This window comes from Physella acuta, unplaced genomic scaffold, assembly GCF_028476545.2.
Source record: "Physella acuta isolate Inbredline_101_S28 unplaced genomic scaffold, ASM2847654v3 ptg001108l, whole genome shotgun sequence".
Taxonomy (NCBI): domain Eukaryota; kingdom Metazoa; phylum Mollusca; class Gastropoda; family Physidae; genus Physella; species Physella acuta.
The window spans coordinates 20,815-92,903 of NW_026732625.1; the positions used below are offsets into that span (position 1 = coordinate 20,815).

A 72,089-nucleotide genomic window follows, 5' to 3' on the forward strand; every position below is an offset into this window, starting at 1 on the left:
TGATGTATTTAAGTCTTTGAACTTTGTCTTGTTGCAATTGTGAATGTCCTTTAATTTACATACATGGAAGTAATTAAAATAAGGATCTGTGTAATTGAATGTCCAGACTGGTAGAGTATGTTGTAAATGTGTAATTTGTATTCAGGTAGTAAAAGTGTTATACCCTTTGATATCTGTGCTTATCAGTTACTTGAACATTTTTTTTTAGCAACAAGCTAGTTTTTTTTTAAAAGAATGTTTAAAGAACCACACATGTAGATTAATTGACATTTAAAAATATACATAGATATGAATAAAAGCTATGAAATCATGCATACAAAAAGAATTTCAAAAAGCAATTATTTATTTTGTGAAAGCCCTTAAAATTTGTATAATTTCTTTAGTTAGCAAATATAAACAATAGAAATATAACCAGTATAAACCATACAAAAACTCATGTCTAACTAAACATGTCATTTGGATGACATTACCTTTTGGAATAGAATGATAAACATGTCTGTGCATGTCTTCACCTTGGTACAGAGATAAATCCACCCCTCTGTCCAAAAAGTAAACTTTACAGATATCTTAAACATGAACAGAAGGTGACTGGACCTAAGTTTAGTTCAATAAATAATGTTTCAGATGTAGTAATAATTTAGATAAACATTCAGATAACTTCATATGCCTATGCAGATAGCTGAACCATATGTACATGAGTTGTCTAGACTCATGTCAAGGCTAGCAACTTCCATCACAACAAAACCTGATTTACATAGATAAAAATCTCTTACAAAACATTTTCAGCTATTAAAGGGGAGAAATGAGATTTTATACATCACAAAGACAATCAAACCAGCACCAAAATCATGTAACAATAATACTGTTAGTATTTTGTCAGGTACATCCAAAGTTTTAAGTTAAACAATAAATGGGGCACATATAACAATTAAATTATATCATTTTCTCAAAATATGTAAGGAAACATTTTCACAGATAGTTATTTCTATTTTCTATGCAGAGATACTTTAAACATTGTTTTATTATGCTTAAAATAGAACAACAAAAAAATAATGTTATCTCAAGTGTTTAAAATATTTGTTTTTCTAGATAATATTTTTATGATAACTTAGTGCAAAGTGAACTGAAGGTCACATAATTGAAATAACTAAAAAATATTCAAAATTGGGGTGGGGTTGTTAGCTTTTAGCCAGTTATTTTTAATTTAAAAAGACAAATCATAAAATTCATAAAAAATAAAAACAAAGCCAAACTAGTTGATTTGTTTAGCAAAATTAACTTTTTAAACACTTATTATACGGCACTAGAATGGAATGTACACAACAAAAGTCTGATTACTAAAACAATAAATAAAAAGTTTGAATTAAGTGGATCTAATTATAAACTCTTAGTATAAAGTACTTAAGAAGTGATAATTACTATACAGATTTGCATTCACTAATCAATGTCAAAAGCACATGAACAAAAATTAAAATATACTTGAAGCTGTTACATCATTCAGCATTCTTGTAAAATGATCTCAGTATAATTACATTAAATTACATATAAGTAGCCTACTTTACAAGTATAGCTTGGAATCTGTTAAGTTGTTGAAAAAGTAAAGGTAGTATGGTATACTCTCAGAAGCCCTAGAGGCCCATATTACAAAGTAGAGTTTTTAGTGCTGTATAAGAATTTTATTGGCAACCCAGTTGTTTTTATTGCTCCAAGTAAGACTAGGATTTAATTTGGATAGTGGATTGAACATTATTTATTTTTGCACACACTAGTTTTATAACCCCATCCCATGATGATTTTATAATAGTTCTGATTACACTTTTCAGTTATAATTTTGTATAATTATAATCTTTATACATAAATTGAGGAACAATTATCCTCTATATGACCAGGCAGGCAATGAAATGGAAGCTTCAAGGTAAATGGAAAATAGTCCCAAAGACACCTGGCAGTCAGGTACCATCAGGATGGATCACCTGTGGAGCCAGCTGTGGAGAGCTCTGTAGAGCTGTAGGTGGCAGCTCTCACCCCAGCATGAGAAATGGGAGACAATGATTGACTTGAAGTCATTTTTCACAATAACAACTCATTTATAAAATCTCTCCACCGACAATTCATCTCTATTATTTTACTGACTATCATGTATTGATTTTTAGAAAGAAAAAAGGATTACACTTCTTTAACTTCAGGTAAAACTTTGTATGGATTCATGATACCTTTGGGATCAATGGCTTTTTTTATAGTGGCCATTAACCCCACGGCTGACCTGGTCTTGCTGTGGTAGATAAAGTTACGCTTCTTGAACCCTAGGCCATGTTCAGCACTGACACTACCGCGGTGCTTTGCTACCCAGTCATAGACAAATGGCTCTATAAGGTTCATGGTTGTTTTGTTGTACTCTTTTGTTGTAATGTTGAGGTGAAGATTGCCTGGAAATTAGTTTGATGACATTTGTTATTTTAGAATATATTTATATATAAATATTTTAATGTCATGAATGAATCCAAAAATGGAGTAAATTATAAGGTACAAAATATATCAATTAAAAATTAACCATTAACAATCGATTAGGAATACAAGCTATTAAGACGGTATTAAAGTTAAAAATTTTGATGATATATATAAAATGGGAAGAGGTTGCACTTCAGTTCTATTTGTAGAGATTTTCATTTGGTAATGTGTTTGCAGCACTTAATTATGGTTAGAGTTATAGTCAAAGTATACAACTCAAACATTCACATATGCTAAAAGAATCTCCATACTAAATGACAGTTAATTTTTTTAAAGTGAAAAGATTTCTATCTGTTTGACTGAGAACATTACTTTTATTAGTATTAAACATTACTTTATTGATATAAACCAATGTTTAGATTCTAAAAAAATGACAATGAAATTAAAACAAACAACTAACCATCCCCAACATGGCCGTAAGCCACCACACGTATGGCATGTTCTCCCAGTCTGTCCCTCATATCTTCAACCAGTTGGTAAAACTGCAGCAGTGGAAGTGAAACGTCATACTTGTAGCAATAGCCATCCACCATTAAAGCTTCAGCGCATCTTTCTCTAAGTCCCCAAATATTCTGAAAATAATCAACGTTTATGATATATAAGTGAAACGTCCCGAGTCCACCCAGCTCTGATGGGTACCTAACACTTTAGGGAAACAAAGGAAGCTGGGCATAGTGCTGACAACTCTATCCCTTCATATGCCGAGATCTCTGTAGCAGAAGAACTCTACTTCATCTGCCCCATATGTCTTGGGCAGTTAGCTTAATAGTTCAATTTTCAGTAGCGGACTTCTTGCTAGTAAGCTTACAGACTTTAGCTTTGCTTTGTCTGTTGTTTTAACAGAGTAAAATCTTGACCCTTCAATTATTAAGCGTAAGGACTTATAGAAGATCTTTCAGTTTTGTATTAGTAAGAGTTGGTAGTATAAATAACAATTGCTTTGATTATACAAAGTCCTTTTTAGAAAAATAAAAAAAACAGTTATATTTTAATTCCATTCAAATAAAAAATGTAAAGCTAAAAGATGCATCTAAGAAAGTAAAGCCATTCAAATAATACAAACTGCTTCCCAGATTAGATTAAACTATACAAGTTAAAATATGAGCCTCAGTAATTTAAACTGTGTGGTCAGATGGTAGGACCTACGACTGCTAAAACAAAAGGCTCAAGTCTGTAGGATGTCTCGGAGTTCATTCACCTCTGATAGTTACCTGGCATATGTTAGGGAAACAGGCAGCGGGGGACAGTGCTGACCACACAATCCCTCATATCCCGATGTAAGTAAAACAGATGAACCCTACTTCATCTACCCCATATGTCTTGGGCACAAACAGGAAAAGATGATGAAATAAAAATATAAGGTATATCCTATATAAAATTGATATCCAACACAACCTACCCGAATTTTGCCTAAGTCTGTAGCCACACATCCATCGAGTGCTTCGCCTTTCTCCAGTACTGAGTTCAACAAACTCATCAACTTCTCCTCATCATGTTTTCCATTGGACCCACTACACTCCACCAGTACATAGTGAGGATAATCTGCTAGTGGGCTGCTCAGTTTTAGGTTTTCTTTCACAAGGGTCATTGACTGAGAGTCCATGAACTCAAAGGCTGAGAGAATTTCCCCCAAATGGAGTTTACAAGATTTAAAGATCTCCAAAACATTTGAAAACTTTTCACAGCCTGAAAAATAGGGATATATTTCCATATTAATGTTTTATAAACTGATAAGACATCAAGCAAAATGTTATATTACATAAAAAATCAGTGAAAAAATATTTTAAAGAACATATTTTATGCATTAATTTTAGATTCTCCAGTTACGTTTATAGAAGTCTTTAATATCCTCATAATGTTCATTTTTCCACTAAAAAAATCAATTTATGTTTTTAATAATGTATTGTGTATCTACTATGATCATCATCATTCCTTTGTGGCCCCTGGGGAGCAAAGGGCTGCAACCACACATCTCGATCGGACTCGGTTTTGGGCTGCCCCCTTTATCTGTGCCCATGTGTGCCCATGATGCTTTAATCCAATCAATGCCAGCCAGGCAGGTTTTTTTAAATAAACCAACACATTAATTTTGGTTCAGAACCTATTCACCAAATATTATTCTACTAAAACCAATTCATTTTCTCAGCACACACAAACAATTAGTCTTTAAGGGGTCATCCATTTATGACGTCCAGATTTTTTTTTGGATTTTGGACCCCCCGTCCACAAAAATCCACTTTTTTTCGTTATAAAAGTCCATATGCGTCCACAATAGTCACTTATTTTCTGACTCCCCCCCCCCCCCCCCCCCCGCGTGTGGACGTCATAAAAAGTTAAAATTGTAATGTTCTAAAAAGAAATTTAGTCTATAAAAAGTATAAATTATATTGTTAAATATCTAAAAAGAAATTAAGTTTTTTAATTACCCAGTAAAGCAACAGTGATGGCTTTAGGTTTTTGAGGGCAGATAATTGAGACTCCAGTTATGATCCCTAATGTTCCCTCTGATCCAATAAACAGCTGTTTGAGGTCATAGCCAGTGTTGTCCTTCCTAAGGGTGGTCAGGCAGTCCACAATCTCTCCATTGGGCAGAACCTGCAGCAGATCACATCAGTATACACAGGATTCTGAATGGCTCTTCTGCTATTATTGAAATCTTATTTCATATAGTAATTACAAATGTAACTGGTAATGCAATTATAAATTACAAATTTAATTGGCAATGTAATTACAAATTTAACTGGCATTGTATTTACAACTTTAATGGTGTGTTAAAAACAATTCTTTTTCTTCTTCTTCTGCGTTCTTAATTTATTTTATGGTGGAGGATTTAAACAACAAGTCCAACAATTAATAAAATTAATAAAAACAATTAATAACAAGTACCAACTACTACTGCTATTTCTTCACAATAAACATTAAAAGAATTACACCTTACAAATATTAATAAAATAGTTAAACACAACATTTTCTTAACTTTCTAATAACTAATTAGTTACTGTAAACAGTTAACTTGCTTACAACTTCCAGCCCAAGAACTGATCCATGTAGAGAGCCGTATCTTAGCAGACGGATTCCCCCAGCATTGGTGGCGACATTGCCCCCAATATGGCAGCTGCCTTTTGCTCCAAGATCTAATGGCATGGTAAAGTCGTATTCTTGCAAGTACTGATCCAGGGTTTCAAGGACACATCCAGCCTGGCAAACCAAGATTCCTGTGGAAAAAGTTTAATCTACATTTTTAACTGCAAGAACAGGCTACTCCTTCTATAACTGGTTAATGTGTAAATATTATGTGTGATTATAAAACAGGCTTGAGTAGGAATCTCTTACTCTTTTGATTTTTAATGAACTCCAATAAAATAAAATAATAAGTTAATTCACAGTCCAAGCTTCAATAAAGAGTATGATGTGATATATAAAATTACAGGTATTCATTACACCTTGAAGCTAACACTTGGTCAACTGCAAATTTTTAACTCCAAATTTGTGAGACTATTGTAGAATTTACCAAAGTGGAGCTAGAAAATAAAACTTCAAGCTAAGTGTACATTAAAAAGTAATCACTACACATTTTATCATTTTATGTCAGATATTTCATATTTATTAAATTGAAATAAATTGTATTTCTTTTCATATCTTCATGTGTGATTCTTTTAAATTTCTATTATTTTTAAAATCTGTTTTGTTTATATTTAATTAATTTTCCCTTTTACTATTCTACTATAATTCTAACAGCCTGTGTGAAACAAAAGAGATCACAGTACATAATGTTTGTTATATTTTAGTAAAATAAAAATATATTATGTTTCCTAGTCACCAAAAGCAGAGTTCACTCAATACAAGTTGATTAGCACTGAACAAAAGTTTATTCCAGTGTTTATCTAATATTTTTCTAACTAGCCATTGATAAAGTAGACTAACAATAAACTGGAAGCATTATATTATAACTAGCTCTCAATAGATATTATTGTCTTAAGGGGATATGCTCAGCAAAAAAAAAACATGTTCCTGATTTTTCATTATAATGGGTTTGCACTTTTGAATACGCTGTCCATTTTTGTATTTAAATTTAAGAAAATAATAACAAACTGAGCAAATCCACTTCATGCCTTAATACAAATAAAAAATAATTCCTTACCAGAAACTTTGTCTAAGCTGATGATCTGGTTCATCAACTGTGTTGAAATGATGACTTCATCAAACACAGGGACACTCCCCCCTACCATACCGGTGTTGCCCCCCTGTGGGTTGATGGCCAGGTTATGTTCGTGACAGTACTTCACAAGGGCTGCCACTTCTTCCGTTGTTTTTGGTCTCAATACAACCTTGCTTGAACCTGGTCATTCAAATGTCTAGATTAATTACATACTCAATGCACAATACAACCTTTCTTGACCCATCACATGCTCAATACAACCTTGCTTGAACCTGGTCATTCGAATTACATAAAAAATTTGTGGGGATGGCCTGGCCTAGCGCTAGACTGCTAACCTGAAAGTCTTGAGTTGGGTTCAAGTCAGTAGAACGTCCCTGAGTCCTCCCAACTCTGATGGGTACCCAACTTACTAACATTAGGCAGCTGACCACACTATCCCTTCAAATGACGAGATCACAGAAACAAGTGAACTCTAATTCATTTGCCCAATGGAGCGTCAGGTTAAAAAAGAGAACTTCACTACATACAGAAATTCAGCTTAAAGAAAAAAAAAAGTTTATAAATAAACAGTTTTGTTGAATAAAGATATTTTATACAAAAAAAGATTGTGTGAATCAGTACCTGTTAGAAATGAGGTTTTAAAAATAATTCATGCTGTGTTACAAATACAAGAATTGATTTCATAATCTGTACATTGGAAAAAACATTTTCTACTGCTTTTACAAAAAAACAAGTAAAAATCCTATCAGACCCTGATCCACTGAGCTGATTTATGATTATGTAGAGTTTCTATAACCTTGATATATGAAGGGATATTGTAGTAAGTATTATGCCCAGCTGTAATTAGGCTTACTCTCCCAAACTTGAGTCATAGCTAGGTCTGACTCTAAGGTCCCAATAATGTCCCACTGGTTAAATCCAGAGCTAAAGAACTTTGGGGTGTGATTACATACTCTACCTTTGCTAACACTGGCAAGACAAGATAATTCTGTGGGGCTATTGTTCAATATTGCCATTGATTTATAAAAACCACAAACATGAATATGACAATATTTGTACTTAATATTTACCTAAAATACAAACAGAATGACATACCTCTAACAGTTTTCAGCCAATCAGTGTTGTAACCCAACAGCTCATCACTGTCAGTAATCACACGACCTGGAATCATCTCCTCAAAACTGGCAATATCTTTATCAGTAAGTGCAGAAAAAGGTCCTCGCTTCAGGCCTGGGTACCGCTCACTTGTCAGCGTGACAGAAGACACATGTCTTATATTGTTTCTATTTAAACATATTCCTGATGCATTACTGTCCAGTAAAACTTTATTCCCTCCATGTAAACTATATAGAAAATTGCTAGGGCAATTTGTTTTTAAACTTCTCTCTCCTTGTGTTGTGGATAATAACCATCCTGTGGAGAGTTTGCGAGAAAGCAGTTCCGTCTTTTTAAACAAGCTCATAGAGTCATTTAATGTTTGACGACATATACTGAGTGCTTGCATGTTTACTGTTTCAAGCTTCTGTTTACAGTCTGAGAGAAGAATTTTTTAAATAATTAATTAATAGATTTTACATACAAACATGTGTAAATACAGGCCTATATTTATATATGTATGACCCAAGTTGAATTGGCGATGTAGTGGGCTAGAGGAGGCAGAAAGGATTGGAAGAAATTGGGAACAGCTGGAAAGAGTGACAAGAGATAACGGAGTGAAAAGCTTTGATATAAACCTTATGAATGTTCCATAAGGAATGAAAAGGAACAATGATGATGATGTAGGCACCAACAAAAAAGTATATACAGCAAAAAAAGTAAAGACAATTTAATCCAATTATTAACTAGGACTAATAGTAATACACAAAATTACTTTAAGGTTAATCTGATTCAGGTATAAATTGCCCCTAATGCAACAATTAACACTCTAAATTCATAAGGCAGTAATTATCATTAATCCATTACTGTTGTGTTTTAGACATACTATAAAAGAAAGATAACGGCTAAATGCAAACAAAGAAAAACATTTAAGAAATACAAAAAAATAGTATAGCTGCTATATTGAAATTGCAGATAGAACACAAAAGGAAGAAGCACATCATAATAAATGTGAACCTTGTAGGAAACTTCACTCAAACTTACACTTGGTGTTCAAGCTTAAGTGCATGACTCATGGATATTTACTAAAAGATAAGTACATAGATACTACAGAGTCTAATATTTGCTTAGGACCATGTAATGAGGGGAAGTTATCTTCACATTTTATCTCTCTGTGTTTAGACTTAATGTTCCTGTCTGACCCTCTAACTGCTGTGGATTTATGTTAGGTAGTTTATCATAAGCTTAAGGTTTATAGAATAGAGTAGGCCAACCAGTTGGCCTTAATTAATATGCAACTAAAACTTTAAGATAAAAGCTTAGTAATCATGGTTAAGAATTGTTTAGGGAAAAATATATTTGCTGATGGACACAAGGCATGAGATTTTACCCATTGACCAATGGGAGGGGGCCCGCCCCACCCCTCCAATGAAATAAACTAATTATTAAATAAATGTATATATATAGCATTTATTTTAAACACCCTCTCCCCATGAAAGAAACCCTGCTAATAAGAATAATTTAACTGAGAAGTTTTACTAGAAAATTTTCTTTAATAGACTAGATTGACTAGATATAATAATCTAGTATTCTAGGGCAATGCATTTTTTTTTAAAAGGAAAGCATTGGAAAATTAGAAGTATTTCTTTTACTTTTAGTTTTGCATTTTAGTTTAGTCTCCTCATAACAACTCATTGTATTTTCTGCTTTTGGATTACAAGGAAAGAGCCAGTTGAATTCTGAATTAAATTTAGGCTGATTCTAGCTGGAAAAAGATACACAAACGCAATGGAGAGAAACTACCACCTTCATTCGCGGCAATGTTTTCGATGCTACTGCGCATGCGTGTGTTTACAAACAAAATGCAGAACCCTAACCCTATCCTAATCCCTAAACCCTAACTCTAACCAGAAGCGTACGAGGGCAGGGCGGGGAGTGCGGAGCACACCGGGTGACACGATTTGGGGGTGACAACAAGGCAAAAAAAAGGCAAAAATGTACAGAAGAAAAATGCTTTTTTGCCAGTTCCATTAATGATTAATTAAATTTAAATTGTCTTTTAAGTACAAATCGACAATTAAAAGGGGGTTGGGGTGACACCGTGACGTAAACACTCTAACTATAGAGAAAACAATGCTACATACAACTGTATTACTAACAGACTACATATACACACCATTACTATTAAGTCTGCAGTTATTTAAAGCTTATACTCATACCTGTACGTGGCCCATATTTAAATTATAAGACTATGTAGGCTGATACACACAAAAATTCATATAGATCTATAGGCCTATATAATATATATATATATATATATAGGCCTATATATTATATATATATAAAATTAATTATATATATAGGCCTATATATTATATATATAATTATAATTATATATATATATATATATATATATATATATATATATATATATATATATATATATATATATATATATATATATATATATATATATATATATATATGATATACTATTATACTTTGTTTCTTGGAGAAGGGGGTGGGTGACACCATGAAGTGTCGCACCGGGTGACACCCAAACTAGCAACGCCACTGACTCTAACTCAAACCTAGCGCAGCGATTACGTTCACTTAGTCTTTAGTGATTAGTGACCTTCTACTGGCTTCTCACAGAACTATTGGGTAAAACACCATTTTAGCGTATTTTATTCCCCGCTTGACGTTCACCTCCAGTTGAGCGTAATTTATTGTAAACACAACCAAAACATACAAAAACGTTAGGAAAACACAGACTACTTATATTTTTTTATGAATGCGATTTTTTATTAGAAAAGGTAAAAAAACATGAAAATGCATTAGAACTGTTCCAATTAAATATCGTGTGTTCGTCGGCGGGAGAAAAATCTTTACACGGTCGCGAGTTCACCGTGAGTTCACATTGACTTTAATTATCAGCATGTGCAGCATTAGTCATAGCTCGGGCAATAGCTGTTTGAAATTGTATTGGCCTCAGTTTTGGGGTCATTGTAAGTTCATAAAAGTTTATTTATAGTATCATGCCTGGGAGATACTTGTAACAATACAAACTTAACCGCCTTTGCAATTGTGAGTTACGTTTACCCGTATTTCACCCATCGCCATGAAAATTCTGACACACGAACATTGCACATTCAATATATATTCTAAATTTGGATTTTTCTCAACTTTTAACAAAAGTAAATTATCAAAATCTTAAACAAAGTCAGTCTCTTTCATTTGTTTTTTTTTTCATTTGTTAAAACAAAAATACAATACATATTAAATTATACATGAATACAAATAATAAATCGGAATAGTAGTGCTGTGCAGTAGACTACTCCTGGCAGAGACGGTAGAGATGTGCAGTGTAGTCAGTGTGTAGCCACAGAGATCTAGATTAGATCTAGATTCTAGAAGTAGTTATTTTAGGTCTAGAATCTAGATGTAGTAGATCTAGATCTAGTAATTACTAATTAATTTGTAAACAAATATTACAAACTTTTGTCAACACTCGGCAACTTTTCACTGTAGTGTGATTTTCTACTGCTAACGTTTACTCTAGATCTAATAATAAAAGTCCAAAATCCAGATCTATTAACCTAGTCCTAGCTCATTAGTAGGCCTAAGTAGGCTTATTAGATCTAGATACACCTTGCGAACATGAAAGCCTATCTTTTTAAGTTGAAAGTGTTACGTAATTTTTAATATTCGTTGCCAATCCGAATAACTGATGAATTTCTGCGTTAAGCTTATCTATCAACAATTTCAAAGAAAACGTAATCGTAATTGCATGGGAACACATCCATTAGGAGAGCACTAAAATTTAAGAGTAAATCACCTCCCCTTAAAAGTGTTGACAAACTTACTTTAATCTATGTGTTCCTTTGTTTTGTAGCTTTATGCGTACTTATTTTTATCGGAACGATTTCTGTTGCACCTAAGTCTCGAGTTCGATCCCGGGTTCAAGTAAGTAGAAGAATGGCGGCTGGGCACAGTATCCCTTCATAAGTTCACATGCCGAGGTCACAGAAAATAGTAAACTCTACTTCACTTGCCTCGTAGACCGTCAGATTTGAACGGGAACTTTACTAAATCTAAAATTTTCTCACTAGGTTGTAAGGGTATATAACCAGGGATACACTATTTTCAAGAAATAATTACATGAGTTGTTTCTCTTTGCATGACAAAAATCATCGAAACAGTTAATTTAGAATAGCAGTCAGTAAGTCAGTGTTTCTTCCAGATTTTTTTCTCCGGGGGACATTTTATATTGGGGAAGGGGGAGGGGGCCGACTAAAATATCAGGGCGGTGGACACTGCTAAAAAAAATCAATTTTCTATATAAATTCTATTTTGTTCGGGGGAGGGGGGTGGGGCGGTAGACGTTATTTTTCGTCTACCCACACCCCGAACAGCTGCATTGACGATACTGTAATAGCAGTAAACATCGCTTGTTACTCCAAATATTAATTTCAAATCCTGGTCAGGTTCAGGAATAGAATAGATTAAATGATCAATGTTCAATTATATGTATGTATATATGTATATAAATGGCAAACCTGTAACATTTAACATTGCCGAAATACAACTGAACCAACAACTTGCAATCTTTGATTGATACTTTGGTTAGAACACATTTTACACTATTAAGATAAAAAAAACCACTGTTAAAACATCCTATTTTATTACATCAAGTTTACCCGTAAACATAGAACAATCAATAACTATAACAGTAATTCATCAGAATTACGTCTCTACACACTGCATACTGGAAGTGAAGTATGTCTTTATGTTTTAAAACAAGCAACAAACAACCTAACAATAACAAGACAGAATCGTAATGTGAAACAGAGGCGTAGCGACCCTTCCCGGCGCCCGGGGACAAACTTTCGATTAGCACCCCCACCCCCTCCTCAAGCTTTCGATTTGCACCCCCCTCAAACTTTCGATTTGCACCCCCTTCAAGCTTTCGATTTATTTCTCCAACCCATTTTGGCGCCCCCTAAGGTCCCTCCCCCCCTTCTCCCCCCATCGCTACGCCTCTGATGTGAAAGCATTAGTAAAATACATTTAAAATACTTTTAAAAGTCAAAACAATTCATGCCTTCAAAAAGCCGCTGTTAATGTAAATTTCTTTTCTCTTTCTTTTTATTTGCTTTCTCATTTTACTTTGCCTTTTGCTTTCTTTAACCACCAACGTCGTCACAATAATGAGCAAAAGCACACACACCGAAATTATCACAGCCCCCTCTACGATGTAGTCGGGCATTTGGTAGTGGATCGCAAAGGCGTCCACGGTAAATTCCCCGTATGTGCACGTATAGGTTCCCGCGTCCGTTTCAGTAAAATTTGTTATTGTCAATGTCCAGTTATCCACGGTAAATTTTTCATCCGTGGTTAGGATTACGGTTAAGTTATTGTTGGTTTGGTTAATACTGCTCCATTGGACAACAAACTCGTCAGTTTCGTTGAGCGCGTCTTCGCTTACAGCGCAAAGAAACTCCACCGTGTCCCCAGATTGTGCGGCGACTTCATAGGGTGTGATGGTTAGCAGTTCGTCAGTGAGTATAGCAACACAGGGTATTGCCAGGATGGCTATCACAGTGGGAACAAGAAGAGCGCTGAAGACATACATGATTGATGCTTTGGCGAGAAGGTTAGGGTACTTGTTCTAGCGCTAGATGAACTATGAGTATGTCAACTCATGTCATGACATAGGTAGGACGAAACATTTTGACTTGACCTGAAAATAATAACGTTATTGACCAAAATGTTATACTTAAGCGTAAAAGTAATTAAGAAGCTTCAAAATTCAAAAGTGCGCTCTTTTGACACACAAAAAACAACCATTCAAACCATCAAATTCTCAACAAAGATATTTCTGTTCTTTTAAGGTGGTTGGTAACTCAGTACGTATTGAATGTATCTAAATCCAGGTGTGTTTTTTAATGGGTTGGGATAAAAATATAATTCATCATTATGTTTTTCCTTTCGTGCCCAATACACAATTTATACACATGGGACATATAAATTAGTTTGTTTCAATGCACTCGGCATACAAGGGGATAGTGTGGTCGGCACCATACCCAGCCGCCTTTGTTTCCCTAACGTGAGTCAGGTACCCTTCAGAGCTGGGTGGACTCAGGGACGACATAAAAAGTCTCCTCAAAACGAGATAAGATACCGATACAAAATAAAGCTACCCTTTTGGATCTGACGGCTGACAGAGCAGAAGAAGTAGAGTTCAACTGTTTCTGTGAACACTGCAAAAGGAATTGCGTGGCCAGTACTGTGGCTCAGCAACCATCATTTTCTCAACCGGAGTCAGGGTTTACCCAGGGGCTTCCTACGGACTCCAAAGAAGCGAATCAGAAATCATGTGCTCTACATCTTTGACACAGCGCCCCGTTAATCAGCTATATTTACAAACAAAAAGCTTCAAGATATCTTGCCGTGTAGCTGATAGTTTAAAATAGATTGATGTTGAAGGTTGCGGTTTGTGTGGATGTATAGATAACGGTACTGTCAACCGTAGGTTTGACGTATCATTCATGCGATATCACTCGATGATGTGTGATAATCAAGGGTACACTGTCTGTGTACAACAAACACGAGAATTTTTAAAAGGACCCCCAATTTCAAATTGAAATTTTTATTCTGCATTTTTCACAATCAGAGCCTGAATTTTACGTCTTGGTATAAAGAAATGGTAAAACTGAGTGTTTTTAATAATCAAAAACTCTAAAATGAATATTACAGCACCTTTCCTGGGGGCCCACCGAGAATTTTTGCAAGGGGCCAGTCTTTTCTACAGTCCGCCCCTGGTGAAATGTGGAGCGACCTACATGTTCAAGCTTTTATTTGATTTGACGTTCTTTGAATTATAATCTTGCAAGGGATATTCTCCAACACAAACGCCTATATGGCGCATAACATATTGACGCGCAATACTTAATTGTGTTGGAGCAAATGCCTTCCAACTTTACAATTACGGATGGAAGAGAAACAGAGCTGCTGGGATTTATCGCGAGACACCCCCTTTAGGGTGTTCTAACACCCCCCCCCTCCCCTAACACACCACTGTGAATACACTAGAGGGCATAGGTCAGCTTCAAGTACAGAACTATTCTATTTATACAATACATTTCCAAACGTATCATTTTTATAACACACACCACAACAATAACATTGCTATCGCAATATTCACCAAAAGTTACTTACCTAAACTGTAGTTGTACTAGCGTCTTATTATAGTCATCACATTCTAATGATAGGACGCCCTATCTTTATCACACGAGGTGGCAAACATATAATTGATAACTCAGTGGTTCTAAATCCTTTAAACTTGTTCCACTTTAGATGTGTATCTTTTCATCATTATCTTGCCCAAGCCACACGGGCAGATGAAGTAGAGTTCATCTGTTTCTATGACCTTGGTTAATGAAGGGATAGCGTAGTTAACACTATGTCCAACCGCATTTGTTTCCATTTACTGTGAGTCAGGTACCCATCAGAACTGGGTGTATTCAGGGATGTTCTAAAGACTCGGGCCCGGGATCCAAACTGTTAATGCATAAAACAATTAGGTAGGCGAATCCATTACCGACGACAGACCTATGCCAATACAGTCGAATAGCAATGCTTTTTTTGTTAGAGACGCGTTTATGGACATGATTAGGCTCAAGTATGTGTTGATAAATTTGAAAAAAAAATGTTTATTAATACCCACTTATATATATTAAATCTAAAACAGGGTAACAAGTGTCGACACAAGGTTGGGGTGTCACCCAGTGCGGGGCCTCATGGTGTGTCCCCCACCCTTGTCTGGATAATCAATTTGCAATTAAAAACCTATTTAACTTTAATTACTCATTGAACTGGACACAAATTGTATATTTAGCAATTTTTTGCCTTGGTGTGACACCCCCCTCCCCGACAATGGTGTCACCCGGTGATGTTCGCACCCCCCTTGACGCCTATTTATTAATCACTCAAATCTCAAAAGCAGCCTATTTTTTGTCTGTGGTCTATTAACAAAAACGAGAATCGTAGCGATGCACACACACATTCATTATGTCGACTTGCTTGATGAAAGGTTTTCAATTAATTAGCATGTGAATGAATCTGTTAATAGTTATTTCAAGAAACGCATAGGCTTGTAAAAGACGAAAACGCAAACAATGGCGGCTTCGCTATAAGCTTTTGTATTTCGAAAAAAAAAATATATGTATATATGGCCTATATATACATATGTATTTCGAAATTAATGGGGGGCAAGTTGGCCCCTAAACATCCCTTAGATTCGCCCCTGCCTATATAATTTTACCTTTTGGACTTGTGTTCGTAGACCAATTAAACTATTATTATAGGCAACAAAAGCTTGCTTTATATTATAACCCCTGATACACTCCGTATCATCCCAACTCCCGCCAAACTATCTCGCAACAAGCAGGTATGTAACAACCATCAGGATTTATCTAATCTAACAAGTCCTTGATTTGACACCTTGAAATATCGCCAGCGTTTTAACAAGCCAACTCGTTGCCCTGGCCAACATAGTAGCCTACAAAGTTATTTGTCTACGATTTCGATGTAGGCCCATTTAAGCTCGTACCGCCTAAATTAAAAAAAAAAAAAAACCAGTGTTATGATTTTTACTTTCTCGTATACAGAGTATAGAGGAAGTATTGTAATCGTGCACAAAAATCACATGAAATGTTGACAGTTTTCATCGTTTTACACCTCTGTACTTCATCATATAGGCCTACGGAGTATAGGGGCTTATTTTAATCTGGCAAAAATAATACATGCAGATTTATAAAAATTTCGGCGTTTTACGCGTAATCGAGTCGGAAAAACTGTACTTCTGTCCGTATATCTGTGTGTGTGTGTCTGTGAACACGATAACTTGAGTACCGTTACAGCTAGGTTGTTGAAGTTTCATATAAAAGTTATATCAAATTTGTAGTTCTATATCAACGTTTCAGCGATTTCCGGTAACCGGAAAAGGAACTTATTCTTTTTTTGGTTATTCAAAAGCATATAACTTGATTACTATTTCAGATAGATAAACGAAATTTCACATATAAGTAAAAGATCAAATTCTCTAACATCTGTCAAATTTTGAGTAATTTCCGTTGATCGGAAGTAGTATTTCTGATTTCTAAAAAAAAAAAACACATGTGAATAGTACTAATAACATTCCGCACTATTATACACATTGTTTGGCGTTCACTTGGTGCGCAATTATTTTTTTTTCTACGAGATCCTATTCTACTTTACAAAGTTAAAGTATTTAAACATGTATTAAAAATATTGTCTATATCCCGAGTTGCCATCCCCCGTTGTGTAATGTGTTATATCAGAATATTCGAGAAAATTTAGGGGAGATCACTCTCGGTTTATTACTTTCTCGTATACAGAGTATAGAGGAAGTATTGTAATCGTGTACAAAAAACATTTTAAAGGATTTGATATTTATTTTTCAATTATAAGTTGATCATCCTACACTATTTTAAAGATATTTTTTTAAATACATTTTTTTAATTTCTAAAGAAAAGTTACTCGGAAATCTTTTCATTTTTTGTTCAGATTTGACTTTTAATTAGGAATATTAAAAGTAAGTGTAAAAACATTATGCGTTACAAAAGAAAATGTGTTTATTTATTGAATTATAAAAAATAGTAAATTTAGCTATCGTAGTCCTATTTTAGGATAAGATGTAAAAAAAAAAAACAACAAACAAACAAAAAAAAAAACAACCAAACCGTTTCGAGGTGAAATAATAATATGGTGGCCCTGAAAAGGACCTGGAGAAATTCCTTTTTTTTTTAAATTGAAAGGGACTAATTTTCTTCAGATGTAAACACGACTTTCCATCAAAATGTGAGAATTCGATTACCAAGCCTACACGCCACAGTAAAATGTTCCGAGCTCTCGGAAAACTTCCCACAAGCTGAACAGGGAAGTTTCCGACGCACCAGGGGAGACCAACACAGTAAATATACTAGTCAACACTGGGTAAGCTAAAATAGGTACGGATATACACATACCCTAAAGCAATGTACAACCCAAACTAATCGAGCTCTTAGAAAAACAAAGTTCCAATTTCCATAGAGAGAAAAGTATCAAGTCCTTAGTGGAAGATAACATTTCACTAGATTCTCAATACAAATCGCCAAGAAAATTGAAATAATTTGTCTAGCTAAGCCACGGGTCGCCTGCCAGAGGACTCAGAGCTTCTCATAAAAACATTTCTACAGAGCGAAATGTCTGTAAGTAACCCTGAAAGGCACAGGTCATACGCCAGCGTCTAAGTACAAAGTACCACGTAGTTCCCAGGCCGGGCAATCTACAAGGTGTGTGGTTTAGTAGACGCGTGCCCCGCAAGAAAAAGTCATGAAAATGACAAGCGTGATTTACAACAGGGCAAAGCGGCAACAAATCGTTGCCGAACAGCTGATGCATGTAGATTAGATCTAAGATTTATTCATATATAAAGTGCGGACGGAATAGAAAACTCGTAAAAATGTTTACCCACTCCTAGTTCCTATGGATACAGCAGTTAATTTAAATTCAAATAATCTGCTAGAACATACGAGAATAATTATTAAAAACTGATCTATCCGTAAAATATGATTGAAAAAAAAAAAAAACAGCAACAAAACAAGAGCTCCATTAGGTTTGAAATTTACAATCAACGCGTTCATTAGAAGTGCGATTAAGTTTAGATCTACATCTAGCTAGTAGGCCTATACTGGTTTTTACTTTCTCGTATACAAAGTATAGAGGAAGTATTGTAATCGTGCACAAAAATCACATGAAATAACAGTTTTCACCGTAGTGTCAGCTCCAAGTCACAATTCCTTTCATGCCCGGTCAGTTTTGGGGTAAACCATTAAATCAAACAGTGGGAGTGTCGCCTACCCATCTGATCGTTACCCGCCCCGCTCAGGTAAGGGTGAAGTTATAATAACTAGACCTGTGGTATGACCAGTGGCGTAGGCAGGGGGGGGGGGTCATACCCCCCCCCCATTTTTATATATATAAAAAGTATGAGATGGGGGGTGGGGGTGCAAATCAAAAGTTTGAGGGAGGGGGGGTGCAAATCGAAAGTTTGTCCCCGGGTAAAAATTGGAACCTCCCCTTGAGACGATCCTGGCTACGCCACTGGGTATGACAACAGAGGTCACAAACTTTAAGTATCAGCTTGAGCGAGGCCGGTCAATGTCGATACCCGTGGATTCTGTTTATTCACAGGCACTAAAAAATGTCACTTTATTCAAGCCACTGGCCACATTTTTTGTGTGAATTAGGCTCGCTCAAGGTATTGATAATCTTTGCGCGGGATCAGAAAGTGACCGCTCGGCATATTTTTAAGTACTGCGCGGCCGCGATTAGTTAGAGGGAACACTGACCAGCACTCTAGCAGTAACAAACAGATCACTGTAGTCTGTTAGCTGACCGTGCAACCGCCAGTATTTAATCTCGTTATCTCCCCTTGTGGGTCGGAGTGGTCTAGCGGTAGAGAGCTGGACTGCTAACCTGTAAGTCTCGAGCTCGAATCCGGGTTCAAGTCAGTAGACCGTACCTGAGTCCATCTAACTCTGATGGGTACCTAACTCACGTTAGGGAAAGTAAAGGCGACTGGGCATAGTGCTGGCCACACTATCCCTTCATATGCCGAGGTCACAGAAACAGGTGAACTCTACTTCACTTGCCCTATAGACCAGTTTGAAAGGAAACTTTACTTACTTTACTATCTCCCCTTGTATTATGGGATACAGTCTTTTTTAAAATTAATTTTTTAATGATTGTCCTAATTTCTAATGAGATTAATGTTAAATGTATCTGAAAAATTGTGTGATTGAAATTGTTGCATTAGAAGAGGCCCAGATTTAAGTTACAAGATTTGCTTCATCCCACGAAGAAAAAACAAACAACAAAAAGAAATGTTGTGAACTTAATAAAAGCTTGTAAAAGAAGAAAGGAACAAAAGAGTTGTGATTTGATTTCATTTATAAGTGAAGAGTAAAAAACAATGTGATGGGATGTTAGTATAAATTAAGCATGAAATGATACTAGTGTAGGCTGTTAGTAACAAAGAGGTAAACATGCTGAAATTTAAATTACACTACACCTACAGTTACATTTCAATAAAATTTAGTAATAGTAATAGACATAATATAATCATAATATAATCACAAAAGAAAGGACTATAGATATTAGATAACAATCAATTTAATACTATTTGTAATTGTAATATCAAACATGACATAATTTAATAATGAGTGCAAAAAACACTGCAATAGATGCAAAAATAAAAAAATAAAAAATTAACACAGATTATTGCTCATACAAAGTATTATAATGCTGTTGTTGTCAACACAACATTGTCTAGATCACTAGAATATTGTGACAATACTTAATTTTATTCAGTTAATACAACAATTATTGCACACTAAGTAGGTCAAATACAACTGTAAGATTACAAACAGTGTATGGTCAGTTTTTTAAAATTTTTAAGGCATTACTAAATTGACAAAATTCCTAAATCACATAGGTATTACTAAAAATGACAAATTCCTTAAGTATCACAAAAATAGCAAGATTCCTAATATCACTTAGTGTTCACTAAAATGACAATATTCCACCATTATCACTTAAACATCACTAAAATGACAAGATACCTACATCATTTGAATAACCTTCTTGGATTTTTTCTTCAAGAATTTTTTCTGAATTAGAAACAGCCTTAAAAATTCTCCGGAAGCTCTCATAGCCAATTTTATGGCTGGCATGTTTGGCTTTATAATCATCAAACAAATCCTTCATTGTCAGCCCATATGGTACAGAGGTGTTGCCAGCACTTCTTTTATTACGGCTGTGCTTGGGGCTTTTGAGATTGTCTAACTTATCTTTTTCAAAGCTGGAATCTGCGGATGTCTCCTGCACATACCCACTTTTAAGCTGAGCTGTTTGCTGCATTGATTTAATGTACTGAACAACGGAACACAAAACTTCATTCGATAACTTGTGAGAAGGAGTCTTTTTCCCTCTCATGTCAGGCTGCGTGCTTTTATCCCCTTTGGGTGTTGTTTTTCTGATCGTATCAATGACACTGTCCCATTTGTAGCCGAGGGTTCGGAGAAAAAAATCTTTACACACTTCCAAAAGATTTCCGTCATCGTCAGGGAAATAGTACCATCGAGATTCAGATTTTCTTGTGGATTCTGGCTGATCCACCCGGCGCCGCTTACAGTCTTCTCTTTTAATATGAAGCAGCATCCACTGTTTCCGTTCATTGTAGTTTTTTAAACCCCAGAACAGGTCGTGAATCTTTTGTCGCATTATATCAGAAAATTTGTCAGTGCATTTTTTCTTCTTGCAGTTGCAAGGGGGCAGCAAGGGGTAATGGTCACCATAGTTTCTAGCAGACTTACCCCTGGCTTGTTTTTCTTTCTTTACTTTGGGAGTTTCATTTTTCTTTCCAATGCCTTGGTTCTGGCTGTTACTTCTGTCAGCCATATTAGAATCATTTTGTGTTTGATCTTTGGTTATGTCGAAATTTCCAGCATGCTCATTTTCTTGGTGGAAAACATTATTAGAATAAGAATTTAAAATACTAACTGAATTACTTTGATAGTTCTTCATTTCTTGACAGTGAAGGTTATTATATTGAACCGGCAAAGCTGTAGAGCTGAAGTTTTGGGGAGTTACAGGCATGAAGGTATCAATACATTCTCTACTGTATTCCTGATTATTTCCACTGAGAGTTTTGACCTGGGCTGATGGTGTTGAAGCCTCTGTGGCAGGGTACCCACCATAATTAAAAAACCGACTTGATTCTGCGATATGATGGAGGATGGATTGATACTGGGATGCCATTTGGTAGACCTGGCGTCTGAGGGGTTCGTGATTAGCTATGAGGTATGGGGGTAGTTGGTTCTGGTTGGTGGTAGATGGTAAATCAACCATCTCTAGGTGAGAGTTGATGTTGTAGTTGACTTGTTCAGACACTTGGGTAAAATTGTTTGGTGGGATGGTTGAGGAAGGAGTGGCTCCATAGATGTTGACTGGATATTTCATAAACATCTCCTGCTCTGTGATATTAGAATGGTCGTGCTCTAGCTCCACACATTTTGATAGGTGTGTGTTTGGTTGCTGTGGATACGGATACAAACAACTTCTGGGCTCTGGAACTGGGTTGGTATAGACATGCAAAAATGGTGTTGGCGGCAGGGGTGGTAAAGGTTGGCTTGAGTTTACATCAGGGTATGGAACAGAAGTAGAAACAGCTGGTGCGGCAAATTCCTGAGTTTCTGGAAAGTCTTCTGCACTTGAAAGTTCTACGTAATCATGTTCTGGTGTCAGGGGTGCTACAGGAGTGGGTGGTTCTGGTGCTTCATCTGGCTCAGGCACTGGTGGTAGATTTGACAACACTTCAGAATGGACACGTTTAAATACTTTTCTAAAACTCTCATACCCAAACTTGTGATTCGCATGCTTGGTTTTATAATCTTCAAACAACTGCTTCATAGTCAACCCATATGGAATCAAACCAGCAGGGTTAAGATTGTTTCCTTTCTTTTGATTCAGACTTTTTTGCTGATAGAGAGACTGGTAAGTCTGACAAACAGATTCGATGTATAAGGTCATAGAATTTAAAGCCTCGTCTGAGATTTTGTGAGGTGGTGGTTTCCTACCCCTTCTGTCTGGGGCTACAATTTTCTCACCCTTGGGTGTGGTTTTGCCAATGGTGTCTATAACACTGTCCCACTTATATCCCAGAGTTCTGAGAAAAAATGCCTTGCACACGTCTCTTCGCTCACCCTTTTCATCAGGTAAATAGTACCAGCGGCTCTCTAGCTTACGATGAGTGCTGTCAAGTGCCACCTTCCTTCTCTTTATATCAGCACGTTTGATGTGCTCAAGAATCCATTGCTTCCTCTCATTGTAACCATCCAGATCCCAAAAACTCCTATTTATCTGCAGTCTCTGGGACTCGGAAAATTTTTCTGAGCATTTTCTTTTGGTACATTTACATGGCGGCAACACAGGATAAAACTCACCATTATTCCTGTTTGAGTGAGAACAACGTTTCTTGTACTTCAAATCAGGGCAGTAAACAACCCCATTTAGGTTGTCATCTGCCGATGTGGAAGGCTTGAAAATACCACTTCCGACATCCAGAATGACATCAACATCTTGATTACACCGACTGTTTACAGCATTTTTAGGATCAGCAACTGAGTCGGAAACATTGAGCTCATCACAATTTTTCTTCAGACAAAAAATATCACCAGTAGAGTTTTTATGGTCCATTTTACTACTAGCCTTACACTTTTTATGTGTTTTCTTTTTTGCTTTGTTACCTATGCGTTTAAATATAGTCTTGAGAGTTCCATCTGACTTAGGGATAACTTGGTTAAACTGATTCTTAATCTCACTGTTATTTTCTGTTGTTTTATCAGCTGTAGTTTTTGATGATGGATCTCCAGCATTAGAAGTTTTACTCTCAGATTCTAGCTCAGCGTTGGGTATGCTTTCAGGGTCCACAAAAGTTTGAAAAATTCTACGAAAGCTGTGATAGCCCAAATTAAATTTTAAGTGCTTGTGTTTTTTCTTATAATCAGCGAAGAGTTCTTTTGACTTGAGACCTGGTAGGTCATCTATATGTGATTCTGTTATCTCATTCTTAACTGAAACATTATGTGCGCCTAGTGACAGCCTGACAGATTCTAAATAATCTTTTACAGATGTGATAATATGCTCCGGCAGCTGACGGGCTGACTTTTTTAACAAAAAATGTTTTTTTCTATCGATCGAAACAGGTTGTTTAGCTCTGGCTATAGTGTCCACCACACTGTCCCATCTAAACCCCAAAGTGTGAATAAAAAACAGCCTACACACTTCAACAGTTCTGCCGAAGCCATCAGGGAAATAATATTTCTTGGAAATGTGTTTTTTGTGTGGGAGAGGGGCTAATGATAACTTACTTTTTGAAGGTGTTTTTTCTACATATTTCATCAGCCACCGCTTGCGCTCTTTGTAACTGTGAAGAGCCCAAAACATATGGTGTATAGCATGTCTTCTTTCTTCCGAAATTTTTTCAATACATTTGCGACGTGAGCAGTTACAAGATGGGAGAATGGGATGTCTGTGTTTTTTCATTAGTGGAGCAAGGTCACGATGTTTGGGTATTAATTTGTTACTAGTATTTTTAGCAGATCTCTGAGCATTGCTTGATTTATCTATAAGAACAGCACCAGATGAAAGTTTACTTTTTCTTTTATTTCTACCTTTTATAGTTTGGCTACGACAGGCTTCCTCTGTTGGTGACGATGATGCTAAGCCACTTTTGCTTTGTACAAGACTATTAGTATATAGATTATAAGACTTGTTAACTTTGCATTGTGGAGTGGTCGCTAAGGCTGAAAATGAAAGTGATTCACAATCTTGTTGCAGTAAATCATCTTCGGCCATGCTGCCCTGCATCCTTGTCTGTCTGGATGAACGCCTTATTTTAGGCGATGTCTCTTCTGCTGATTCAACCTCCATTTTCTGAATAGAATTTCTTATTCTTTCATTGAAAGACGAAACACAAAAATTATTTTCATTATTTTTACAAGTGTCATAACTCTTCTCAGCTGACTTGGTCTGTCTGTATAAAATACTGTATTTATTAAAGCTCACTGGACAAGAAGGGTAGGTGGTCATAAAATGGGAATAAAGATTCTTAACAGAAAATCTACCTTTCGAAACTTGGCGTTTTGTAGCCTTAAAATTTGTATGTGGTTTTGCAATGCTGTCTTTATCACTACAATTTAGATCTTCATGATCCCTTATAAAAGAATGACAGTTATGTATTGCCTGCGATGTGCCAGCTTCTCCACTAAGGCCTTGCTTTGTGAATTTGCCAAGCCCTAAGGTCTTAAGAAAATAAACAGCACAAACAGGCACGGGGTAACTGAGTTCATCTTCTAAAAAATACTGCACTTTGGTATTACTTTTATAGTGGTGATTATGTGGTTTAGATGACTTCACTGGACTTATGTGTTCCAGCATCCATTTTTTCTGTGCTTGATACGATGGTATACTCCAGAAATTTGTGTAAACTTTAGTCCTGTGTTCTTTTGTAAACATCATATAACAGTTTCTGGCACAGTGGCATGGGGGTAGAATTGGAGGGTTTAAAAATGTTTGTTTAATATGTGTTGTTACTTTACTTTTAACAGATATAGATGCTTCACTCATAGTACTATCCACATCCATAACAGAATTGTCTACACAACATTTCGATTTCTTTATATTACCGTTTAGTTCCGTATCACTCTCACTGTCACTGTTGTTCTGGATAATAAGGATGGAATCATCTTCAATATTCAACTTCATAACTACCTCGTTTTCACATTCATTTTTTCCTATAGTTCGTTTACTATCCTCTGCAATAGATTTATAATCCATTGAAATTTGATTAGATAATGGTGTGTTGTTATAGTGTATGCTTTTAGCATAATTGTATGAGTTCTCGCTAAACTTTCTGCACATGTAAGCATTTCTGAGAAGAGTCAATTCTGATACTATTTTAAGTTTAGAAGATTCATCAACCAGAATGTTAAAATACATTTCCCTGAACTTTACATATGATAAACATTGCTTTGGATAAATTGCATGAAGTCTTAGAAACAGCCTTTTGATTATTCCATATTTATATCTCTGTGTTGAAGCTATATTTCTTTTTGACAAACTTTGACTGTACTTATTTCTAATATAAGTCTTGATAAATGATGTTACAAGACTAATTTCTTTTTCTGATGAGGTGCAACTTCCTTTCATACCATCAGAATGAAAGCTATTTCCATCCATTTTTAAAATCAAGTAATTTGTTGTAACAACAGCTCTAGACTTCAAATTTTATCAGTAGGTTCTATTACAATGAACCTGATGTCAGGAAAGTAAATTCTTGCTGCTGATACTTGAAGTATGCTATAAAATAAAAAGGAAAAACAAATAAGAACACATATGATAGATCTATACCACATACAACTTAATTAATGATATAAAAATAGGCATTTTTATATAAAGAATCTTGTACTCCTCCTAGTTACTTAGGCTAGCTCATCTCCAAATAGGCAAATACTGACAAATAGATCTAGAATCTAAAGGCCCCTATCTAGTCTACAATAGTTTACAATAGTAGTGACGGCTATTAGGGGCAGATAAATCAGTTTTTAATCAATTTGAAACTAATGGGAGGTAATTATAAGTTATGCTTGATCGTCTGTAAACTGTCGTCACGGACGGCTGCTTTCACGAGGGGGGGGGGGGGGGGAGGGGGATGATAATTATCCTTAACGAGCTACTGATAGTGTTTTAAAGCAAAATATTTTCAGTCGCAGCATGGTAGTGTTGAATTTTTTAAAAATTATGAATTTCTGAAAAGTAGAATCTATATATACAGTTCTCTTTATTGGGACCATGCGAGACACCAAGAGGTAAGCTCAACAGACTATATCACTACCAGCCCCACCAGTGTGGTGAGCTGTTTACAATCGTAGTGACAGCTATTAGGCATTAGGGGCAGATAATTTAGTTTTTAAACTATTTGAAATTAAGGGGAGATAATAACATGTTCTGCTTGCTCTTTTTATTGTCGCCTGTAAACTGTCGTCACAGACGTCTGCTTTCACAGAGGCGGAGTGGGTGAGGAGGGGGGGGGGGAGGGAGAGGGGGGTAGGAGTGGAAAATGAGGGTGAGAATAATCGTCCTTCACTAGCTACTGATAATGTTTTAAAGCAAAATATTTTCAGTCGCAGCATTGGTAGTGTCGAATTCACAAATTATGAATTACTGAAAAATAAAAATTAAACTAAATAAATAGCGACGTATTCTACGTCGCGGGTCAGCTCGTATAATAAAGTAAATAAACGTAGGGCCTATCCTCTAGATCATGGGTTCCCAACCTGGGGGTCGCGAAGGTCTTTCTGGGGGGTCGCCAACTGGTATACTAAACCTTAGTAATTTGAAACAAAACATAAATATTTAGAAGAATTTTTGAAATTCGGCTTCATTAACATCACTGGAAATGAAATATAGAAGAAACAAAGCGCACTGTACAAAGTTGTTCTCAGTCACGAATCTATGAAATCTTCAAAACTAAAACGTCATTCGGAACACACCAAAAAATATATGGAGTTCTTTCGTCGGTAAGAAGCTAATTGCAAACGCCAGAGACTTGATCGAACAAGAAGTTTTCACCAGCATTAGTGCAAGCATCAAATGAAGTCGCAATAGAAAATGCCAAGCAAAAAAAAAAACAATAGGAGAAAATCTCATCAAACGCTGCTTGTACGTAAATGTTAAATAACAAATTTTTCTTGAAATTAAGCTTTCACCATTGTTTGCTTTTCAAGTTGATAAATCAACAGACGTGAGTTCGTGTTCACAGTTGCTGGTCTGTGTCTATATTCACGTGGATGATATCAAAGAAGAGTTGCTCTTTTGTGAAGATAGCATGGAGAAAATAAATACCTTTTTTGAAACTGGATGATTAAAATGGGTTAGAACGGCTGTGGGGGTTTGTGCGGATTGCGCGGCATCTATGTTTAGCTCAAAATCGGGCTTTCAGAAAACAGAAAAGATTTAGCTCCCTAACCACTGCCCTAACCAATCGACATCAAGAGTCCATTGCTAGTATAAGTCGTAAATTATATAAAATCTGGAGCCTTCAAAGAACTGAGCAAAAACATTAATATAGATCACGAGGTTCTGCTCTTCTACACTACAGTACGCTGGCTGTCAAACGAATTGTTGTTGTGTTTTTGAATTGAAACCTGAAATCAAATTGTTCTTGGAAGTGCAAAGGAAACAAGACTTCTTGGTATACTTAAAACGACATAGAGTGCTTGGAGAGAGTATCATACCTAGCAGATGTGTTCAAACATCAAGATAAGCTTAACCTGAAGCTTCAGGGAAAATGAACGAATATTATAACTTTCCATGATAATCTCGGGGCATTTTCATCTAAACTGCAAAATCGGTAAAGAAAATAAATCTTGGAAATATTGTAAATTTTAGAAACTCTGCGGTGTGGTAGATGAATCTGATTGTGAGATAATTAAAATTTTGAAAGAAGCGATTTCTGGGCATCTTGAATCTCTTGAAAACGAACTGCATCGCTATTTCTCTGAGTTGAAAAAAAGAAGAATCTGCATTGACGCATTACCCATTCTCTTCTTCCCTTGATGTTGCCAGCATTCCCGATGAATTACAAGATGAATTCTTTGATTTGCAGAATGATTCCGAGTAAGATGAAAAACTGCAGACACAATTTTGGTGTAGTTTTCACCATTCATACCCAAACGTAAAATTGATTGACTTTTCGATAATATATTTTCAACACTATTCTTCGATTAAAAACAAAATTAAGATAATTATAATGACATAGGTTGGAGTTAAAAAAATTTTTTAATTAAAAAGTTAACCACTAAGGTTTAGTGAATAGTATGCTATTTTACTCATGCTATTAAAACAGTTATCAAGAGTAGTTCATATTGAAAGTCTACTAGAAAATCTTATTTTATTTTAATGCTTATTAATTTCCATACTAATTTCGGCTTTTTAATTCTATGGGGGTCGCGGGTCACTTACTTTTTATAAAAGGGGGTCGCCACTCGAAAAAGGTTGGGAACCACTGCTCTAGATTCTAGATCTAGATCTATATAATTTTTTTAATAATCTAATAAAATTAAACTAACTTTTACGTGGCGTCCTTTTGATGCTGATTATACTTTTATTATTTAATTATAGACGACTAGAATGTAGATCTAGGTCTAGGTCTATAATATTATTAACAACGTTACAAAATATGAATATTAAAATAAAAGTCAAATAACTTGTTTAGCAGTAGAATAACTCAGCGATTGAATTCAGCTTGCCAGATTTTTCACATAACTCAATGCTATCGGCCTATCAGGCTTAGTCAAAACAAAAAGGCCCTACTATTTGTTCCTAACGAAACATGTTTTTTATTTTATACAAATATAGATCAAGTGTACGATCTACATCCAGTACGAAAGTGAAACTTTATAAACACGAATTATAAAATCTAAAAGCTGAAAGTAAGCCTAAGAGATTTTTTTTATGTAGATCTGGAAGCCCCATCCAACCCGCACTAAAAACAAAACTATTTTATTATTTTAATGATTATTTTTTCTGTTATTGTAAATGAAACTATGATTTTCGGATTGTTTGGGTGTTCATTAATTATTAATTACAATGCACGTATACTATACTACTAGATATATACTATAGTAGTTTAATATAGATCTATAAGGGTCCTAGGGTGTTTATTTACAACAGCTGAATGGACATTTGAGAAGACCGAAAAGTGTTTTCCCTTGAACTTGAACTCTGACCCCCTTTTTTTTTGTACCTACACATAGCACTACCAAGGTCGGTGGTGCATTCACGTCTTTTTAAATAAAATCAAACATTGTTTTCGTTGCTAGACTCTACTTCCAACCTTACCCATCGAAGGCAAGTACATTTTTTACCTTTGTTGTTGCCTTAATCAAAGAGTAGATACGTATTAAAAAAGATTGCACCTGGGCTTCTGTATGACTAGCCAGATCTGAGCTACTGCTGACAGCTGATCTAGACCAGCCAAACTATTAACTTTATTAATTATTAGTATTACTTTAAGACTTAAGACAAGACTTTAACACTTTAAGTGAACTAACTACTACTAGATCTAGACTAGATCTAGACAAGTCTAGTTTTACACTTTTTAGAAAAAATTCTACCGCCCCCCCCCCCCCCGTAGGAAATGAATTTTATATAATTTATATAGAAAATATAACTTTTAACAGCGTCGTCCCCCCCCCCCCCCCCCCTGGAGAAAAAAGTCTGGAAGAAACATACTCACTCTGAGTTTTGATTCTGAGTTTACACTTTAAAATTTAAAAGTTATACAACTTGTAAAATCAGTAGTCAGTAGATAAATGCTACACACTACACAGTCAAGTGGACTCAAGTTTGTAGTTTTGTAGTTTCTTGTTGACTTGTAGACTGTAGGCCTACTCATGTATTGTAAGGTTTTGTAGACCTCTCCAGCTTATTGGACATCCAGATCTAGATAAGTAAAGATCTAGATCAAGTTACAATTGATAATCTGATAATGTTCCCCTTTGCTGCCTTGTCACGCATACCAGTCATTGTAAACCTCTGTCATTTTATTTGATTTTAAATTTAAAAAATAACTTTGTATAAAAGTTTTTTCAGAGCACCATGCAAAATACAAATGCTCCTTAGAGGGAATGTTGATTAACAGTTATAATAATTGATTAATTGTACTTAACATCAACTTCAAACATTATTTGAAGGTCCTTAACTTAATAGGCAATACTCACTGACAAAAAGCAGTCACTGAGTTAAGGGTAGAAAGGGATAGTGTTAATTTATTCCTGAAAAAAAAATAACCACCTCAAAAACTTTTGATAACTTACAGCTCACATGTTAGCCTTATTTTCTATGACAATTACCAAATAATAGTACACATAGCATTGTTAAGTGGCCTTTGGGTTAAGAGGAAAATGCAAAACTTTTCATACACTTTATAATTTGTAGTTTATTCTTCTATTTTAGATGGCTTGCATAGGAAAAGGCAGGGCATGGCTAAATGGAGCCGCTCAACTGCTGAATAGCCATCTTAGACAAAAGATGGCACCATCCGTTGCTATGGCTACTGCAGCAAATGATGTCAAGCCATTTTATTTTCAAGACATTTTAGAACAAACTGGCAAACATGATACTCCTTTCAAGAAACTGACAGGTTTTATTCTTTTAAATTTTAAAATGACATTTAAATTTTTAATACTGCACATTACAGCTTTAAAAAATTGTATTGTGTTATTTTGTCATTAGGTGATTACGTATCAACATTTGACGTGAAAGGGAAGAAAATTTTGACTATCGAGCCAGAAGCATTAACTTTGCTGTCTGAAAATGCCATGATTGACATTGCTCATCTTTTGCGCCCAGCACACTTGCAGGTATTTAGTAGTTTAAATCTTACGTGGGTATTTTGTATATTTTAACATTTACTATCTATAAAAAATCAATAAAACATAAATATACCATTGCAGCAGTCAATGGATTTTTTATACATTGAAACATTTCTGTCATTGACAAATAAAAAAAAAATGTTCTTACACAAATTTTTTTTTACTAGATAAGTAATTTTTTTGGTATTTTTTTTTTCAACACCTAATATATATCTTAACAATGAATAATTAGCTGTCTATAAAGTTAACATGCTCTTTTCTGACTTGAAGCAACTGGCTAAAATCCTGAAAGATCCCGAAGCATCATCCAATGATCGCTTTGTTGCCCTGGAGCTGATGAAAAACGCCAACGTAGCTGCTGGTATGGTGTTGCCTGGTTGTCAAGATACTGGAACTGCCATCTGTATGGGTAATTAAAAAAAATAATTAAGTTGCTATCAGCTATTGCTGAAAGTTAATAACTGTGTACTTTTAAAAGTAATCAAATTTAAGGAGACAACTAAAATAATTTATTTTGCTAAAAATTTGTTACATTTTTAACAAGACTATGCTGAAAATTATTTCTCCAACAGACAAGGGAGATAACCTGTGAAAACACACATCTTTTAAAAAAATGACAAAAAAAATAAGCATCACTAAAATATAGAATTTATAGTAGCATGATATTAAAGTAGTAGGTTTTGTTAAAATAATAATAAATCAGTCTGAGTTAATTAAAATAAATTTTGTTTCTAACAGGAAAGAAAGGCCAGTATGTTTGGACCAATGGGAATGACATGGAGGCCATAGCTAAAGGCATCTACAACACCTACACAAAGAAAAACCTTCGTTACTCTCAGGTGATAGCACATTTTTAAACTGCTGGCTAGAACAATATTGTTAAGGTCCCCTTTTGAACCTGATGGCAAGTGAAATTCACCTGTTTCTGTGACCTCAGCATATGAAGGGATAGTAGAGTCAGCACTATGCCCAGCCGCCTTTACTTTCCCTAACGTAAGGTACTCATTAGAGCTGGGTGGACTCAGTCTACTGACTTGAACCTTGATTCAAACTCAAGTCTTACAGGTTAACAGTCTAGCTCTCTACTGCAAGGCTACACTGTTCCCGAAAAATACTGTGCTAGTGTATTAAGTAGCTTGTGTAGGGTATTAATATCAAGGATAAACTTTTAAAGGATGTTCCATGTTGTAAAGTTAAGGGTTCACCATTAGAATTAGTCTAGGGGGATATTTTGTTATATACTATATCACATTTTTTTATTATTGCCCTCAGGTAGCGCCACTTGACATGTACACAGAAGTAAACACAAGGACCAACTTGCCTGCACAGATTGAAATCTATGCCACAGGTTCAGGGCAGTTTGATTTTCTCTTTATAGCAAAAGGTGATTTATAATTTTGACTTGATGAATTGATGTTTATTGCAAAAGTTGATTTATAATTTTGTCTTAATAAATTGATGTTTACCTGGAGATCTTGGATATAGGCACTGAATTTGTAGTCTTTGCTAGTAGGCCATAACTGTCTGACACATTCTGGCTACTTAAGGACTTTACTTAAAGCCACATCAACATACACCATTACTTGTTGTCCAATTACCATTTTGACAGCTGATGTTGATCATCATCATCATTTCCCGTACATGCCTAAGACACATGGGGCAGATGAAGTAGAGTTTATCTGTTTCAGTGACCACAACATATGAAGGGATAGTGTGGTCAGCACTTTGCCCAGCCACATTAATTTTTCCATAATGTAAGTCAGGTACCTATTAGGGCAAGGTAGACTCCAGGATGTTCTACTCACTTGAACTTTAATTCAAACTCAAGACTTTCGAGATAGTACTCTAGCGCCCTACCACTAGGCCACGCCATCCCATCTAAACAGTTTTCTTTGCATATAATCATTTTGTCTTTGTCTTATTATTAGTAATGAAGTACTAAAAAAAACATGCTTTGTCTTCTAATGTTTATCTATAACTTAACTTATATGTAAATTACATTTGATTAATTGATGCATGCATCAATTAAATGGTATGCACTAGACCCAATCGTCAGCCCTTATCAAACTAATTTTTCCATCTTTAGGTGGAGGATCTGCTAATAAAACATTTTTGTACCAACAAACCAAAGCATTGCTCAACCCAGAAAAACTGTTGGCTTTTGTCACAGAGAAAATCAAGGTATGTCAAGAGTTAAGTCTTTGGTATCGCAGTATAATTGCTTTTATGTGTTTGTATTACTTCCATCACCCTGCCACTGAGAAAAGCAGAAAGTAACCCGTCATTGAAAGTATAATGGCCTATCATCATCATCAACCCAGTGCACCCCTTGTGAAGCATAGGGACTGGACCACACCTATCCATTGTATTAGGTTTAAACATTTCCTCTAAGCTGGGTCCATTTCATTCTGGCTGCTTGTGCTTTACTGACATGATTTTTCCAAGTTTATTTCTTCCTACCTACTTTTTTCTTTCCTGTAATGGCCTGTATGAGAAGAAAAAAATAGGACTACTTTATATCGATATCTGTTTGTTTAAATGAATTTGTATAATGTATTTTTTTAACAAGAGACTGTGATTTAAGAAAATTGTCTATTTCAGACACTAGGAACAGCAGCCTGTCCACCTTACCACCTTGCGTTTGTTGTTGGTGGGACATCTGCAGAATTTACCCTCAAGACAGTCAAGCTGGCCTCGACTAAATACCTGGATAATCTTCCAACCACAGGTAGGTTTGGTTAAGGTTTGTATTACTAACAATTTTTTTTTTGGTTAACCCACTGATTTTGACTTGCTCTACACTCTTTTTCATTAAAACAACCCCATGTTTAAACTTTTAAAGTAACCTGAATTTTATTATTATTTTTTTGTTCTGAAATTTTGTACTTCTTTTCTAATTAGCTATAGAGATAGAGTATAATAATCCCAACAACTATTCTGTAAGGAGTCAGTTCATATCAATGCTTCACATACAAACCGTGTCTTCCATCAACATTATTTAGGTCTTACACCTTGTTTACACTTGTGACATGTATACTATACATGTCTAGAAAAAAACTCACAGCAAGTTAATGTTTTGTGAAAACATTTTTCCCCACAAAACATGTATATTTTCTTGGTGTGAGTTTTTTCCTCTAGACATGCATAGTATACATGTTGCAAGTGTAAACAACATGTTACTCATGTATATTTCAAATAAATTTAATATGCGTTTTATTAAAAATATTCTTATTATTAGAAATTCAAGTAATATATATAGCAGAAATTTGTGACTCATGAAAAATAAATACAACTACTATGTTTTTTTACAGGTAATGAACACGGAAGAGCATTCCGTGATTTAGAGCTAGAGAAACAGATCTTTGAAATTACACAAAAAATTGGCATTGGTGCCCAGTTTGGTGGCAAGTATTTCTGCCACGATGTCCGCGTTGTCCGTCTACCTCGCCACGGAGCTTCCTGTCCAGTGGGCATTGGTGTGTCATGTTCTGCTGACAGACAGGTAATTAATTAATTACTAATCCAATTTACTTATCTTATAATCTCATCTTTTCCCTTTTGTGCACAGGACACATGGTCTACTTATCATACAGACTATATTTAATAGAATGTGGATTATTTTTACTTTGTATTGTAATCTAGAACTATGTGGTTTCTGTTTTTCTGAACTAGATACAACTTCTAAAGAGAGCTAACTTTCTGATATGATAACTTTCTTATGCCAGCATCTCTTTGTGTTTCTTTTTCTTTGAATAGATTATTTTAATGTATTCACTTTTTGTTTTTATATTATATTGCCAGATTTTAGGAAAAATTACCTCAGAAGGTGTGTTTCTAGAGCAGCTGGAGACCAACCCTGGCCAGTATTTGCCAGAGGTTGAAGACAAACACCTAGGTGGAGAGGTTGTCCAGGTAAATGTTTCTTTAATTTGGTGAACTGTTTATTAACATATCTTTTATTGTTTACTTCTTTACTTTGCTTATCTCTTTATTGCTGGAAAGACGCTCCCAACATCCATTTTCAGTTATGTTTACATCTTGCATTTTTTCCATTTAGATCTAGTTGATTTTGTATTTTAAGAATATTGGTTCGTAAAACAGATATGAGCAAGTTTTTTAACACAACAGAACCCTATTGAGATAAGTTGTTGCAAAAATATTTACCAAAAAAGGAATTTTTTAAAATACTATTCTAATCAAGTTGAAAGACAAACGTACATTCATTTTCTATGAATAAAAAAACACTAAAAAATCTTAATCATTAATTTTACCAAAAGAAGTGAATTTTTCCCTGTGAAAAATTACTCATTATTTTTTTGTTTAAAACTAAGTACATTTTCTTTCTTCAATAAAAATATATTACTTAAAATTAGTAAGAGTTTGTAGAGCACTCAGATGATTAATTTATGTATGTGAGTAGATTTTAAATAAACAGGGAAAAGGTATGAGTCTTTATGCAGTGTTGGTTCTAAATAAATTAAGGGAAAAAAAATAATTAGGTGTTCTGTGAAAATAATTCCAGTCGTAGAGTTACAGCTTTTTTTGTAAAATTGGGTTAACAATTTGTATTTCATGATATTTACTCAATGAAATTATACTTGACGACATTTTACATGAAGAAAATGTACTCATTAGGTAAACATAAACAGTGGAATGCCTGAAGTTTTGAAGCAGTTGGACAAGTTTCCCATTAAAACAAGACTCAGCCTAACTGGCACACTAGTTGTGGCCAGAGATATTGCGCATGCTAAGCTCAAAGAGAGATTAGACAAGGGAGAAGGTCTGCCACAGTATTTTAAAGACCATCCTGTGTACTACGCTGGTCCAGCCAAGACACCTAAAGTAAGCTAAAACATGACTGATTTGTATACATATTTAGTGTGCCATTTTTAAAAATTCTTTTAAAATTTATTGTTGTACTTGCAGTTATATTTTACAGATTAACTTGTTTATCATTTATACATTTATTTTTTTGGTTCCCTAATATTACCAGTTCAACGCCTGTATTACATAGTTAAAGAACTTAAAAAGATGAAAAAAGATTAAAAAACTTGATTTATTATTTTTGAATTGTAATTATAAATTTTTAACATTTTTTCTATCCTCAGGGTTATGCTAGTGGCTCCTTTGGCCCTACAACTGCCGGCCGTATGGACTCGTATGTTGCAGAGTTCCAGAAGGCTGGGGGTAGCATGATCATGTTGGCCAAGGGTAACAGAAGTAAACAGGTAATTATCTAGCAGCACTTGTCAACATTTCATTACCTGTTTTTAAATTTTTTTTAGTTTTATAAAAACTTTGACACAATAAAAAACGTTTTTAAAAAAATTTGAATTAACATGGCAGCCTTTCCATAAGGTTAGTGCGGAGGAGTCTGCAAACCAAAAAAAAAAAATATGCTCTTTCAAAAAATCTTAATTTTAAACCCTGTAATAAGTTTTAAAAATTAATAATTTTCTATTTATCTAAAATTTATAATTCACCCTTTTGATAGGGCATGACATTGGTCTGTAATTTTGTCTCTACAATAACCGAATGTTTAAATCTGGCTTTAAATATTATTTTATAGTATAAGTTATTAAGTTTAATTGTATCAACGCAGCATATTTTGCAATAGTAATTTCACAACAGTAGTAGGTAGATACTGTTATTTCTCATCTCAAACTATTAATGTGTGCTTATTTACTTGTTGATGTTGTCACCTGTGTTTGTACAATAAAATTTATTTTGACCTGCTCCCAGGTAACTGATGCCTGCAAAAAGTTTGGAGGGTTTTATCTCGGCTCAATTGGTGGCCCTGCCGCCATCTTGGCCCAGAACTGTATCAAGAAAGTTGAAGTGCTGGAGTTCCCAGAGCTTGGTAAACTTTTATTTAAAAAATAATAGGTTTATGTTGATGGCAGAGAGTAAGGGAATTCTCCCAATAGGTTTGGGAGAAAAACTTAAATGCAAAAAAAAAAAAACCAACCAAATTTTTTTTTTAAATACTGAAACTGAAACATTTCTTCTGAATATAAAAAGCAATTTTACTATTGATATAATTATTGACTAAACAGTTATTGAAATTTATTATTAAAAAATAATATGTTAGTAATAAAATTCATAATTTTTTTTACCTAATAATTTTAATAAAAAATGTAATTGTTCTGTTAAAATTTATTTGAATAACATTAATTAAACGGTATACAATTTCTACTTTTAGTGATGCAGAAAACTAGTTTAGTTTTGCATTTGCTTTAGTTAATTGTGATCATCCACAGGTATGGAGGCGATATGGAAAGTTGAAGTAGAAAATTTCCCAGCATTCATTGTGGTTGACAACAAAGGCAATGACTTTTTCCAGAAGTGGCAGGTGGAAGGTCATTAGGTCATACCATGTGACCTTTCAATTGCTCAGTTTTAGTGTAATCTACTCGCAACACAATGTTCACAGTGGGACATTGTTTTATGAAAGACACATGCTAAATAAATCTTTATAAATTCAAAATATCTCTTCATAGCAGATGCGTTATTAAAACCTCAAAACAACTATTTGTGTTAATCTGGTAGATATTTTGAAGTTCTCTCTCACAAACAGCATATTGCCTGTTAATTAAATAAAGCCAATCATGCTTGTAAAACTTAGATATGATTATTATTTATAATATTTTACAGTAAAATATTCTTCTTTAGTATCTGCATAGCTGACATCTATAATAATAGTTTCGCTGTCTGTCTGACAAGAACGCTCTGTCTGACAAGAACGCACTGTCTATAATAATAGTTTCGCTGTCTGTCTGACAAGAACGCTCTGTCTGACAAGAACGCTCTGTCTGACAAGAACGCTCTAGAGAAAACACAAGCAATTTAAAAACATGCACAGTAATTCGAAAAACGAAATATGACGTCGACACATTTAGCGTAGAGTAGAACATAATCTCAAACCAGAGAGTGCACACAGTAATGTAATGACGTCATTGATTCTCGCGTAAACATTGAAAAAAAGGAAATGTTGTCTAATCTAAATGGTTTGCGTGAAGAGTTTCTTGCATACAATTCTTCGGGTAGGGGCGAAGCCCCACCCCCCGCGTAAGAACGTCTGAGCCCCCTCCCCCCCTCCCCAACTCAAAAGAAATTTCCTCATCGATACTCTATAATAAAATTACCGCCTAATTAATGTGTCTAATCTAAAAAGTGGTTTTCTTGCAATGGGACGGTAGACATGATTTTTTTTTAAGGGGGGGGGGGGGGTGGGGGGGGGTGGGGGGTGGAGGGGTGGGGTGGGGGGGGGGTGTGTGCGGGTGGGGGGGGGGGGATGGGGAGTGATGTGTGTGGGGTGGGTTGGTTTCAGTGTTTCTTTCAGACTTTTTCCTCCCCGGAGAGGGGTGGGGGTACTTGAAATTTTCGGGGGCGGGGGTAGAATTTTCTGGGAGGGGGCGGACACTGGAAAAAGTATATAATTATATTTCGTTGAATGGGACGGTAGACATGTTTTTTTTGGGGGTGGGGGGTGGTGGAGGGGTGGGGGGGTGGTGTGTGTGGGGGGGGGGGGGGTGGTGTGTGTGGGGGGTGGGGGGGTGGGGGGTGTGGGGGGGGTGGGTTGGTTTCAGTGTTTCTTTCAGACTTTTTCCTCCCCGGAGAGGGGTGGGGGTACTTGAAATTTTCGGGGGCGGGGGTAGAATTTTCTGGGAGGGGGCGGACACTGGAAAAAGTATATAATTATATTTCGTTGAATGGGACGGTAGACATGTTTTTTTTTGGGGGGGTGGGGGGTGGGGGGGGGCGGTGTGTGGAGGGGGTGGTGTGTGGGGGTGAGGGGTGGGGGTGGTGGGGGGTGGGGGTGGTGTGTTGGGGTGAGGGGTTGGGGTGGGGGTGGTGTGTGGTGGGGGGTGGGGGTGGGGGTGGTGTGTGGGGGTGAGGGTGAGGGGTTGGGGTGGGGGTGGTGTGTGGTGGGGGGTGGGGGTGGTGTGTGGGGGTGGGGGGGGGTGGGGTGGGGGTGGTGTGTGGGGGGTGGGTTGGTTTTAGTTTAGAGAAAAGAGACAGCACTATCAGCCTAGCGCCCTTTGTACCCTTCCTCAACGGGCCATTTTTCTCGTCTATAATAATAGTTTCGCTGTCTGTCTGACAAGAACGCTCTGTCTGACAAGAACGCTCTGTCTATAATAATAGTTTCGCTGTCTGTCTGACAAGAACGCTCTGTCTGACAAGAACGCTCTGTCTGACAAGAACGCTCTAGAGAAAACACAAGCAATTTAAAAACATGCACAGTAATTCGAAAAACGAAATAAGACGTCGACACATTTAGCGTAGAGTAGAACATAATCTCAAACCAGAGAGTGCACACAGTAATGTAATGACGTCATTGATTCTCGCGTAAACATTGAAAAAAAGGAAATGTTGTCTAATCTAAATGGTTTGCGTGAAGAGTTTCTTGCATACAATTCTTCGGGTAGGGGCGAAGCCCCACCCCCCGCGTAAGAACGTCTGAGCCCCCCCCCCCTCCCCAACTCAAAAGAAATTTCCTCATCGATACTCTATAATAAAATTACCGCCTAATTAATGTGTCTAATCTAAAAAGTGGTTTTCTTGCAATGGGACGGTAGACAGGTTTTTTTTGTGGGGGGGGGGGGGGGTGGAGGGGGGGGGGGGTGGTGTGTGGGGGTGGGGGGGGGGGTGTGTGGGGGGGGGGGTTGGTTTCAGTGTTTCTTTCAGACTTTTTCCTCCCCGGAGAGGGGTGGGGGTACTTGAAATTTTCGGGGGCGGGGGTAGAATTTTCTGGGAGGGGGCGGACACTGGAAAAAGTATATAATTATATTTCGTTGAATGGGACGGTAAACATGTTTTCTTTGGGGGTGGGGGGTGGTGTGTGTGGGGGGGGGGGGGGGTGGGGGGGTGGTGTGTGGGGGGGGGGGGGGGTGGGGGGTGGTGTGTGTGGGGGGGGGGTCGGGGGTGGTGTGTGGGGGGGGGTGGGTTGGTTTCAGTGTTTCTTTCAGACTTTTTCCTCCCCGGAGAGGGGTGGGGGTACTTGAAATTTTCGGGGGCGGGGGTAGAATTTTCTGGGAGGGGGCGGACACTGGAAAAAGTATATAATTATATTTCGTTGAATGGGACGGTAGACGTTTTTTTTTTGGGGGGGGTGGGGGGTGGGGGGGCGGTGTGTGGAGGGGGGTGGTGTGTGGGGGTGAGGGGTGGGGGTGGTGTGTGGTGGGGGGTGGGGGTGGGGGTGGTGTGTGGGGGTGAGGGGTTGGGGTGGGGGTGGTGTGTGGGGGTGGGGGGTTGGTTTTAGTTTAGAGAAAAGAGACAGCACTATCAGCCTAGCGCCCGTTGTACCCTTCCTCAACGGGCCATTTTTCTCGTTGTTTTAGAATTTAGAATTTAAAATTAACAATTATTTATTGTATAATAATTTATTTTAAAACAGTCATGATTGAATCTCCTCATGTGACAATGAAAGTTACTGTATAAAGAACAGGCTACTTTATATGTAGTTTGTTTTATTTGTCATCTTTAGTAATGTCCAGAAAATAGAACTCATGTATCAATGACATTTTTTTGAAAATTATTGCAAGCATATAGCAACAAATATAATACTAAAAAAATTTGATGTACATTCATGTGTAGAATTTCTTCAATGATAAAATTTGGTTATTGAATTTTATTATTGTATTAGGTATAAGAAAGATTACGTGATATCATGAATAAACTTAATCTTAATAAAGGTTACAGTTAGTGTTCTTTTAGTTTTTATTTTTAAAAAAAAACATTACAAATGAAATAAAACTTGAATACATGTTTTAATGACATTATATTTTTTTATACTGTATTTATAGAAATAAACTTTCTATGTGTGTACTGTTAATAAAATAATAGGCCAAATGATCTAATTTATTATATAGACATTGTGGCTATAATGTGATATTTGCAATAAATCTCAAATCTCAAAAGAGTCGGACAGTTCAAATAAAGTTAAACGCCTTTCTATTAGTTCCGTTTTTCGAACGTGACGGTCCAGGGGCAAGAGTTCATCTGCTTCTATTACCTCGGCATACGAAGGAGTAGTGTCGTCAGCACTATGCCCAGCCGCCTTTATTTTTCCCTAACGTGGGTTAGGTACCCAGTATAGCTGGTTGGACTCAGGGACGTTCTACTGACTTGAATTCAGATTCGAACACGAGACTTTCGGGTTAGCCGTCTAGCGCTCAACTGCCAAGCCGTGCCACAAAACGCCTTTCTAGGCATAGGTTTATTATGCAGATCAATCTCGGTTTTCCCGATATTATTATAAATTTCTGAAAATGTTCTAGAAGACGCCATCTTGTATGCAAACGGGGTGCATGTTTCTGTGTAATTAAGACAGGTGAGATAGGCTAATTAATCTTTTGGCTAATTTTAAAACAAAATAGATAAATACACTACATTTAGGTTCTAATAATTCTGTAACTATTGATCAATCTTTTTACGACTGGTTTACCTAAAATCTTAGCGACCAACGATATAAATGTATTGACCAAGGATTTAATTTTATTGATTTGGCATGCCATAATGATAGGTTACAGCAAGTCTTTATGGCTAATTATTTTAGTATAGTTATAAATATACTGGGTAAAATAATTTAACTACTTAGTTCTAATAGATTAAGCTTTCACATTATTTTAACGTTAAGAAATGTATTATTGAATAATGGGTTTTATACCAAATTTTGATTTGTTATCTTCATAAAAAAGCAGCGGTTTCTTAACTTTATGAAGCAGCGCAATCCTTGAATATATATATATATATATATATATATATATATATATATATATATATATATATATATATATATATATATTATATATGCCATAATGTTTATAGTCATTAATTAACAATTACCGTTATTGGTTCACTCTTTCGTGGTTGAATAATTATGAAATTAAAGAAAAAGAAATTAATGAAAAGTGAAAATCATCCAACGAGGTGAGAGCTAATAAAATGCCGACGTTATTTCCATCTGTGTACCGGAAAACAAAAACGTTATTTTGATCTGTGTGTGGCAGGGGTTCCCAAACTTTTTTTACTCTAGAGCACATTCTAAAATATCGGTAGGGTGGCAGGCACCACCTATTTTAAACTCCTTCCAGAGGCGTAGCGACCCTTCCCGATTTGCACCCCTCACCTCAAATTTTCGATTTGCACACCCCCTCAAACTTTCGATTTCCATCCCCTTCAACCTTTCAATAATGTTTATGAAAAAAATTCTGACTCTGTCGAATAGTGAGAGGCGGGCACATACGAATCGTTCGGCGGGCGCCATGGCGCCCGCGGGCACGGGGTTGGGAACCCCTGGTGTATGGGAAAACAAAACGTTATTTTTTCCGAAGAAATATCGCTGTTTAAAAAAAAAAAAAATGAGACGACTAGAGGCCCCGTTCCAGGGAGCCGCGCTCCCAATTTCAAAAATCGCCCACACGCGGACATCGGAGTATTTGATGTATACAATAATTTATCATAAAGAACAGGTTAAAGCCTTGTAGATGAATAAAAAAAGGAAGAGAATATGGGCCTTGATTGGGCACACTCTACGAATCTGATACCAGCATCACCAGACAAGTGGAACTCATATGGCACGCTAAGGAAAGGCCGTCAAAGAATAGCATTTGAAACTGGAAAAAACTAAATAGGGTGACTAAAAACAGAGGACTACTGAGATCTTCGCTAGGCGGCCCATCGCCAGCATAGAATGACGTGCTGTAAATAAATAAATAAAAGTAGAAGCTAGATCTGTTGGCACGACAGGCAATAGAGTCCTTGCATATAACGTCACGAATCGTTCAGTATGTAAACATCCGCCATCGCGATGTACAGGTCCAAATTCAAAAGGGCGATCTGAGCTGTGAAAGGTTGTGATACTCGAAGTGGTAGATGTAAAGGGATTCCTTTATTTTGACTGCCAAGGTTATATTAAACCAAGGCGATAGAGATCGGCAGTCAACGGAACGTGGACGCTGTCAATATTTAGCCAATAAGTGCAAGGATGTACATGGACGACACAGTAAAGCGGTGGTTTCTCAACCGGAGGGAGCGTCTCCTAGTGGAGACACAGACTAAAACTATAATAGACGCGAAAAGTTGTTCAGAGTGTACAATAGATAATAAAAAAATAAATAATAATAGACAGTTATAATTAAAAGCATATATATTGTATATATTAGGAATGTAACATCACAGTATACTTGTTAAGAAATGTGGTTTAAAATGCCTGCGTTGTACCAATTATCTTATTGCAAATCTAAAAGAAACACGCTAGTTTGTACATAGGGCCTATATGTATATACATGTTCTAGCTAGACTACACTAAATCTAAAATAAATCTAGGTTACCTTATATATGCTACATTTAGCCTAGTATGTAGGCGCTTGGATCCTACACACTAACTTAATCATACATTTATAACAAACATTCTCAGTTCTCAGATAGTAAAAACTATGCCACTTCTCTGAATATTTATAGTTGTATGAGTTCAAGGATGCTAGAAGCCTCAAAATTTATAGTTATGTGCTTAGTGATTGCCCAACATGCTGTACCAAGTGAGTCATAATTTTGCTAACACGTTTAGTGCTTTACTAACACGTATTTTTTTGGAAAATCCTTACGTACTGTAACCGGAAATTCCCAAAATATGACTTACTAGTTCTTTATCGTCAGATCTTTTTATTTGTAATCAAATATGATCGTACTAAAACATTAGGTATAGGGGTCATCCATAAATGACGTCACGATTTTTTGGACGATTTTTACCTTACCCCCCCCCCCCCCCCCCCCCCGCCACACACCGTCACAAAAAGCCAGACCTCCCTAAAATGACGTCACACCTCAGCCTAACCCCCTCCCCCCTCAAAATTGCAGTTTAATTTTTCTTAAAACATCGAAATTTTTCCAAAATCTTGTCTGAACTCTGTCAACATTTTAATCAATTCCTATTACAATTTATTAAAAGTTTTCTAAAACGCGAAATAACGGCTAAAACAAGTTTTCTAATATTGCTTTTATATAATGCAAACGTGTGACGTCACATCATCTAACCCCCCCCCCCCCTCCCCCTCATCACACACCGCCACAAAATTACGGACCCCCTCCCCTTTATGAGTGTGACGTCATTTATGGACAACCCCATATGATAAAAGTAAGGCAGGTCCTTAAAATCATGTTTAGTGGTCAGTTTTCGTGTTTCCTCAATGCTAATGTTTAGCAGTGTTTCTGTAATTAAAAAAAAAACAACCAACAGCTACTATGAATTACCCTCCCAATAAAACACTATTAGATCTACGAGAAAGCATATCGTTCCTAATTAACATTTAGTCATGTTCTAAAATTGATTTGACTCCTGAACGCAATACATTGATGTAGATTAGCCCACTTGGTCATTGTCCAGTTGACAAGAGACTAACTTCTGTGTTAATTTGTGCCAACCATTGTGAAAAATCGAGACATACATCAAACGGACAACATCGACGGAGCTACATAAATAAAAATATAATATTACTCACTAATTTGTTTCACACATTAAAAAAAAAAACACACCACCATTAACACATTGCTTCATATTCAAATAAATACTTCTCTTCCTTTCGCATTTACGTTTTCTAAATATTAAATTCAGCCGGAGCACAGGAGCTAACAAAAGAGCAACGTGAGGCAGAGATGATTAACTGTTACAACAAAGGTAACGTCTTTTGCCCTAAGTATGGACTATGCTGTGAGAGGACTGACTTTTGCCACGAGGGTACATGCGAATCCTGTTTTCCCGTGAACATTACAAACATATCAAGACTTGAGTTCTGTCGACAGTTAATAAATAAAAAAGCAACGCTTACCTTAAGAGATCCTACCTGTGATAATCGAACAGTATGTCACGACCTGCTCATTTCAGGTACGGTATTACGTTAAGGGTTACAACATGTCTGTTTAAAACTTGAAGTATGTATTATAGAATACTGTTAAAATATTGACAATAAATTGTGTGCAACACGGTGTCCAGGTATACAGGTTATTTACAGATATTCACACAAACTAATGTGCTAAAGCTTGACCAGAAATAGTGATTGGTCTGACTACACCTCAAGTAATGATGTTTAGCCGATACCTTATCACAGAAACAAACATATAATTGTAAATCTTCCAGTCTTTAAAAGGATGTCATTCCTGCTTAGTTGCTCATGTTTATTTTACCAAATTTAGTCAACCGACAATAAAGTTCAATTAATGTTTGATTGATACAACGGACGCACACGTAGAGTATCCAAATCAACATAGTCAATATTACGTAAAGCCATTACTACTTTGTCTAAACCACGGGTTCCCAACCTGGGGGTCGCGACCCCCCTGTGGGTCGCGAAGGTCTTTCTGGGGGGTCGCCAACTGGTATTCTAAACCTTAGTAATTTGAAAACAAAACATAAATATTTAGAAGAATTTTCGAAATTCGGCTTCATTAACATCACTGGAAATGTAATAGAGAAGAAACAAAGCGCACTGTACAAAGTTGTTCTCAGTCACGAATCTATGAAATCTTCAAAACTAAAACGCCATTTGAGACGAGTCATTCGGAACACACCAAATAAAATATGGAGTTCTTTCGTCGGTAAGAAGCTAGTTGCAAACACCAGAGACTTAATCGAACAGGAAGTTTTCGCCAGCATTAGTGCAAGCATCAAATGAAGTCGCGATAGAAAATGCAAAGCAAAAAAAAAAAAAAAAAAAAAAAAAAAAAAACAATAGGAGAAAATCTTATCAAACGCTGCATGTACGTAAATGTTAAATAACACATTGTTATCGAAATTAAGCTTTCACCATTGTCTGCTTTTTAAGTTGATAAATCAACAAACGTGAGTTCGTGTTCGAAGTTGCTGGTCTGTGTCTATATTCATGCGGATGATAGCAAAGAAGAGTTGCTCTTTTGTGAAGATAGCATGGAGAAAATAAATACCTTTTTTGAAACTGGATGATTTAAAATGGGTTAGAACGGCTGTGGGGGTTTGTACGGATGGCGGGCCATCTATGTTTAGCTCAAAATCGGGCTTTCAGAAAGCAGAAAAGATTTAGCTCCCTAACCACTGCCCTAACCAATCGACATCAAGAGTCCATTGCTAGTATAAGTCGTAAATTATATAAAATCTGGAGCCTTCAAAGAACTGAGCAAAAACATTAATATAGATCACGAGGCTCTGCTTTTCTACACTACAGTAAGCTGGCTGTCAAACGAAATGTTGTAAATTGGTTTTTGAATTGAAATCTGAAATCAAATTGTTATTGGAAGTGCAAAGGAAACAAGACTTTTGGGTATACTTAAAACGACATAGATTGGTTGGAGAGAGTATCATACCTAGCAGATGTGTTCGAACATCAAGATAAGCTTAACCTGAAGCTTCAGGGAAAATGAACGGATATTATAACTTTCCATGATAATCTCGGGGCATTTTTATCAAAGCTGCAAAATCGGTAAAGAAAAGAAATCTTGGAAATATTGTAAATTTGAGAAACTCTGCGGTGTGATAGATGAATCTGTGAGATAATTAAAATTTTGAAAGAAGCGATTTTTGGGCATCTTGAATCTCTTGAAAACGAACTGCATCGCTATTTCTCTGAGCATTACCCATTCTCTTCTTCCCTTGAAGTTGCCAGCATTCCCGATGAATTACAAGATGAATTCTTTGATTTGCAGAATGATTCCGAGTAAGATGAAAAACTGCTGACACAATTTTGGTGTAGTATTCACCATTCATACCCAAACGTAAAATTGATTGACTTTTCGAGAATATATTTTCAACACTATTCTTCGATTAAAAATAAAATTAAGATAATTATATTCATAGGTTGGCGTTAACAAAAAAAAATTAATTAAAAACTTAACCACGAAGGCTTTGTGAATAGTATGCAATTTTACTTATGCTATTAAAATAGTTCATATTGAAAGTCTACTAGACAATCTTATTTTAGTGCTTATTAATTTCCATACTAATTTCGGCTTTTTAATTGTATGGGGGTCGCGGGTCACTTACTGTTTATAAAAGGGGGTCGCCACTCGAAAAAGGTTGGGAACCGCTGGTCTAAACCTTCTGCATGAAAATTTGTCTAAGTCAAATGGCCCATGATCTCTGTTTTGAAAAACTTGCTGCGGCAAGCCATACCCAAATAGTTGTGAAAGGGGCATCGCGATGGTGTTTCTGGAAGAGCTTTTACTTTCTCGTATATACGAAGTATAGAGAAAGTCTTGTAATCGTGCAAAAAAAAAAAATCGAGATTTTTAAAAATGTTACCAGTTTTGAAAGAAAGCCACTTTTCATATTGTAATGTGTAATATACTTAAACATTTTGAGATATGTAAATGTACTAGCCACTTATTTTACACCCAGCTAAAAACATTTATAGGGAGGCATGGTCGAGTGGCTAACTCAAAACTGTCGAGTTCGGTTACCGCGCTGTACATAAGTGTTATACCTGGGGACTTCTAGATAGGTAGTGAAGGGTTTCACCTTAGAGTTCCACTATCAAACTCATTTCAATATAATTTCACACATAGATAGAGATAATAACGAGACACACATCGCCGATGTAGTTTCTTGATTCTTTTTTCTCATGCTTAATATAATAGATAGTACTGCCACTTAGTAAACGACGTTCTCAATCTAGACGGGACTTGAAAATAATGACCACTGTAAACGACGACGACACAAAACTCTCCTCTCCCCAACGCAACAAGACGTAGACTTCCCCAGCAACAACGCTGCTACACCACAACATCACATCCTTGCTTACCGTGTCACAAAGTCATGATCGTTTATGTATACAAAATCCTTTCACGACAATATTAGCTGTAGTATTTGGATTCTTGGTATTTACAAATAGGCTCATGTCTCTGTTTTGAAAAACTTGCTGCAGCATGGTTAACAAATAAAATATAAAAATTAAAGTAAAAATAAAGGGCTGACGAAGTGGAGTTTAAATTTCTGTAACTTCCGCAAATACTTGGATCAGTTCTATGCCCACAAGGCTTTATTTCACTAAAATAAATAAAGTACCCATCAGAGTTACATGGATTCCGTGAGCCAGACTTTCGGGCACTCTACTACTACTACTCGACCATGACTCTAGTAGACAGAATAATATAGACTGGGTATCATTTAACGAACTAGGTTTATTTCTCACAATGCTATTTTACATATATTTAAAAATATTTAATGCAACCAGCATTCGCTAGATGATCATGTTTTTATCTATAGAACAAGAAAAGCTTTTGAACACTGCAAAAAACGTAAGTAAGACATTATTTGTCAAATATTTTACCTTAAGAGTAAAAAACGCTTTGCTATAATAATGTACAAATAAGTGGAAAAAAAAAAGATTTTTGTTAGATATATAATAACAAACGAATGGGTCCGTTTTGAAGTGGTCGAAGTTTCATCCCATAAGACAAAAGCACGAAAAAAGTACGACAGAGGAAGCAAAGGGAATAAAAGCGTGTAAAATTTAATAAAAACGTTTTAATAACATGCTTTTGTATAAGTATGCACTAAAAAAGAGACGATAAATGATTTTCTTTAAATGTATAATATTGCTCTACTATTTAAATAACTATAAAGAATAGCGTGGGTTGCTTCTTAAATTTTAGTAAAGGTAGTAAATAGTTAATATAGTTGGTCAAAATGTGGTCGCCCACGAAACTATAATAAATGTATTGAGTACATAATATAGCGACACACGTTTTTCTTTATAGGTACTTAAATAGTTTGGCATTATTATTTATTTAATTGAAGAAGATAATTTAATTTAATTTATTTTAGTGCATAAAAGCCTGTTATTACAAGCGATTTTTATAAATTTAAAAGAAAATATTTAATGTCTGATTTTTACTTTATTTATAGCTAATTATACTCAGTATAATGAAAAGAAAGCAAGTGCACAAACATACACTATGGCACCACATTAGTATGAGTGCAAAACTAAAATATCCATCCATGAATAGTTGAGATGACAAGAGAGTAAATTAATAAAAAAAAAAGTTTAGTCGTGGGCGGTTTCAACAGACAACTTGACCAATACCGTCGTTATAGATATTCTCTATCTACTAGTATAACGAGTACGTGCGCTTCTACAAAGAATTCACTCATTTCAGGCATTTAGGTGGACTAAATTTTCCGGTGGGGCGGACACTGGGAAAAGTATATATGTTCCATATAAATTATATTTCGTTCGAGTGGTGGTGGTGGGGGTGGGGGGGGGGGGAGAAGGGAAGGCGGGGCGGTAGATGTGCTTCGGGGACGGGGGAGTGGTGCCCCCACACCCCTGTAGAGATAAAATGTTTAAAAGGTTTTAAAGAAAAAAAACTTAGTTTTTTTCTAATTAAATTAATTCTTTTTTCCTTGTTCTAAATAATAAACTGTAGCAAATCAGAGAGTTAGAAAGCACAGACGAAAGACATACAGGTAAAATATATATTTGCAAATTTTTATAGAAAGTGATTTGAAACGTACATACTGTACGTTTTATACTTTTAAGAGTACTGAAGCTCTTAATATTTAAATCAAAAGCTTCCTGATACATTATCTGCACAATTTTGAAGCAAATACGCTCCTTAGAGTCATACGGCTCACAGTTATTGCCGCAGCTACAGAGTGATTTATTTGTCTAGGGTATGTCTAGTTTTACAAGAGGTCCCTTTATATTTTTATGTTAAATTGATATTACTGACTTTATGTCAATATGAAACGAACTCATTGGAAGAGTTGAACAATAATGATGTAATTCATTAATAATAGGGATTGTAAGTCTACGGTCTCTAAATATACTAGCTGGCAAGTACGAGAACGAGAAGTTGTAACCTACTTACAAGCCCTATTACCTTAAATAAAACTTAGAAAAATACTGGATTTAACGTTAGATTAATTGATTTGCGCAAGGTCGTTATGACGTTATGGTTGCTTGGTCTAACTTCAAATTTAGACCTCAGTAAATGCACCGTTATCTGATCTAGTCCCAATCTGGCCACACAGATTTTGATACACGGTGCTAAATAGTTTATAAGTGCGCTTCTCCTTGGAGAACAAGTGCTGTAGAATGTTCGTACTTTTATATTGGCAAGCGCAGTGGCACAAAACAACAACAACAACAACAACAACAACAGAAAAACGACGTGTTACATCCGAAAAGCTAGAAGATAGAGAACTGAACTAAAGCGCCCCTACCCTATATGTTATATGACTAAGGCTTCGTCCTCCTGTCTGACTGTAGATTCCTTTGTTTTTACTGGGACTTTTTAAAGTACCTATGTTTACCTTCGGCATTTTAATAATACTCTATGTTTACATAGCAAGCAGGGGGTTAAGGTGGAAACACAACGATATATATATTTAGAATCTATTAACAAATGTGCTACAAATATAGTAACATAACATATTTTACAGGTTTAGAAATATATACAACACTAGCTGTTTCTATTATTGCATTAATAATCCTTATATTTGGATTATATAAAATAGTATGTTGCGCATGTAAAGGTAAGCAGATTTTCATTGATTAATTCTATTAAAGTCTATTAAAGTATACTATTGGAAAATCATTGTTTTAATTTATATTTCTATATATTCTTACTTTTTGACTTTTGAGGTTATTGTTTATAAATATTGACAAAATGCAGTCAATAGTCTCAAACAATTGAATGACGTTGTAAATGTAATTAATTGGAATAGCTAATATTTTAAAACAATGTTTTCATTTAACACGTAAAACAAGTTTTAAATCTAGATGATATATAAAATCTTTGAATGTTTTTTTGCAATTTCCCTTCAATCCACTTTCAAATTTTTATTTTCATTTTATTTTATGCAACAACGATGTTCAGATAAGACGTTTGTAATATCGGCAAAACAGAAAGTTGCCAATCTAATACCATTTGTTGAAAAAAAACAAATGGAGGACTATATGAAGAAATACATGGACGAAGAGCTTAAAAATTTTAAAGTTGCTGTAAAAGACCTAATGAATACTAAACTGAATGAACACAATTCTAATAAAAATCAAGTTCAAAACAATTCCAAGAAAACAAAAGACAACCCTTGTGTGAGAACATCATCTACGTCAGACCATACTGACGGTAAGATAATTGCTTTGTTTAAAAATAGAATAACAAAACATACTATTTCTGTGATAGATTTTGACTCATTTTGGTTTAGGTATACGTTTTTCTGAGTCATAAAATGCTTAATTGACTAAATAATATTATTCAAGAAAAGAATTATGATTTGTGTTACGACTTTGTTCTATCTTTAAGCTATTTGCTCCTATGTAGTGCCCACACCCATATGTATATATATATATATATATATATATATATATATATATATATATATATATATATATATATATACTTTATATGCATATATATACATATATATATACATATATATACATATATACATATATATATATATATATATATATGTATATATATATATATATATATATATATATATATATATATATATATATATATATATATATATATATATATATGTTTGCAGATTAAAAAAAATATTTTTTAGTTGTTTGTTAAAAATTAGAAGTTCAGAGAAAGATTAAAAATGAATATTACATTGAGCCATTCAAAATGTATTTTTTGACCTTCTACTGAAGCCTCACAAATCAAACAGGGTTAAATACCATACACGGCATTGGCGTTAAGGACGTCCCATTGCAAAGTGAAGCACGGCTTCTCTGTGGAAACCACATATGAGTTGGTGACATACACCTTATGAAATACCTTGATGTCTTCTCTCTTGAGCATTTTATTATGTTCATCCTTCCGTACATGATGTCTGTTATCTGGGCTTTCCACAGCCGATGGTACATTTGATGACGTTTGAAAGGGACAGTGCGCTCTAAGTTTCTAGTGTGAGGTGGCTGGTCCATTTTAATGAATTGATTTATAGTCGGTTAAAGACATTTCAAGCTACCCCTTCGCAGTTGATTACTTGTCATCCCAACAGGTTTACATCATACTTGGCGACCAATGGAGTTTACAGACAGTGAAATTCGCGAAGAATTAGCACGTCTGGGTTACAGAGATGTTCCAGATGAGAGGCTTGATGAATTCATAAAAGACTTCTCAAATTCTCTCAATAGCAACAGTGATGAGTCAAAATTTGAAAGTCAGTTTCCAAAGTCACCTTATGAACCTAGAGTGGATTTTACTGACAATCAGACAATTCATTATCCAAGAACAATTTACAGACATAGGATAGATTATTTGAGCTATGGAGGGGACAAGTCTGCCCCAATGCCGGGGCAAGGTTATTTAGCGCCGTAGGCAAAACTTATTAAAACGCCCCTCCCCCGCAAATTTTTTTGGGCCCCCATATCTATAATCTATAATATAAGCGGGCTGGTAGTGTGTCAGTCCTTCCTTCTTTCCGTCATCGCTATAGATTTTGGAACCATGTAGGAGTCACTCCCTGTGCGTGGATGCCCGGGTAAACGTGATGTTTGGCGGCGGTTTATATGACGACGCGGGTCTGGGGGAAGAAAGATGTCTGGGTGGACGTTTGTGAGAGTGTTGGCTCCCAATTATTTTTTACCGTAATTTAATTTTTGTCAATATCCATATTCACACGGGTATGCAGCTTGTTTTATTTATTTTTATATTCAGTGCGCTTATAGGCTCATTATCATACATGCATTTTAAGTTTCTTAAATTTCTTTCTGATCGCTGTGACCTAGTTTAATATTCATTGCTGTTGTATTTTTTTCAGAGGGAACACCTAAAAATGAAGACCAGGAACCTGTTGGTAAGTGTTAATTTTTTTTACAATAATATTTGTTGGGATATTTTTAATAAGTATAAGTAGGCCTAATAAAATAATTATATAAAATAATAGTTTAATGCTGATTTTAAATCTCTTGTTGAAAAGCTAAGAACTTAATTAAGGCTTCATTTAGATTTGTTATATTTTAGTCGATTAGAAACCTTTTACACTCATGTTAATTTTATAAAGACATTAGATGTATTTAACCCTTTGAGCCCTGGCTTCCCTGACCTAATTTCTCCCATTTCCTGAGCTCCCAGGCCCAAACCGATTTTTACTTATCTGCTTCTAACTTTGCCTATAACTTTTGAACCGTTTGAGATAATCAAGCCAAATTTGGTATCCAGACTCAGGATCAAACAACAATGCAGTATGATTATGAAATTCTTTATTTTCTTTACAATGTTTGAACAGAACAATGTATATAAAATGAACACATAATTATTGTTTTGATAGAACATAGAAGAAACCAATTTACATTTAGTAATTGTTTTGTTATTATTGATACCTGGCCATACTAGTTCATCGCCAGAAGTCCACTTTTGTATTATAACTTTCAAAACAGTTATAACTGCCGGACCCGATGCAAAGAAAAAATTCGCATGTTTTGCACCAGTAAACAGTTTTTTTTCGTTTCGGCAAGTCTTTGTCCTTGACACCACGTGCATCAGAACGTACTTGAACAGTTTCATTGTCACTGTCAATTTCAATGTCACTGTGTTCAGTCTCAAATTCAACGTCACTATCATCACAATATAGACCAGGAATATTATCTTCTTCATCAGAATCAATAATTAGTTGTATTGCCTGAGATGCCATCATTCTACTTCTTTTGTTGATAATTCGGTCTTTTGCTTCATCTTTTGCACCAACTTTATGTGATGAAGTCGACGACTGTGGCTCAGCTTTTCGTTTCGACGGCATTGCTACGAAATGTAAACACTTTCACTTTCACTTTGCCTAAAAAAAAATTAAAATCATAATCCCGCACTCAAAAGACATATGCGCAGTTTTAGTCAGTCTTCTGCTAATTATATTTAATTAGACGGTATACCAGACGCTAGGAATATGACGCTAGATCATCGGGCCGGAAAACCGGCTTTTCGGACATATATGCCTAATGTTGAAGCCGGTTTACCGGCCTGGCGGGCTCAAAGGGTTAATATCACACTTTGTATAAATGATATATATTAGAAAACTGACCACAGTTAAAATATATGTGTATTTTCTACATTACATTACTAGAATCGCATTCAATTGTTGTTGCATCAATTTCATGTTTTTAGATCATAATTACCAATCATTGACATTAGAAGCTATTGGGTCAACAAAAATGTGTGACGATGAGCAATCTGACGACGAAGGGAATGAAACTGAAAGGACGCCTTTAAATAATGATATAAATATGCAATAGTAATTCAATTAAGAACTTCTTTTGGTAGATTTTTACATTATTCTTAGAGATAATTTTATGGTTGTGCAATTTATTGTGTGGTGGATGTGACAAGATATTGTCAACAGTGTTCTTTATGATTAGTTGATGTGTGATGGGTTTGTCAACTTTATGAGGTGGTTATGTTTTTTTGTTATATGATGATGTGGTCAGTTTTTTGAGGTGATCGTGGTCATTTGTTGTGGTAGTTATGGTCAACTTATGTCTGATGGTTGTGGTCAGTTGTTATTCGGTGCTTGTGTGGTGGTTGTAGTCATTGGTTATGAATATGGTGGTGATAAGTATCTATGAGATGGTTGTGGTCAGTTTTGTGGTAATTATGGCTAGTAGTTTGTTTAATTGTAAAACATTGGTTTAGTTAACTTGTCGTATCGTCGTTGCCTATTGGTTTAGAGCAGTTTTCTTGTAAGCTTGTACAAATTATTAACACATATAGTAGTCTACTGTTTTGTTAGACAACAAGTGAATACAAAACTAAATTGTGACAGTTTTATCCAAGTTTTGTTTCCATGCACAAGACAGCCGAGAATCCCCCGTAAGTGGCTCTAGGAGGAGGCTAGGGGAGCTTAGCCCTTATTAGATTTAACAAAATATAAAATGTTTTGTTTTTTAAATTTTTAATTTCTTAAGACCATATTTATTAATCTACACTGGTAATTAATACTATTTTCTTCTTTGCAAATATGCTTTTAAACTTAAAATAGTCATTTTTTTTATTGTTTCATTTTACATCTTTGTGTTGCTTTGAATGGATCTATTGAGGACATTGGAAGATTGCCCCGTTAGCCCTCGAAATATATAAAAAAATTGAAATAAAAAATGCTCACACGTCTATTGTTTATAACTGTTAAAAGATACTGATAAATCAAACGAAAGTGCATGTCTGTGATTTGTAAATACATGATTTTTACTTTAGCAGGATCTATTTTATTTGTTTTAGTAGATTTGAATGGACACGGAAGATTAACTTCAATACCAAAACAATTCGAGCTTTTGATCTTGTGTCAAACCGTTAATACATGATACAAGGAATTGTAAACTCTACATCAACACAGTTGCTAAATCCAAACCAAATAATGTTATCGACGACAAAATGCATAACGTCCATTTAGCCGGGCAACGGAACACCTCAAACATCAGTCCGAATACCTAACAAACAAAATCTCTCTCTCATCTCTCTCTCTCTCACTCTCTTTATATATATATATATATATATATATATATATATATTTATTTATTCTAAGGGGTTGGCCATTCAGGGGTTTGACCACAATTGCTTTGACCACATGCGTTTTTTAAAATAACATCAATAATCATAATCTGTAATTAAGAAAGGACTTAAATAGCGTAGGGCAGCTAACTCGAAAGTATTGACCCTACTATCCCTTTATATAGTGAGGTCAATGAAACAAATGAACCTTAATTTATCTGCCCAATATGTCTTGTGCACTGCCGGGAAAAGGTGATGATAGATAATGGTACAATTAATCAATTAATTAACTTCTATGTGACACGTTTTCTTGAGTTGTCAATAAGAGACTTAACATGTAATACCTAAAACATTTATGGAAGATTGTTTTCGGTTCGCGTAAAAGCTGTTGCCAGCACAACTTGGTTTATTTTTAAACTTGAATACAAATCAGGCAACATTTGCAATCTACTATGAAAGAACGCATACAAGTAATACACTCAATTCAAAATGATAAGCAAATATTATCATTTATGGAATAATCATTTTATGATTATGTAAAGACATATGCTAAATAGCACTCGAGTATGTCAGTACATATTTTTGATGTAGGTTTGAACAGAACGTTTATCATTTTCGGATATGATCATGTATCACATCTCAGCTGGATTGTTGGCTCCTCTGACAGTTTACAGTCACCTGCTTTGTATAGTACATATACAGACCGTCAAGGAAACATCACATTGTAAGTGTGATTACATTTTAGGAGCTACTAAATGTTTTTAATCGTGCTAAACCATCGCCAATCGTGTGCATTTGATTCCAAGTTTCAACTGTAAACAAGCCGGATTTGTACTTTTCTCCACAACAACTAAGCATTCGAATACAGGCTTATCTTTTTGGATTTCCAACGGCCAACTTTGTGAATGTTTAGCACAGTCATATCCTCTTAAAATATTTATGAATTCTTAACTCATTTTATGTAATACATTGATGCTCATTGCAATGATGTGCTTGAATTTGCATCGGGGCAGTGAGAAAAAAATTAAAAAAGAAAACTGGTGTAAACAATTGATTAAATTGTACCAATAACACATACGCAAGCTGTATTTCTATTATTTTACCGACTAAAAGAGAAAAAAAGACTAAATAATATCTAGTCATTATTCAGTCAACAGTTTTGCAAGAACGAGACAAGGAGTTACATATATCTCTCAAATCCATATTTAACAGGATAAATCGGGATTTACAATAAAGCATATTCGAAATATTAGAGATTATTTAGTAGAGGACTGTTCAGTGTAATTGAATTTATTTGCGTATATAGCATGTTTATCACAGTTGTATGTTACTTTAGTTTCTTTATAAAGGATCTGAATATTTAGACGTCTTTCACAATAAATACAGTTTGCGCATCAACTATGTGGGAAGTTATGGCGTTTTACATAGAAACCAAAGCAAGAGAAAATAGGGGCATGTAGTTTCGTATGACATAGTGTGCTGAAACAAAATAGCAAGTAACACATTTCACAAAAATCGAAATGAAGTAGGTAGTAGTGAAAGTAAAGGGCGCCTTTTCCTTAATTGTATTTCAACTAGCAACATTGGTCTAAATAAATAACATATAAAAAGTGAAGTCGTTGCCGTTGTATACACTCGCAGTCTCCTTCCTATAAAAGCTCGGCTAGTCCCCTGAATAAACTTACGTTTACGTAATGTGTAACGCTAAGGTTTAAAATGCAACATTACGTAGACATGGCCCAGGTTCCATCCCCTGCTTGATTTAGTTACATATGAACCTGGGTAACAAATAACAACAGCAAATAAATGCAACATGTTTTTATGTTGCTATATTCGTGCTTTATCATAACGGACTTTCCCAAACTGTATGTATTGCAACCTTAAAATAGATAGCTTTTGCCATTTATGGCCATTACGTACTGTTAATGAATCAACATGCAAAATATGCCCATTTAATTACGAGTCAATGAACTTTGAAAAAATAAACCTAATAAACACCACCTTTTTGCGATATTGTAAATAACCCTAACCCTAACCCTAACCCTAACCCTAACCCTAACCCTAACCCTAACCCTAACCCTAACCCTAACCCTAACCCTAACCCTAACCCTAACCCTAACCCTAACCCTAACCCTAACCCTAACCCTAGCCCTAGCCCTAGCCCTAGCCCTAGCCCTAGCCCTAGCCCTAGCCCTAGCCCTAGCCCTAGCCCTAGCCCTAACCCTAGCCCTAGCCCTAGCCCTAGCCCTAAACCTAACCCAAAACCTAGCCCTAACCCTAACTCAAACCCTGTCCGGGGGGGGGGTAATGTCCTACTGGGCGGGGGGTAATTGACAGGGGGGTAATTTACAGGGGGGGGGGGTAATTACTCTGGGGGGTAATGTCGGGGGGAAATATCCGGGGGGTAATTGACAGGGGGGAAATGCCCTGTTCACGGGGAGAGTAGCTTCCACCTTCGACCATTTTAAGGATAGAGGCGGCTTTTCGGAGATTAATTAAATAAAATTCAAAACAACTTCCGCAACACAAAAAAAACAACAACAACAACAGACAACACATTACTGAAAATATGAATAAAAACCTGACATATTACATACGCTTAATATAATATTATTTAATTGCTCATTGGAAGTAGTTCTATAACCTACTGATTGGTCTTCTTATTGGCGCCTAGCTCAGCGCCATGCAAGCGCGAGGCTACTTTTAATAGCACGGTTTATCCACTCTAGCGGTAGTGCCTGTACATAACTGTTTGTGTTATTCCTGCTGGATATAGACCGTCAACCACACACAGATCAATCTTTATTCACACGTGTAGACTTTACTGGAGCTGTCAGGCTCAATTCAGCTATACATCTTTTACACGGGACGCCTTTTAAATGTGGGTTTTAAGATCAGTCTAGAAACGTAGGATAATTGTTTACCTAAAGTGTGCACCGTAGCCATACGATTTTGCTTATCTTTGATATGTTAGTACTAGCAGGAAGGGAAACTGCAGGTCCCTTGCCTGTCACCTGATCTAGAATATTTTTTGAAATGTATCTTGTACAGATGCATATCTTTTCTTTAGATGGATTGTGTTAAAACTATATGCAAATATATGGGGGGGGGGGAACTGAATACATGTACCGACAAAATAAACACATTCTACACAGCCCAATGAATGTTAGTATGAGTTATTACATTACTTAACCAAACATTGTTCTTTGAGTTAACCTTGGTACTTTAATACATAGACAGTTTATACAACACGTCTAGTTTATAGATATATCTTTCGTTAGCTGACTACTGTTATGTCCAACCTCCGACAGCCAGTCAGGAGCGGACACCCCAGGTTCGTTTGGTATGGTACCGATAGAAGACGTTGTAACGGAATCTCAACAACTTGCCGTGAGCTCGTTAATGCAGTCTAGGGGTAAAACACGACAAATCGAAGAGACTCACACGACTTAAACTATGAATACCTTTTTAATTTATGTACAAGATAATGACACTAGGTAAGATCAAAATGTACAGATTCTCAGTGTAATATAAATAAACTCAACTCCAACTTACAGTTTGAGAAAAATCACAATATCACAGCTGTGATAAATCATTAATACACACAACTGAACTGGCCTCATAATAACCACAACAAAAAACCAGGAAGAGACAATTTGCCTCTACAACAATAGAAATCCTTATACAGGTTAATACTATCACCGATAGTCAAAAAGGTGTAATACTACACCAGAACACAAATTCAGTAAACTACAACTAGTCACATAATTCCTTATACAAAAGTTGAAATCATGTCACAAAATAACAATACTGCAAAATGGCGTACCTAACCACAGGCACACCTCTCCTGGTCCCTAGGTCAATCTGGCGGCCTCTGGACTTGAAAATCCCGTGATTAAATACAACTCAGAGTAAGGGGAAATAACTCAAAAGGTTTATGACTATTGGTTGAGGGTCAGTCAAGGATCCTCACGGTCGCAAGTCCATTGGTTGAGGTTCTGCCAGGGATTAAACTTACAATCACATGATGTGACAGCGTTCAGTTGACCGGGTTGTACCAGTGAACTGACAATTCTCCCAAGGACAAATACATAACTCAGGAGATTAAATATACATAAAGCCAAACAGACCTAAGTAGGTCACATCCCCTCCCTTTTAGAGAGGCATTTTTGTTACACAAAAATGGCAATCACTATATGGAACAAATCTGACACAAAAAATGTCCAATTATAGTAACTAACAAAATTTCTATGTCAAGAAAAAACATCCTTAAAAATTAAAGGGAAACAATTCACCTTTTTACAATTTACCAAAGGGAAACAATCCTTCCCAAAGTAATAATACATCAAAGTTCCTTATGCAAGGATAATAGAAACATATCCATCTGGATATAATATGTGGGAAACTTACAACTTAATTCCTTTATTTAAACGTCCCACTACAACATCACTGAATAATGTGATACATCTTTATAAGAACCCAATGCACATTATACAAAACCACCTTTAAATAAGGTTCATTTGAAAATAACCGGCATTTTCAAAAAGGAATCAGTTTTGAAAAAACTGTACAATTCTGATCTGACTGAAAGCTTGGAACTCCAGCCACTAGGCTACAGTTTAATCAACCATAACATTTGCAAAATGGTTATAACTAACCAAAAAAGTTTCACAAGATCAATGTGAACATCAAAAGTTGTTTTACATTCTTGACAAACAGTCAGCTACAATGTTGTCAGTTCCTTTAATATGGGAAATTACCAAATTAAAGTTTTGGAAAAATAGACACCATCTTAACATTCTGTTGTTATTCTGTCCCAACTTAGTGGTGAACTTAAGAGGATCACGGTCAGAAAATACCATGACTGGATTTATGGAAGAGGTGACATAGACTTCAAAATGCTGTAAGGACAGGACTAAAGCTAATGCTTCTTTTTCAATAGTGGAGTAATTCTTTTGATTCTCATTCAACTTTCTAGAGAAAAAGGCTATTGGATGATCGATCCCTCGGTTGTCTTCCTGGAATAAGACTGAGCCAATGGCTAAATTGCTAGCATCAATGGCAAGTTTAAAAGGCTTGCTGAAATCTGGTGCAGCCATAACAGGAGCATTAGATAAAAATGACTTAATGGTCAAAAAAGCTTCATGACATTTAGTTGACCATTCAAACTCAACACCCTTTTTCAATAAGGCAGTAAGTGGTTCAGCTACAGCTGAAAAGTTTTTACAAAACCGCCTATAGTAACCTGCCATCCCAAGGAATGGAGGGTAAAGTTTTAACTACCTGTGAGAATGTCTGATTCTCATTAGAAGATAAATGTACATGTTGGTCTTCTAAATGGGCCAAAAATTTAGTATTTAACAATTTTGGGGCCTTTAACAATTTAAGAGTAGCATCATCAAATTTACTATAAATACTTATATGTAACATAAACTTAGCTGTGGAGAAAGAGTTAGTGAGTTTACATGATAAACCAATTGTTTCTTTCTCCGGTCTGGGAAGAGGTGACGCAGTCCTTGGTAATCTTGTTAAATGCTTCGTCTAGCACACGAATCGGTCTCACCGGCCTTGGGAATATTTTGATTGGGATTCCCAACCAACTGACAGTTCTTACAATGTCTGCAATAACGGGTGTTATCGTTGTGCATTCTCGGCCAAAAGAACAGTTCATTTCCACCGTCGGGGTCTGTAGAGAACGGGTTCTGAACTTCCTGGGGGTGGACTTTGCTTCCCGCTAAGTCGTTACCTAGGAGCAAGTGTACTCCTGGGACAGGTATGGAATCTATCACCCCAAGGATAACATCTCCTTGGATGAGCTGATGTCTCAAGTTGAACTTATGTAGTGGAACTACCGTTGGTTCAGCTCCCACTCCTTGAATGATGGTGACATCACCGGTGTTGGTTTCTGGAGCGATGTTCAATGAGTTTCTCCGCAAAAGTGACTGAGAAGCCCCAGTGTCTCTTAGGACTACGATGTTCCGCGATGATGTTGGGTCTCCAGGGTTGCTGATGACAGCATCTGTCATGAATGATGTGAAGCCAACAGTTCTCGATTCTTCACAATTGGTTGCTGCTGATGTAACCGGTTGGTGAAGAGGATAGTCATAAGATGACTGAACGGAAGTGGTGGGCACTTCATTTCCTTCCTGTGGACACGCTGGTGTAGGGTCATCACGACGGGCGAGGTTCACCTTTGGACTTGCTCGATGGGGGAGAGCGTTACGAGATGTTCGTATATACTCTCTGTTATCTCGCTGTCGCAGGAAACAGTTCTTGATGATGTGCCCATGCTTGGAACAATAGTGGCAGATCAGTCGCCTGGCTGTGACTCTGGGTATCTGTGTTGATTGACAAGATCTCAGCAACTGGCCAGCAGAGGGATTGTTGCTGATGAGAGGTAGTACCGGATTGTATTTGGTACCAGAACCCTGTGACTTCTTATGTACCAGCTCGTATGTATCAGCTGATTCTGCTGCCCTTTTGATGTCTGTTATTCGGTTATCTAAGATGTGTAGTCTGATCTCTTCAGGTACTGCGTTGAGAAAATCTTCTCTTAGTATCAGACTTCTGAGTTGGTCGAAGTCGTTGACATTCTCAGAATGGAGCCATCTTGAAAAGACTTTTTCTTTTTCAAAAAGGAACTCAACATAGGTTTGGTTCTGTTGTTTCCTAATTTTTCTGAACTTAATTCTGTAGGCTTCTGGAGTTATTTCGTAAGCCTTCAGAATGGCAGCCTTGACCTTTTTGTAATCTGACTGGACTTCGCGAGAGAGTGCCTGGTATGTGGTGGCAGCCTTACCAATTAAAGCAGTGCTTAGTAACGTTGTGACTACGTTACTAGGCCATTGACAACTTTCAGCCATGTTCTCAAATGTATTAAAAAATACGACAAGATCTGACTCATCAAACTTAGGGACTAATTTGCAAAACTGGGCCAATGTTTGGGCCACCGACAACTGAGAAGGACCTCCTGACCTTGAACTACTGTCAATAATACCAAACTCATATTCTAACCGCTTCATCTGAACTTCTCTTTCTAACTTTAGTCTGGCCTCAAACTCCCTATCAACAATTTCCACTTCCCGTGCCAAAACTTCAGAAAGAAGACTCTCATCTAGCATGCCTTCATTAATGAAGTAAACAATAACTTTGTCCTTCAACACCCTAGAGGTCTGAGTAACAATATAGTCCAGGTTTAACTTTTTGACAACTGTTATCAAATCTTTTCTACTTAAGTTCTCAACTGCTTCCACAGTAGGACTTAACAACAAAGCCTCCATAGCTACAAAGTAACAATGTTTACCTTCAACTGATAACAAAAACAACTACTCAAGAACTAGTTCAACTTCTTCGAACTACTGACCACTCTCTAAATCACAAACTCAAACTAATGCCAAACTTGCACATAAATCAAAATACCGGTCGAGCCCTCACTTGTTATGTCCAACCTCCGACAGCCAGTCAGGAGCGGACACCCCAGGTTCGTTTGGTATGGTACCGATAGAAGACGTTGTAACGGAATCTCAACAACTTGCCGTGAGCTCGTTAATGCAGTCTAGGGGTAAAACACGACAAATCGAAGAGACTCACACGACTTAAACTATGAATACCTTTTTAATTTATGTACAAGATAATGACACTAGGTAAGATCAAAATGTACAGATTCTCAGTGTAATATAAATAAACTCAACTCCAACTTACAGTTTGAGAAAAATCACAATATCACAGCTGTGATAAATCATTAATACACACAACTGAACTGGCCTCATAATAACCACAACAAAAAACCAGGAAGAGGCAATTTGCCTCTACAACAATAGAAATCCTTATACAGGTTAATACTATCACCGATAGTCAAAAAGGTGTAATACTACACCAGAACACAAATTCAGTAAACTACAACTAGTCACATAATTCCTTATACAAAAGGTGAAATCATGTCACAAAATAACAATACTGCAAAATGGCGTACCTAACCACAGGCACACCTCTCCTGGTCCCTAGGTCAATCTGGCGGCCTCTGGACTTGAAAATCCCGTGATTAAATACAACTCAGAGTAAGGGGAAATAACTCAAAAGGTTTATGACTATTGGTTGAGGGTCAGTCAAGGATCCTCACGGTCGCAAGTCCATTGGTTGAGGTTCTGCCAGGGATTAAACTTACAATCACATGATGTGACAGCGTTCAGTTGACCGGGTTGTACCAGTGAACTGACAATTCTCCCAAGGACAAATACATAACTCAGGAGATTAAATATACATAAAGCCAAACAGACCTAAGTAGGTCACACTACATGTACACATCAACTACACATCACAGAAGACACATTGAACACTCAAAGGACGTAACCATGATATACACAATATGAGGGACGTAATAATCATATTTTATATTCGAACGTAACGGTATGGGCAGAGGTAATGATAAGATTTAATAAAGAATATGAGTATAGTGAAGATTAAGGATAAGCATATGGTTAGTGATTTTGAGATTGCTATGGGGAAGTAAGGGATAGGTACTGGTATAATTTGCATTGTGTTGTGGGGTAATTACACAGGGTGGTAATTGAGAGAAGGTAATTGATTTTGGGTCTAATGAAACGGTGGGGATAGTAGTGGCTAACGTCTTACACCCAGATACATGTCACATTCAGGATACATTTAAAATTGGATTTATTTATATGCTTATTTTAAGTTAAGTTTTAATGGTATTGTCAATTCTGTGCATATTATTTAACATTTAATAAGTACTGGTCGCTATTATTTTTGTATTAGTTATAGAGTATGCTGTACGTGTACAATAGTCTGTTAGAGTTTTCTATATTTTGTCAGTGTTTTTGTTTTGTTTACATTAATGTTACGCTATATATAGTTATATACCATTCCGATGTTTTGTTTTTATATTTTGTAATTGTAGCATATGGGGATATTGCTCACTAGGAGAGGGAAAATATATGATAAGCGGTTTTCTGTTAAATGGTTTGGTTCTGATGGTTAGTATATTTGTGTAACGAACCGTGATATTGAGAAATGGCAGGTGATGTGAAGGTTAATTTTTAAATTCACTTGCTGTTGCTGTGTTGAGCGCAGCGTTATGTAATTCTCTTTAATTTTTCTTGAAAAAATATTGTAAAAAACGCATGCGTGCGTTAACATTTTCATTTAGACATGGCAGTAAATGGCTTGAGCAACGCCTTGCCGATAACGGCTAGTAACATATAAGATCATACTTGGGAATTCAAGCAATAGTTTGTGTAACCTGCATTAAAGTAAAAAATAACACTTAAACTATGGACATCCGGAAAAAGAAAGCAAAATCAACAATTATACGTAACGTTTATTTTGGCTTCCTAAAACACATTATTAAACATATTTTGACATATAGGCCTATATATATATATATATATATATATATATATATATATATATATATATATATATATATATATATATATATATGGTTCCATGACAAATGATCTCAAGACAAATGATCTCAGACAAAATATCTCAGACAAAATATCTCACGGACAAATGATCTCAGGACAAATGATCTCACGGACAAAAGATACCAGGACAAAATATATCAGGACAAATGATACCATGGACAAATGATCTCAGACAAAAGATCTCAGACAAAATATCTCACTGCAAAATTTTAATAGTATGTACGAGGATTTTAGTTTATTCGAACATTTTTAAAATTGACTGTCAATATGGCTTTTGTTTACTTTTTTTTACGCATTATAATTGTGATTATAATGAATTTCTTAAACTTAACAAAGCACCAAAAGATGTGTTTAACGTAAACTTTGTAATAGCATTTGATTTGAAAAAGTAAAAATTAAAACAAACTTAAACCTTAAAGGTGTAATAAATGATAATGTATAAAACAAATACAGTAACGGTAGCTATAGTGAAATATTTTTAAAAAAATGTGAACAGGTCTTTATGTTCGTAATGTAAAACTATTATTTTTTATTGCATCATCAACACAGACATAACGCTTACGTTTCTTTGCTGGCAGGTACATAATTATGATCACACCTCTCCAGTACAATGTGATCATGTATTGTGTGAACTCTTGCTCATAATGTTATAACTTCACATTTCCAAATCTCTTTGCCTGCTGCACAATTTATGGTTTTTATAAACATAAATTCACCAGAAACTAATGTCCTAAAACCTTTCTGCGAGGTAACGAAAGAAGCCATAATTGAGTAATCACCACTAATACTGCTTTGTTTTCATCCAAACTACGACAAACTTAGCTCCACGATGACAGCTGTTGTTTAACTAAGCATTTTTCACCTGATCACTAAGGTGTGACCGACGCATAACTATTGAATTTAGGTACTAGTTGTACCTTGATACGAAGGTGTGTCTTTATTGTTATTTCATTCCCTTTGATCTTGTTTAGTCCACCTGACATGGTAAGATTGTATCATGTTTGGCAAGCTCACCTACGCTGTCTAACGAAATGTTTCTTTAATCTTCACATACTCTATTAGTAATCTTAATTTTAAAATGTTTGGTGCAATATGACAAATTTATGTGGCAAACAGTCCTTAAAATTATTATATAGGCCTATAAATAATATTAAATATAGTCAATACAAAATGTTCAGATTAACTAAAATCATCCAATACACTATTAAAATTTTGCTGTGAGATATTTTGTCTGAGATATTTTGTCTGAGATCATTTGTCCGTGGTATCATTTGTCCTGATATATTTTGTCCTGGTATCTTTTGTCCGTGAGATCATTTGTCCTGTCATCTTTTGTCCGTGAGATCATTTGTCCTGTCACCATATATATATGCTGTTTTGTTTTGTGCATTATTAACATTGTTGCGCATTTGTTTATATTACTGCCACATCATTATTTCTTTGTTAACATCCATTATTTAACAGAAATCCGAGACGATGTCGAGAATTTAAAGTCAAGTATTGAGTCCATCAGTAAGTGGTAGCTGCATATATCATGTATGATGGTGCTGCTGTGTCGGTCAAACATTTCTCCAAATTAAAACAATATATTCCACATTCAAAGCCTATTATTATAGAGAGCATTAAAAGATCTTATCGTTACAATCAAGGGACGGCGTTGTCGAATAGTAGAGCCTACGATGGCTAGCCCGAAATTCTTGAGTTCAGATCCCGGGCATGAGTCGGTAGGATGTCCCTCTGTCCACCTAGCGTTAGAGAAAGTAAAGGGCATCGTTCTGACCACACAATCCCTGTGTATGCAGAGGTACTTGAAACAGGCGAACCCTACTTGTGAAGTTGGACGAGTGACGACGATGATAGCGATCGTAATAATGAAATGTTTTTGAAAAAAATCATTTTATCTATCTAAAGTACAAATATTTCACTATTTCACACTAATGTAAGATTATAACTTTTTTTTTGAGTTTATGAAAAATAGTATGTTCTTATGAAACAAAATAAAAACTGTTTGTACTTTTCATTTATTAAATCTAATAATGACAGTTAACAAACTATTGTTAAGTGATTATTAATACAACATATAATTTTATCTTCCTAAACATTTTTCTATGTACGTATTTAGCAATAAAAACGATTTTATTAAATTATAACCACTTTTAAAAGTATTTGACTGGTATGTATTACAGAGCAAGAACTACAATCTAATCGAATTCTAAATGATGATGATTTACATGATGAACCAGAAAATGAATACGATTCTAAACCAGAAGAGACTGTTGCGTTTTTAAATTCTTCTAGAAATTAAGTTCTTGGCAACCGGAGAAAATATATGCCGAAGGGTAAAGAAAAAACACAGTTCAAAGGTGTTGGTGGGACGGAGTATAAGTCATAAAGGCATATTGAGAGAAAGTGAGAGAGAGAGAGAGAGAGAGAGAGAGAGAGAGAGAGAGAGAGAGAGAGAGAGAGAGAGAGAGAGAGGGAGGTGGGGACGTATCTGTTGGCGGCGATATAGACTTATCTTTTTTAAAATATCTTTTTACTAACATTTTTTTAAAAACTAAGTTTAATTAATTATTAAAATGTGCCCTTAATATATTGTTGAAAATAATGATGGTTATTTATATTTTATGCACCAAAAATACATGTACTAATCTATTTTAGTAAGCCCATGCATTCGAGTAGATGAAAATTTTCTAATTAAAAAAGTATTTTGTTATTTGTTTTTCCAAATACAGTATTAAATAGTTTTTAATAAATTGTTCTTCCTCAACAACATGTAGTCTATTGATTTGTAACATTAAAGAACGTTATCTCAAAAGTATGTTTATAATATACCATGTATACTTTTTTGTGCGAGTCTGGAACATTGCTATTTGAATAGGGAGTAAGTTTTGTAAATATTGAGATATGTGATCGCTTGTTTTGTTGTGGTTAAAACACGTTGTAGTAGTTGTGACGTGGTCGAGTCGTGGTTGTATGGTGGTTGTATGGTGTATGCGGTGGCGTAAGCAGGGGCGTGTAAGGACAGTTTAAAACTGGACACCAAAATGGCATTCAAATGTCTCTCGCAGGTTACATAAAGCTTTTAGAGAATGTTTCGCTGTCAGGGCTTTTAGTTTTAGTTTGAATGTAAAAATCCCACATTTATTATGTGGTGGTTGTGTCGTGGACTAGAACACCTGTCTCAGCCACGACCACTTATTTTGGGTGCCCATTTAACATAGTTTAATTATTGTAGTTTAAATCGAATACTTTAGTTTCATAGACAGAATGTTAACGCTAAATTGTAACAATGTATACCATCAATCATTAAATGACTTAATACATACTGAGTTGCTTTATTTTATTTTTTAATTGTAACAGTTATTAGTGCAAATTTATTTTATGTGTTTGTGCAGCAACAAAGTACACGAGATAACAAACTAAGTTTGTAGTTTTGTGAATGTTTAGTGCAATTATTATACAAACACTTACACATATAAATGATTCCATGTAGGTAATTAATGCCCTTTGAAATAAAATAGCAATTAAGCAATTAAATGCCATCTAGGAGAGATGGATGGACAAAGGCTATGGAAGCAAATCCAGAAAGAAGAGCAGTCTGAAATCGGTGTCAGCGTATATGACACCATAACATGTTAACACTTAACACGTAGTTGTGTTGGAGGAAATCAGTTCCAACATTACAATTTGGAACGAAGAAGGAAGGAAAAAAACATGTTAGCTTACCATTCTGCTAACAATTCAATGACTATGAAGCAAGACTTCGCATCCATGTCCCAAATCCATCTTAAATATGATAAAAGAAATTAAGCGGTTTACAGTAATGTACACCCAAGGTTTAGAAATTCATTAGCAGGAAGAGTTAGCAGAAAAACTTCCGTAAATTGTCATGTCAAATATCATTATGTTGCGTTTATTGTGTTTATTACGGTGATAGTTTATTGTGTTTTAGTTTTGTAATACGTTTTTATCTAAATATGAAGAAGCTATTTAATATCACTACGGCTATAAATAACAAAACAACGCATTCATGGCAAATTATAATCACAATTTTAATAATTCGGAAGAAAACGAAACGAAAAAGCTAGAGGAGTGTTGTTTCATATGACGCATGTTACTTAAACAAAATAGCTCCACCCCCCCCCCCAGTGTTGTAACACTTACAAAGAATACCGGACTTACAATATACTCAGATCCGTGGTATTAAGAGAGAAGTAGGAGTGACCACTCACCATATGAACGTTTTAGCAAAGCTGCACCTCTTTCATGAATGTAATGAGTTGCAATGAACTGCAACCAGCTATATTTATCTATAGTTAGAAATAAACGTGAAAAGTTGTGCACATTCACTCCCCGCCCCTTTGCCCATAAAACCCAATCTAGGCCTTTAATAAAACTACATCTATAAATTGTATTTCGCACAAAGGAATTTAAAATGCAACGATACGTAGACAAGGAGTCATTCTTAAAGTAGTTCAAATCCCAGCTTTACTGAGTTTGGAATGAAAATACAACCTGGGTTAAAAGAAATGCAAAGCATGTTTCTTGTGATAATATTCATGTTTGGTCACATTGACGTCAAAAGGCGGACACGGGGTATGCGGGGTATGCGGGGGGGGGGGGGGGGGGGGTCCGCATCGAGTGACATCATTTATGGGGTGACACCACAACGAAAAATAATACAATTTACTATCAAAACTATGTATTATCTCGTTAAAATACAAATAAAATAGTAGGGGGAGATGGGTGACACCGAATCGAAAATACACAAATATTTGAGGGGTGGGCTGGGAGGGGGGTGACACCCTTAGTTACCGCACCAGGTGATACCCGACCTAGTTACGCTATCGCTCGGTCAGAACAGGGTTTACCCATAAACGAATGTATTGCAACCTTTAAATAGACAGTTATAAATACACTTCTGCTATTACGTACTGTTACTAGTTCGAAAATTTTGACACATTCATTCGAAATGCAAAATTTGTCCACTTCAGAGGCAATACACTTTGAAAAAATACAACTAGTAGACACTAACTTTTTGTGATAGTGTAAATACAAAATGAATTTAAGAAAAAACAGAGAAGAAAAAATATACTTTGATAAATCACGGTACTACCAAAACTGGTTTTCCCGATCTTAGGTGTCTCAGTCTAATTTTGTACCTATCAGAGGAGACGCCATTTTGTAAACAAGGAAAACAAACAGGCCTGAAAGAAAATTTCTATTCAAGATAAGCTGGTTAGCTTTCCTTCAGTAGGAGTGGTACATCGACAATAGTCTACTTTACTACAGGAAAACAACTTTGTATATTTTGTAAATCTTTTAAATACAGGTGTAAGATTCTCGTCTAAATATGTTCCTTACTTTAATGCAGGTATTTATATAAAATTATGTGGTTAATGCTTATAAAAATATATAGATATTTTAAGGTTTTTTGGAAATGCTTTGCTTTTTCTTATAATATTTCTGATATTTTAACATTTTTATATTAAACTGCTCTTAGAACAATATAATTAAACACAATTGTTGTAATTTATTAACTTTAAAGAGACAAGTGCCATATTTTCAGGCAAATGAGACGACTAGGCCTATAAGAGTAAACGCAACTTTTAAGATATTGGTTTTTGAGATACTGGCCATCTCAGAATTTTGAGAAAATTTCGTAAAAAAGTTGTCTTAGACATTGGAAAATACTAAACTTTAAAAATACAATTTTAAACTATTTTCCATTTAAATTCCTGAATTCTCTAGTACGTGTGAGTAGGGTAACTAAATGTGTAATCAATACGCCTACATTTTCAATAGTTTCATCTTTTGTTTTCTTAAATAATGTCGGTCGGACAATTATTATATTTCAAAGTTATAGAGTATACTATCTCCAACCACGTTGTATCATTCTGATGTGATGGTCTTGAAGATGCCTGCAGCCTTAAGTTATATATTCCTTTCTTTGATGATCGCCTCCTACATTACACAAAGTAAGTAAAATTTAAAGTCAATCTATTTTATCGTCTACCTATACAGCAATGTATTATAACCAAAACGTGTATGTAACTGAAACAGTTAGTGTGCTTTACGACAAAAAAGTAATCAAATATGACGCGAAAAAGCATTTTTTAGCAATACTGATTTCGCTATTTTGAAAAGCTTCTCCTCAACCGGCTATAGGGCCTACATATTTTAATACTTTGAAATAGTTTTGGACCACATTTTGTTTAGAAAATACAAAAAAAAAAAAGAAAAAAAAACAACAGCGGCAACCATGGCAACTGTTCGACTGCAACTGTAGACAAATATCTGAAGTCGACACCCCCTCCCAGTGGCGTAGCGAGGTCGGGTGTCACCCGGTGCGGCACTTAATGGTGTCACCCCCCAGAGGTGTAGCGACCCTTCCCGGGGACAAACTTTCAAGTTTTCGATTTGCACCCCCCCCCTCAAACTTTCGATTTGCACCCCCCCTCAAGTTTTTCTCTATATATTTTGCTATTTTTTGCCTTGGTGTCACCCCCCTAAATGGTGTCACCCGGTGCGGTCCGCACCCCCGCCCCCCCCCTCGTTACGCCCCTGCCCCCTCCCCTCCCCAATCAGCCCACTTGTTTCCAGACATTCTTTTATAGAAGAACCTTAATTAAACATGTATATTGGAATACCGTTGATATTATCATAAACGCATTTCGTCGTCACTTTCTTCTTATACTCTAACATTATATTATCATATTTTTAACGATCTAAATGTATGTTTAAACATGATGTGGATAGGTTAACCTTACAAAAAAAAACTTTTTTGTATGGGCTTATATTTTATTTCAAGTTATTTCGTCATACTCAAAGAAATAAAATATCGGGCCTACCTAAATATTTATAAATAGATTCAATAATAAGGTCGGCTATTTAAAAATCCTACGACAGCGTATAGTTCGAAGCCGTGTTATATATATTGCTTATATCTCGGCGACATCCTTGTATGAAACAAACGGTCAAATGCCGACCGGGCGATTTTCAAATGGGCGATCCCAAAACTGTTTAATTACCAGCTTGGCGATAGGCTGTAAATTAATAAATAGATACATGCATAGGTTATTATTTTAGTTTACCGGGGGGGGGGGGGTGGAATTTTTATACCAGTGTCCGATAATGGAATCTTCTTTAAAAAGGGGTGTACGGTTATTTACTTAACTAAAATACACATATGGCTTGCTAATGTCAATGCTAACTAACCCTATCCAGGCCCTATCCCTAACCCCCAACGCTAGTCCTACCATACGCCTAACCCTAATTTCTATAATTAATTATCGTGATTACAATACTACTAACAACCCAACACACCTATTTTTT

At 35.7% G+C, this 72,089-nt stretch overlaps 6 protein-coding genes across 7 annotated transcripts in view; 4 read left to right on the top strand and 2 right to left on the bottom strand.

The window, feature by feature from the left end:
• Nucleotides 1-106, top strand: part of LOC131955826 (uncharacterized) — a 12,151-nt gene extending 12,045 nt beyond the window's left edge. For both annotated transcript variants that reach the window (XM_059320109.1, XM_059320108.1), the window contains exon 5: nt 1-106. This exon is cut by the window's left edge and continues 1,880 nt beyond it. The gene's annotated coding sequence lies outside the window, so the exon portion shown is untranslated.
• A 2,003-nt stretch (nt 107-2,109) lies between these two features.
• On the bottom strand, nt 2,110-11,297 carry LOC131955829 (D-2-hydroxyglutarate dehydrogenase, mitochondrial-like). Its single transcript, XM_059320111.1, has 8 exons — nt 11,262-11,297; nt 7,763-8,200; nt 6,650-6,847; nt 5,530-5,723; nt 4,935-5,103; nt 3,908-4,194; nt 2,909-3,080; nt 2,110-2,426 (listed from the first exon to the last, which is right to left on the bottom strand). Exons 2-8 carry the CDS (start codon nt 8,169-8,171, stop codon nt 2,167-2,169), a joined length of 1,689 nt encoding a protein of 562 aa, XP_059176094.1. The 5' UTR covers nt 8,172-8,200; nt 11,262-11,297; the 3' UTR covers nt 2,110-2,166.
• A 9,128-nt stretch (nt 11,298-20,425) lies between these two features.
• On the bottom strand, nt 20,426-28,668 carry LOC131955823 (uncharacterized). The gene is made up of 2 exons (XM_059320105.1): nt 28,522-28,668; nt 20,426-25,750 (listed from the first exon to the last, which is right to left on the bottom strand). The coding sequence occupies exon 2, from the start codon at nt 25,628-25,630 to the stop codon at nt 20,435-20,437; it is 5,196 nt and encodes a 1,731-aa protein (XP_059176088.1). The 5' UTR covers nt 25,631-25,750; nt 28,522-28,668; the 3' UTR covers nt 20,426-20,434.
• A 478-nt stretch (nt 28,669-29,146) lies between these two features.
• LOC131955828 (fumarate hydratase class I, aerobic-like) lies at nt 29,147-37,511 on the top strand. The gene is made up of 14 exons (XM_059320110.1): nt 29,147-29,302; nt 30,410-30,596; nt 30,689-30,816; nt 31,099-31,237; nt 31,567-31,667; nt 32,101-32,212; nt 32,915-33,009; nt 33,430-33,556; nt 34,140-34,330; nt 34,630-34,740; nt 35,464-35,670; nt 35,937-36,056; nt 36,571-36,688; nt 37,089-37,511. Exons 2-14 carry the CDS (start codon nt 30,410-30,412, stop codon nt 37,193-37,195), a joined length of 1,743 nt encoding a protein of 580 aa, XP_059176093.1. The 5' UTR covers nt 29,147-29,302; the 3' UTR covers nt 37,196-37,511.
• Nucleotides 37,512-41,110: 3,599 nt separating this feature from the next.
• LOC131955824 (uncharacterized) lies at nt 41,111-54,056 on the top strand. The gene is made up of 9 exons (XM_059320106.1): nt 41,111-41,164; nt 43,297-43,373; nt 44,447-44,509; nt 48,065-48,096; nt 49,228-49,267; nt 50,246-50,338; nt 50,683-50,934; nt 52,589-52,624; nt 53,929-54,056. The coding sequence occupies exons 2-9, from the start codon at nt 43,301-43,303 to the stop codon at nt 54,054-54,056; spliced, it is 717 nt and encodes a 238-aa protein (XP_059176089.1). The 5' UTR covers nt 41,111-41,164; nt 43,297-43,300.
• A 15,871-nt stretch (nt 54,057-69,927) lies between these two features.
• LOC131955825 (uncharacterized) overlaps nt 69,928-72,089 on the top strand; it is a 13,882-nt gene continuing 11,720 nt past the window's right edge. Inside the window, exons 1-2 of the mRNA XM_059320107.1 lie at nt 69,928-70,128; nt 70,615-70,732. Of these exons, the coding sequence (XP_059176090.1) occupies nt 70,660-70,732 (73 nt within the window). The 5' untranslated portion in view covers nt 69,928-70,128; nt 70,615-70,659. The remainder of the gene's footprint in view (nt 70,129-70,614; nt 70,733-72,089) is intronic.

Bases quoted from the DNA above. Each gene is read 5' to 3' on its own strand.
- LOC131955829 (XM_059320111.1), bottom strand. From the start codon at position 8,171: ATGCAAGCACTCAGTATATGTCGTCAAACATTAAATGACTCTATGAGC. The intron at 6,848-7,762 runs GTATGTCATTCT...TTGAATGACCAG, and splicing joins TTGGCTGAAAACTGTTAGAG to GTTCAAGCAAGGTTGTATTG. The intron at 4,195-4,934 runs GTAATTAAAAAA...CCTATTTTTCAG, and splicing joins CATCACTGTTGCTTTACTGG to GCTGTGAAAAGTTTTCAAAT.
- LOC131955824 (XM_059320106.1), top strand. From the start codon at position 43,301: ATGAGTTCAAGGATGCTAGAAGCCTCAAAATTTATAGTTATGTGCTTA. The intron at 43,374-44,446 runs GTGAGTCATAAT...TATTAAATTCAG, and splicing joins TGCCCAACATGCTGTACCAA to CCGGAGCACAGGAGCTAACA. The intron at 50,935-52,588 runs GTAAGATAATTG...TATTTTTTTCAG, and splicing joins TACGTCAGACCATACTGACG to AGGGAACACCTAAAAATGAA.
- LOC131955828 (XM_059320110.1), top strand. From the start codon at position 30,410: ATGGCTTGCATAGGAAAAGGCAGGGCATGGCTAAATGGAGCCGCTCAA. The intron at 33,557-34,139 runs GTAGGTTTGGTT...GTTTTTTTACAG, and splicing joins GGATAATCTTCCAACCACAG to GTAATGAACACGGAAGAGCA. The intron at 35,671-35,936 runs GTAAGCTAAAAC...TTCTATCCTCAG, and splicing joins GTCCAGCCAAGACACCTAAA to GGTTATGCTAGTGGCTCCTT.
- LOC131955823 (XM_059320105.1), bottom strand. From the start codon at position 25,630: ATGGATGGAAATAGCTTTCATTCTGATGGTATGAAAGGAAGTTGCACC.